This window comes from Saccostrea cucullata, unplaced genomic scaffold, assembly GCF_032062105.1.
Source record: "Saccostrea cucullata isolate Sc308-1 unplaced genomic scaffold, CSIRO_AGI_Scuc_v1 ctg2339, whole genome shotgun sequence".
NCBI classification, from domain to species: domain Eukaryota; kingdom Metazoa; phylum Mollusca; class Bivalvia; order Ostreida; family Ostreidae; genus Saccostrea; species Saccostrea cuccullata.
The window spans coordinates 32608-104696 of record NW_026920897.1 but is presented as its reverse complement, the minus strand read 5'-3'; the positions used below and the strand labels follow the sequence as shown (position 1 = coordinate 104696).

The 72089-nt window shown below is 33.6% G+C and overlaps 1 protein-coding gene across 1 annotated transcript; it reads left to right on the top strand.

Moving 5' to 3' along the window:
• Positions 1–14340: 14340 nt before the first annotated feature.
• On the top strand, positions 14341–33832 carry LOC134258613 (putative ankyrin repeat protein RF_0381). Its single transcript, XM_062741164.1, has 6 exons — positions 14341–14460; positions 15363–15552; positions 19914–20024; positions 23637–23697; positions 24840–24988; positions 31626–33832. Exons 2-6 carry the CDS (start codon positions 15363–15365, stop codon positions 33830–33832), a joined length of 2718 nt encoding a protein of 905 aa, XP_062597148.1. The 5' UTR covers positions 14341–14460.
• The last annotated feature ends 38257 nt before the right edge of the window (positions 33833–72089 follow it).

Genomic DNA, 72089 nt, shown 5'->3' with positions numbered 1-72089 from the left:
TTCCTTTATGGTACATGTACAATCAGTTGCCATGGTCACCATAAACTTGACCAGTTTAATTAACGTTTTTGTAATAGTAAGATCTTACAGACTTAGGACAGAACCTCAGCCAATCGAATGAATGGATTAAAAATAAACTCCCACGACTGTGTCATATATAATGCTCAACTTGACCGCTCGTTGTACATATCGAGCACGCAATCAATATCGAACACACGCGGTTTCAGAGTGGACACCAATTGCAACCCATTCAGGGTAACACGGGATTAAATGAAATAGCTTGATTTACTGTCGAAATGGTATGGTGAAGATTTTAAAGCTAGTTAGATAATGAATATCATTGTAAAAAGAATCGTAATATCTATATTTTTTTAAAAAAATAATTGTGTTAAGATGACAAGGCCCTTTTAAGCAGGAGTAGGCATCGCCGTCTAGTGTTATATAAATATATGATGAAAATTGTTACTTTAATCCGTCTTCAAAGACAAGGTTTGTCTCTGATATACATGACGATGGTTTTATTTTCTGTATGTACCGAAATGTGAAAAAATAATATTCAGAAAGGCGACAAAAGATTACAGCGGAAATAAAAAGGTGTAACAAGGCCTAGAAAATTTAAATATCATTGAAAACAGCACATGAGTTTTCAATAGTTTCTCTTTGTGTGCTGAACAAAAACCAATAAAAACAACCCCATATAACTGTCAAGTGAACCAATCAAACATCGTTAAATATTTCAGAAATAGAAGAATTCTTCACATTGAAGAATCAAAAGTAGGTTATGTTCTAAGTAAACACAATTAGAAGAAAGAACTTTCTTAAACACTTCTTTAAAGAATACACGATCGAACTAATTGTTAGATAACCCTGTATAATGCCTGGCTTTTTTTTAATTCCTTTATGGTAAATGTACAATCAGTAAGTCAAAGTCACCTTAAACTAGACCAGCTCAATTAACGGTTTTGCAAACACAGGTAGAAGAAAGGAGCTCTTTTGAACACTTTTCTGAACAATACTTTACACTCATACAGGTAAGTGGCTGGCGAACGAAGCGGCAATGTAACGGTAATGTATACTTTTATAAGAAACTGTTATGTAAAGTTTTATGTAGCGGTATTGACTATGTAGCGTTAATGAAAGTTTCGAATATGTAGTGGTAATGATACGCACCCGTAGAGGCATTGACTGTGTATTTGATGACACTCTTTTCAAAATATGACAATTATAAGCTTAGAATTTATATATATATTTAACACTCATACCGGAATCTTTTTTTAAAAAAGATTTTTCAAAGTTTTTAAATTTTCTTTGAAATGGAATGCTATTTAGAATAAGTATTACATATTCTATGTGAATTTCAAAATTTCGAAAGAATAAAAAGTGTAATTAAATAGATTAACACAGAATGTTTCTTTAAAAAGGTTTAATAACTTTTCGTATTCACTTCAATCGTTTGAAAGAATGTTCAATGCAAACAATAATTTTCACTTCCATTTATATTTCTTTTAAAATAGCTTTAAAAAGATAGTGTTTTGTTAAGTAAGCATTACTCTCGGTTTGAGAAAGTATAGTACCATTACATATAATGCATTTTGTTTTTGGAATTTCACATCATTAGCATTACATCCAGTTCAATTAATGGTAATCATTACATTAAATATCACCATAACCTTGATTCGGGCCCATAGGAAACAATTTCAGTTGGGAAGGATTAGCCATATATTTTCAGTTCGGGGCACAACCAACTACCAAACATTCCTTGACAAGGTAATAAAAAAGGCCATCAGACGTTTTAAAGGGACCGATAGTTGTTTTTATTGCGCAATATTTCGCGCATCATAGTAAAATGAAGCGTATTTACTCCTTTAAAGCATCCCTTTTCACTTAATAAATAAAATAACAGAAAATTAAGAATATAAACTTAAGGTTTGAATATGTAATTACAATTTTATGTAACTGAATTTTCAAGCGATTTTTCAACTGATAGGTAGTTTAACGTTCAGTGTGTTTTGACATTATGATAAACTGAAGCTCTTAAAGAAATGGATTATAAAATGTTAACAAAGAAAAGTAATAAACATACGCTCTTGAAATTTTAAACATAGAAATTTGAGAATTTCTCCATTATTCTTATCTTATTTTCATATAAATATTTTGTACCCGTCATATTTTGTAGTACTCTAAAAAACAGGAACATTAGTTAATTATTGGTATTTTAAGATGCCCGCTCTGATGACAAGCCGGTAAGATTTTTCGTTTCTTACATATTATATGAAGTACAGTTTTACTTAACATATAGTTTGTACACAGAAGTCCATAGTAGTACATGTATATGCATAATTTCCCTAAAAGTGCTAAACTATATATATAATACTATAATAAATGTACTTGTATTTTGAGACAAGACGGTCCCTTAAAAAACCTGGACGGTAGATTTCCCCCAAACTTTACAAGTACACTGAATGTAAGTTATATATGGGATAAAAATGAATAGTTTCGCTAATGTTGTTTTCACACAACAAAACCCCAGTCGTCTGCGTATAGTTTTCAAGAGAGGGAAACCCGGTAGTCCTGCTACATTTACAAAGTCGACCAAAACTAAAAATATGGCTTGAAATTAAAAAGCAACTTTCCTGACAAAAATTTAGTTGGGAGATTAATTTAATCATTGGGTGAAGAAGAAACGGGATTTCGGCGACATTCACGTGGGGCTCGCGAAGGTTCTACCCTACAGTTTGTTGATACATGCTATCATTTATCGTATCTCCATGGCTTTCAAAGAAAAAAGTCAATGTAAATCAACATAGAAATGCACTAATGACATGTAAAATTATTGCCATTTGAAGTGCAAATTGTATTGGAACTGCAGAAAGATATTTTGTTTGACATTTTGCCGCAATGACGTATGATTTTGTGGATTTTCCTTTCCTGCACCCCAATACACAAAACTTCAACATTTGTACTTAATCATGTTACATTCGTCTGAATGCAGACTAAAATGTTTAACCATTATTAATTTACCGGAGAGTTAAGATATTTTGATTCTGAGAATTGCTTTTACCTAACATTCCATTATAATTGTAAACCCTACATTATGCACGTGTCATTTTAGAATTCACGCGATACAAGTTAACAGATCTAAGTTGTACGACCCTTGATTTTCCGGCAGATTTTAATTACGTTAATTTTGTATGAGGAAAGAATATCTCTTTTTCTCAAAATGCTTAGTTCAACTTTTTGCCCTATTTCTGAATGATATATTGGGTAAATTTGAATGAAAAAGGACATGATTTGCAGCCACATTGCCGCTTTAATCTTTTGTGTTTCATTACATTGAAACGCTTCCAATGTATCATATGGAAAATACATCACAAAAGAAATTAAATTTATTTAAAGAGGTTATTCAATGATTTGTCGTTGAATATGAAATTTATTTCATGAGTGCGAGGGATTTGATTTGTGCCAAGCTCGAATGAAATTATAAAAAAAAAGTCTTTCTCACGAGTAAAATAAATTCTACATTTAACGAAATAACATTAAATTTCCAGTAATAAACACATTTTCTTTGATTTTTCCTTTATGGTAAGGCAGTCATAGACTGAATGATGTGATGGTTGAGCGACTGAGACGTCGTAGCTAAGTGATGTGATTGGAAGCATTGTAAACTCTGGCTTTAAGGAGGCCATGGGTCAACAAATTAACCACAAAATATAACCTAATTCCTAAGATAAGAAATCTTTAGCTGTAAACTATTATTTGGCAAAGAAAAAAATCATAAATGTTTGTTTAAAATTTGATCTTTTCATCATATCTTTACATGTTTATGGAGCTCTTGTTCTAAATGAGATTAAAATAGTCTAAAAATTGACACAACCGCCCAGCCTCTTTAAGCAACATATAACGGGAACTTTCTCAGTTTTGATCTCTGTAAGAATGGTTTATTGAATCGTTATCTATCTTAGAACTGGCTAAAGAATATTTTTACAACACTCGTCGTTAAATAGGGAAACCGAGAATTTTCCCACACTTCTGATATTTGTCTAACTGTGGAAGTCCTTTCACGCTGTGACAGAATAACATATTTTATATCATAGCTAATAAATAGTCTGTTATAAAATACTACTAAAAATCTAGAGAGTTTTAGTGTTTTTAATATCCTGACGTTTTATTGAACGCAAACTTTGTATTACGTATACTAGTATGCCCAAAACATTTCGAATACGAGCGTTCAATATCGAACGCCCCGTTGTAAACAAAAAAAGTCATATGGTCGAATTCTCAGAGCTAAATAAAAGAAAAGAAGTGGCATCAAGGTAAGATGAGTTTATTTTTTTCAACACAAAAATTAAATTATTTATCAAAAATTTAGTATGTATTACACCCATTAAAACCTAAATAAGCAAATCATAACACTTGGTAGGGTCATCGGAATGATCCGATATTGAACAGTTACAGGACACGTGTTCATTTGAATACAGTTACTAAAAAATCATCAATTTTTTGTCAGAATAATCAATATAAATTATGAGGAAATGATTTTGCTATATAATAAAGGAGTAATTGAACTTATATTAGTGAATATTGGCACTCGTTGGCTGTACAAATGCAGTCGCAAGCTCGTTTATTTGTACAGACAACTCGTGCCAATGTTCACCAATATAAATTCAATAACCCTATATTATTCAATGAATAAAATGCAGTATTTGACTGTAAAAATGTAATCAACATTTATATTTGATAATTGCGATTTTGTAATATTTAAACCCAATGATTTATAACATAAGCTTTTCGTCAAGGACAAGTACATAAAGCTGTTAAATGAATTTTCAGTCGGCATGCAAAATTTGGAGGTTTTTCAAGGAAATTTAAAAATAAAGATACAGTCATGTTCAAAACGAGTAGATGTATTATTTTAGAGGAAAATAGTTTGTGAACATGTTCCCATTGCATTTTGACTGAAAACGTGAATGACTGCAAGTTTGGGGAGGTGCGTACGCCATGCAATTCGGAATTTAACACCTTGTATTATTATGGGTAAAATCTATTAAAGAGACAAATGCCTAAAGCTCGAAAAACAAAACCCTATCCAATTTCATTTTCAGGTTAAAATTTTCAAAACAAAAATACTAGGTTGTAGTATGTTCTGTTTTTTTTTCTAAAGGAAAACTAATCCAAGAATGGCCTTGTATCGATAACTGCACTACATACATGTATAATAAGACGAGCTTATTAGCCCTTATCTAGAGGTCTAACAAGAATCTGCCTGTTGCACAATCCCATTCACTTTCTTGCAAATAAAATTGTAACCCGTCGGTAGAAATCAGAACAGAATTCAGAGTTCTTGGGTTTTGATATTTTCTATGTGGAGAATAAACCTACAACATTCATACAAAACACTAAACATTCATACTTTACACACAATTCACTAACTTTAAATATCCGTACTTTACATCAACTTTACATTTAAATTACTTATATATATATATATATATATATATATATATATATATATATATATATATATATATGTTACTGGAAATTATGAATTATAAATATAGATAAAACCTTACCAGTCTATATCACCCTATACGCTGTACAATGAATCGTGCTGCTACCTTGACGGTGTGCATGGATATGGGTATAGGCGGGCAGGTCTTTAAAACTGGTTTTGTTAGTATTGAATACAACTCACTCTTTCTCTCATACACCCCTTTCTCTCTATCATACTAAATCATTTGACACCAACAGCGAATGACAGTAAAACAGACAAACAATGAAGACTCTAAACACAAATAGGTGGATCCGACATCCAACATATGGCTACATATTCCCCCTGCCAGGAGAAAATGGCTCCTGACATTACCTCATAACCTATCCAAGGGTACCAGGGCATGGGCCAAGTGGTCATAAAAAAATATACAAGTTATCGTACATCAGTGGTAATACTGATGAAGAACAAACTTCATTGTTGTCATCATATAATATTTACACATACCTGTAATTAATTTATACACATAGTAAAAAATGATTAGAAGTATAACTTCATGAAAATTTCTATAACTAAAAACACACTGACACACAGACAAACTACACAAGTCTTTGACTAATCACATCTCTGATGATACAATACTAATGTCTCTAAGTAAACGCATTGCTGATTCACATTCTGGACATACTACCATACCCAATATCTCTCTGGTGCTCTACTGACTCTAGTTGATCTTCTGGGAGATAGAGTACTAATACTTGACGAATTCACTGAAATTGAAGATCTAGAATAAGAAGATGGTATAGTTGACTGATGAAAAGAAAATGGTTCGATGACTGTCGAAGAGATGAATGGTTTATAGTTGACTGTCGAGGAGAGGATTGAGGGCTTTGTCGATGACCACGCTGTGGTATGATGTATACCGGTACTCCGCTATCGCTCTCATCTGATGAACTTTGAGATGAATCATCTGAAGGAATGGTGCCTATGGTCTGATGACTTTGATTCTTTTTAACCTGTTTGGAAACTGGAGAAGAAATAGCATTAATAGGAATACAATTAAAAGGCAAAAGAAAATTTCTGTGTAGGGTACGGGTAGACCCTTTTCCATCCTCACGCCTAACAACATAAACTGGGATTTCTTCATTTGGAATACCTGAAATAATGTAAACATATTCATTCCACTTGTCTGCAAGTTTATGCTTTTCTTTGAAACCTACTTTTCTAACTAAAACTCTATCCACAATTTCTAACTTAGAATTTTTAACTTTCCTATCAAAATTTTCTTTATTTTTTTCTGCATTTTTCTTTGACTCTTCTACGGCAACGTTATAAGAGTACTGCAATCTTTCTTGGAGTTTATGAACATATGACTGATGATCTTTTGCTTCTTCATTCTGATTCCCTGCTTTTATTCCTAAGAATGCATCTAGTGACAGGCGTGAATGCCATCCAAACATTAAGCAATGTGAAGAATACCCAGTGGCATCATTTTTAACTGAGTTATAGGCATGCACTAATGTTGTAACATGATTTCCAATCTGCTTTCTGGCTTTCTTCTAGTGTACTCTGCATTTTAATAAGGGTTTGGCTAAATCTTTCAACTGATCCGTTGCCTTCAGGATGGTATGGCGTTGTTCTTGATTTCTTGATGTTAGCTATCTTGCAGAATTCTTTGATGACTTTGCTTTCGAAATTTCTCCCTTGGTCGCTATGGAGTTGATCTGGAAAACTGTAATAGACTATAAAATTTTCATGTAAAGCTTTAGCTGTTGTAGTTGCTAACTGGTTTTTCAATGGAACTGCGCAGGCGTATCTGGTGAAGTGATCTCTAATAAGAAGGATATTTTCAAACCCCCTCTACATTTCTCTAAGGACAAAAAATTAATACAGAGAATTTCTAATGGTTTGGTTGAAGTAATTGGATGAAGATTGGCTCTAGGTCTGATAGTGTTTTACTTCTGATACATCTCTCAAAGTTCTCTACCCTGGCTTTGATGTATTGCTCTAAACCTTGGTAATAAACTGTCTGCTTTGCTAGCCAAATGGTTTTCTGTATTCCTGGGTGTCCTACTTCTTTGTGAATTCCTACGAAAACTACATCTTTGAAATGATCCGGCAAACAAAGTTGAATAACTTTCTCTCCATCTAAAAAGGAATTTCTGTACAAAATTTCATCGATGATCTGAAGTTTCTTTCTCTTCAATATTTCTGTACCATATTTGATTCTTACCTACCCTTCTTTCCCTGCTCTAAAATCTCTATGACTCTGGCTATGGTCTTATCTTCTCTCCGTTCTTTCTTCCATTCGATGTCTGACATACCTGTTGCTGTAATCTCAACTGATGGAAAATTCTGTGATAATGTTTCTGCAGCTGAAATGTCTAAAGAAACTGAATTACAAATGGCTTTAACTAAATCTGAAAATAAATAAGATTTTCTGGAAAGAGCGTCTGTATCCGAGTTGAATTTTCCAGGACGGTAAGAAATACTAAAATTGTAATTGGCAAGAGCAGAAACCCATCTATGAGTGGTTGCATCTAACTTTGCTTTGGAAAGTACACAAGTCAATGGATTGTTGTCGGTAATGACTTCAAATTGGTTTCCATACAAGTAATCGTAGAATTTGTCTGTAATGGCCCACTTTAACGCTAAAAACTCTAACTTGTGAGCAGGATAGTTTCGCTCAGCTGGTCTTAACCCTCTGCTTGCATAGGCGATTACCTTGTCTACTTCATCTTGTCTCTGGTATAACACTGCACCAAGTCCATGACTGCTGGAATCTGTATGGACAATGTATGGCTTGGTGTAGTCTGCGTATGCTAAAACTGGTGGCTGGGTTAGTAAATCTTTGATGGTCTCAAATGCTGTTTGATAGATAGTGTCCCATTTCCATGCTGGTTCTTCATGTTTCTTTCTGACTTTTCGTACAGTACTGTGTCCCTGTAACAAAGAATTTAGAGGTCGGACTATCCGAGAATAATTCTTGATAAACCTACGATAATACCCTGAGAATCCTAAAAGCTGCCTCAGCTCTTTGATGTTCTTTGGTGTTTTCCATTCTCTAACTGCTGATAACTTTTCTGGGTCTGCGGAAATTCCGTGTTCTCTTACAACATGGCCTAAATAGGTGACTGATGATCTAAAAAATCACATTTAGAAGGCTTCAGTTTTAAGTTACGTTCTGAAAGTTTTCCAAAGACTGATTCTAATCTACTAATGTGGTCTTCAGATGTTTTTGAAAAAATCAAAATGTCATCCAAGAAAATAAGGCATTCTTTCAATAACATGTCTCCCATACATTTCTCCATCAGTCGCTGGAATGTGGCGGGTGCGTTGGTAAGACCAAAACTCATACGTTTACATTCGTAAAACCTTAAATTTCCAATGGAGAATGCTGTCTTTGGCTTGTCTTCTTCAGCCACGGCCACTTGCCAATATCCAGATCGCAAGTTTGGAAAAGAATTTGGATCCCGATAAGGTATCTACTACATCACCAAATCTGGGAAGCACATATGCGTCTTTTCTGGTCTTAGAGTTTAGAATCCTGTAGTCTATGCAAAATTTTAAGCTTCCGTTCTTCTTTCGAACAAGTACCACGTTTGAGGAAAATGGGCTATCTGATTCTCTAATTACCTCAGCATCCAGCATATCCTTGATGTGTTGGCGTATTTCATCATACATTCCAGGTGGAATCTTGCGGTATGGTTGCTTAAAGGGTCGATCATCTTCTAAAACAATCCGCTGCTCTACCAAGTCTGTTTTGCCTAAATCGTTTGCATTCCTGGAAAACACATGACTCCATTTGCATAAAATTTCTGAAAAAATCTCATTCTGTTCAGTGGTCAGGTTTGTCTTGTCAATATGTACATCTGGTAAATTGGACAAATTGTGTTCACTATGTACAGTGCTATTAGAAAACTTCTGAGATACTAAGTTGTCCACTATCTTAACTTGACTAATCTGACACACATCAGACTTCGGTCTTATGGTAATAGACTTTGCAGTAATATTGAAGATTTTCACTTGAATTCTACTGCTGTTTGACTTAGTATCTAGTTCAACACTTTTGGACAAACAATGTAGTTTGACTCATTGTCAAAGCATTCAGTAAAATACTGTGTATTCTCACCCTGAACTCCTCTAACCAGACCTTGAACTACATAGGATTGGTATGGCTCAACCACAATCGACTTTTTACTCATTGAACGCACGCAGTAAGATCCTCCCATGCTGTTGACTGCTAACTTCTTGAGGAACATCTTCAACATCTGAAACAGAATCTTTGTAAAATCTTATCACATGTGTTCCCAGTATGACAGGACATTGTGTATTGAACTCATTGTCTGGAACGACTAGAATAGGTACATAGAGCTCTTGTTCACACAGTAAAGGAATGTTCACACAACATTCTATATTGCCGAGATATATGGTAACGCAGAACCATCAGCTACAGACACTTAAAGAGAATTAATATCTCGTAACTCAGGTTTGTCAATAAGAGATTTGTAACCTGACAGAGAAATGGTACTGACCATAGACTCACTGTCTATAATTACTAACATTGCCTGATCTTGAATCATGACAACACTTTTGTTACTTTCACCCACTAACTGACAACTTTGTTGGCCATTAGATTCACCAACCTTTGATTGGCCATCAGCAAAGGTGGTTAATCTTTTGACTCATTCTGTCTTGTAAATTTATTATCTGAATATCTCTGTTGTCCTCTGTTGTTTATGAAGTGTCTACCGTTACCTCTGTAACCTCTACCTGTGCCATAATTTCCTCTGAAATTTCAACCTACAGCGGAGTGAATTTCAAGTCTCTCTAAAATCTTGTTAAATTTGTCATCCATCTTGGTTTCTATTTCACTCACCATAGCATCCAGCTCTCTTTCAAGTGCTGACAAGCTTTTATCTGTCTCATCTGTATCATTTGTAATCACATAGCTGTGAACTTTCTTATCTCTAGGTACACTTGTACTAACCTCACCTGATTTACCTCCACTGCTGATGCTAATTCCCTTTTCTACCTGTCTTATCTCTCTTATCAGTGAGCAACTGATCATAGCTCTGAATAGTATCCTACTTATGTCTAGTTTGGGACTTAAGTTTTTCACAACGTAAAGAAGTCCAAAATTTGTGACGTAAGAGATCATTTTTAGCATCCTTGCGCAAATGATTGTTGTCAATAGCTGTTTGTAAAAGTGACTCAATTCTACAACCAAAAGATGTGACATTTCATTTGGTAACTGAAAAGAATTGAAAAACTCCTGCATTATCATTCCATTTGTGAAATATCTGAAAACAATGCATCAAGTTTGTCTAAAATCTCACCAGTAGTTGCTTTCTCACCGAGAGGTATCAACATCTTCCTAGCTGTGCCTCTAAGAGATCTACGCATTGCTTGTAACAAATGACTAGAACCTAACTCTGGATTACTGTAGACATCTGATCTCAAATCTCCATTCTGAATAACTTACATCTCCTTTCTGGGTGGTTCATCACATGAGAATTGTGGAATCTTGGGAATTACTTCAGTTGAAATAATCTGAGAATGTCCCATACTGTATCCTACTACCTGATCATCTTTTGTCTGATTCAAACTGAAAGTATCTGACAGTTTAGCTCTACCTCTTCCAACAGAATATGTTTTAGGAAATGTTCCTGAAACACCTTTGGGCGTGCTTATCTTTGGCAGTGTATCATACTTACCACTTGCAACCAATTTTTTTTATCATAGCATCTTCTGAACCTAACTCCTCACCACCTGAGTGTCTTGATTTTCTTTCTTTGACATACTTACTTCCACTTGCAGAAGACAAAAACAAAACACAGAAAAAAACCAGGAACAACCGTACGTCGCGAGTACGAGTATCAGATAGAATTCTATAACTCAAGCTCGGTGTCAATGAACATGTAAACATTTGAAAACAAAATTTCTCACATACTCACACAAACTGAAACAAAAATAAAACTAAGTGACATTTGATATGTTCAACAGAAAAACACAATAAATTCTTTCAAAAAGAAATAAGTAATTATGTAAAATGGAAACCTCTGAGATCTCTTTTCTGTACTCTAATTAAATAACCCCTGTAAACTAAATGGATTGGACTGTCTAAGTCAAATATCTAATAAAATAACCCCTGTATATTAAACGGACAGGACTGTTGGGCAATATAATATTCAGTATTTTCCCGAACTTGTTTGTGTCTGACTACTACACAATGATAACCACCAAATATGACAAAACAAACTCAACTTACCACTCCTGAGATAATCTGAACTTTCTCACATCTCTCTTAAATGGTTGTTAAGGGTTTGTTATATGCAGTGCAATTAGAATGGAACAGAATTTCTAGTAAGAGACTGTGCTGTTACAAACATGCAGATAACTGTGAGCTATCTCTTAACCTAATGTGCGAATGTATACCCTAGCAAAATATTCCTAATCCTAGAAAATAATGCATTAATTGCGTTGACCCTGAGTTCCACGCAGAAAATAAATAAGCGAGATAATCCGGATGCCATGGGCAAATATCACGCTGCGCATGCGCGAGAATAATAAAGAGGCAACTTGCCCGTAGAATAGTTCGCCCTATTCGAATTAGAATCTGCCATACAATAGCAAATCCCGCTCTTAAATCTCTATATCGTATTTATATAACCATTGGCGGATCCCATTTCTCTCTTATATATAGACTTGTATATACAGTGTACAAAGTAAACTTAACATTGATTCTATAGCACAAGCATATTAAAAAGTAGGCAGGACTTGCAGTACATAGAAAACTTATCAACTTGAATTAAAAACTTTATTCAACGACAAGCTTTTAAAAGATAGAACAAGTCTTCACAGGCATTTGTTTTGAGCATCAAGAATCACAAAATAATTTGAAATACAGCAATCCAAGTACAGCTTGATAAAGATTTGTAGCAAAGGTTTCCCATCGGGGGGAAAAGGGGAGGGTAAAAAAAAAATCATGCGAACTACAGAGCTGGCTACACGTGTACCATCATATTTATATTTCAATGAAAGATTTTTTCTTTATAAATCCAGAACAGATGTCAAGTCCCAGCCGTTCTGAGTTACATGTATTAAAACAGCTCGATTTTTTAAAATGACAAAACTACTGAAAAATCATAACTAAAATTGAACAATTTTGCTTTATAAGAACTACCAGTCAAAGAAGGCAGGTCACTGTGGAATTGTGAATGAATCTACATGAATATTCACTAAACCTAAAATTCTCTTACTGAAATTCGATTTGCATATGGTCCACGTATTGCAGTCCTTTTAAAGAACAACAACTTGTTTATTTAATTTTAAGGTATATTTACGATGTTACAGTTTAGATATATATGATGAGATTTAATCACCCCTACTAATGTGTTCGAAACCTTTTTTTTTTTTTGGTGTTCTACAAATTATAAAACCCGATGAGTTCCGAATAGCTCTGACAGTGGCTCTGGCGAGAGTTCGCGAGACTACAGCAAGATAGGGTAAATTATTCACGGAAATGTGGCAAGGAAGTGACTGGCACGTGGAAACATGGTAAACAGAATATAGGGAAAAGAGTACCAATTAACTTCCCATAGAACTCTATACAAACCTTGTGCCCTCCCAGTAATTTACTATATCCCGTTCAAACAAACCTTTGATATCATTTGAAAGTTCGTTCTAAGCACTTATTAAAAACACGGAAAAAAAAATATACCGTACCAAATTTGCAGTTATTTAGAACTTACAGCAATCGGCAGTAAATGACACCCTGCCAAAAATATCAATCCCCCCTCCTACATTCTCTCCTGGTATTTCTATATTTTCTGTAATATTCCCACATTCCATCATTTATTTCAAACATTAATATGTTTACTTTAAAATGAAAATATTTACATACCTGAATTCAGCCAATCAGCTAAAGCCTACCCATTTATTACTCAGCTTCATCTTGTTCAACCAGGAAATGATATAAAAATCTGGGTCTTTGGTACTCTTTTTCCAGAAAAGTTATGTTGCGTTTTAGTTTTCACCACCTTAAAATATGACTCTGTAGAAATGTACTTCAATTGATCTCTCTTGAATTCATTCAAATTTAAATTATAAGTATTTTCTATGATACAATTTTCTGCTATTATGAATTAAAATTTCTTTTTTGACAAATGCTTTTGCATGGGAACCGGGACTATATTTTTTGGCGTCAGATTAGCAAATGAGGCACCAATGCGACTTTAACTGACTAATCAGCTGAATGAGAAGAGCATCATGGGTTTTTTTTTATTTTGCACTCCATGGACATATTCATAGATTGACCTGAACCACGTGTTCGAAGTGACATGTAAACATGCATTTGGCATAAACGTATTCAATTAACAAATGGTCAGTTGCTCGTGGTTAGATCCTCTGTGCGCATTAATAAAAAATCCATATAAGGCAAACAAAGGTTTGTCAGTGTAGATGATATTACACATCTTTTTTACCAGCGTATCTGTCGCTAGTGAGCTCTAATTTTTGCCGTAAACTATGAAAAGATATATTTTTATTTAACACCCCCCCCCCTCCTTTAGCCACCCTTTTCTGTTGAAAATCATGAAAATTTTTCAGAAAGGTCTGGAATCACATTTTTCACAGAACAAGTTTTCAAAAGAATTAAACGGACTATAGCAATTTCCTATTTACTGCCAATTTTATTTATAAACCGGTTCTATCCTATAACCTTTGAATAGGTAAACCTAAACCACGTGTCTTGAATTTAAATCACAATTACAAAAGTAGGGGTGTTAATGCTTGTCAATCGTTTATCGATTTCAATCGTGACCCACGGGTAGACGCGTTTGTGTATTTTTTCCATTCTGTTATTTAAAAATACTTTACCTTCATTTCCGCCATATAACGTATTTGCGCAATATCATTTCAAGCCAAGATATTACCAGCTTATGAGATAATTATCGTGTATTCTGAGGAAGGTATGGAAAAATCATCAAGACTGAATATTTAATTAACCGTTTTATAGTACTATATTTGTCATATATCATATATTTATAATTTCTTTAGTTTCGTTTTCCATTGTTCGATGGTAAAATGCTTTTACTTATAATCATTATATGACTCAAAAATATTTTATATTGGAATCAAATCGTCACTTTTTCTTAACGATAGATCATCAAATACTAGGGCATGGCTTTTTTAAAAAAAATATTTCTTTAAATCTTCATGAAAAGCCTCCAATTGAAAACAGTCACAATGATGTATCAAATTCACAAAGTAATGGGTATTTACCCATACTACTTTTTTAAAGCTGATCGAGTTATATTATTCAAAAGTTGATCGTGTTATATAGGAAACATTATCAAATTCCCAACGTATATTTAGGAAAAGCTGAATAAAAATTCAGTTAAGCATTTTCTAATTAAGAATTGATAAACAAATAATTTTTATAATTTAGGTTAAATTTTCAGGTATTCAGAAAAATTTGCATGTTTTTATCCTAATTTTGTTTTCACGGTTTTCGATTTCCTTTCAATATTATATTGTTTGTTGTCTAAAAAGCTTGTGCTATCGTTGAATGACATCATAGAAATTACTTCACTGGTTCTATATCAGATGATGATTATGTTATTTAAAAGGTTATTCCTACCAAATTTTTAACTTCAAATTTATCAAACCGCTAAGTTCATTTTAAAAGAAAAAAATTACAGCATCGTATACATTTATCAGACCAGATTAGTTTTTTTGTCAAAACAATACACAGTGATGATAAACTGCAACACATGCTAAACTATAAAGAAAACAGAGTTTGCAGTTAATTTAGATGATCAACAATTGGTACATTGTATTCTAACTGTATAATTAAATTACATTTTTTCAGATGTCGTCCATGTTCTATAAGACAAAAGCTGTCAGCTGTCCGCGAAACTGGGATGAATATTTGGAAGCCGCCTCCAAACTTTGTCCTCAGTTTGACGGGGAGTATAATTATATCTGTGTTCCCAACCAAAACAAAACAGAATTTGTTCAGTTCTGTTTCAGAAGCGGAAGGTTTCCTGCTTGGCAGTTAGGTACGAGTTATTTGACTGAAATACTTCTCAATCGAATGATGTTGCTACTTAATTGCTCAGGTTTTTTTTTCGAATACCAAAGAAACTAACAATTAACATTTGCATAAGACATTGCAGTATGGTGTGTTCCCGTTTTGCACACATTTGTTAATTAGGTATAGACAATAGGTGTGAAGTATGTTTTGATAACAATTATAGTCTGATTTTTGGTTTGGATTTACCTGGATTTACCTGTGAATACCTGATTTAGCCTAATGAATTCTTAAGAGGTTTAATACAATTTTATAAGCATTTTATTAAAATTCTCTATGTATTTATGGGAAAATATTTTGTTGAATAAATTATTTATTTTTATTTAATATTATTTATTAAGTCCATTTTTTTTAAAAAAAAGATTACTTTTCAATAAAATTCTAAATGAATTAAAGATAAAAAAAAATATTAAAGAAAATAGAGAATAAAAATTAATTATACTCAATAAATAAATAAACTGTATTCATTCTCTTATTTTTTCACAATAAGTTCACCTTTCACATACATACTAAGTATGCTGTATGGTATAGACTATAGCAATTAAGTAATTATTTCACCTGGCCAAACTCCCGTTTTTCACACATTTTTTAATTACATGTAATTCAAATGTGTGCAAAACGGGAACAAACCTGCAGTATACAAACAAATGCACACAACTGCAATTAAATGTAAACAAAGGATATGTTTAAGATAACCAGCCCGAACACCGATATACATGACAATCAAGCAGTCAGGTTAACAAATTCGAGCGATATACGCCGGTGTAACGACGAAAAGTAACCTACGTAGAATATTGTTTTTCTACGTAGGAATTTGACCCTTTGGTTAATATTCTACGTTGAAAAATGACCCGCTTTTTTGTAGAAATTACGGCCTTAGGGACGTTTTTCTCCGTGTCCATTGTAGAAAAATGACCCCGTAGAATAATGACCCATTGTCATTTTTTGATGTAATAATTTTTTTTTGGTAGGAATATCTTGTTAGGCGAATGCATACGCCTTATATCAAGCAGCCTTATGATATGATGTGTTCATTTCTTAAACCTTAAATAAAATAACAAAGCTATACTATACCTTACATTAATAATACCAACCGTTTTATTCCCATTAAAGGAAAACAATATCTATTAAAATTTCTAATGCTATTAGAGCATAGATACGCGCACTCATATATTGGTTTATTACATTTTTTACGGTAAGTTTCCAAAGTTGTCAATTTAATCTTTAAAATTGTCATTTTCTACCTCACTGCTGATGTCAGTAAAAGAACCATTAAGAAGTTTCCATGATTGTAAATCTCTTTGATGTTACCCTGGATAAATGATTTGCAAAAATCATAGTAAAGTTCTACTTTTAAAAGGTTTAACGTTTTGGATCCTTTTTTTAAACTGGCGCGAAAAAGGACGCTTGCATAGAAAAGTTGATCTTTTAAGAATAATTAGTTTTCTATAAATGAAGTTCCAAATTTCTCATAAAAATAGGGATGGTTTAGTTTGTAAAAAATATTAAAATAAGTACTAAATAAAACTGTCTCTGACCTATGATACCAGGGAAACAAATAGGGGTTTGCTCAAAACCTTTAAAATGTCTTTTGTTGTTTGCTATAGTGTCAAAAAAACCTTTACAAAATGGGGGTTTAGCATAACAAATGATTAACTAATTAACAAAGTTTTGTCATACCAAAAATTGGCACATAAAGTTTGTTTTCCGCTTTCTACATGAATTTACGTTTCATGATTTTAAGAGTTTTTTACACCAATAATTCACACTAAACTTAAAAACATTGCTTATATTTACATTTTCCATGATTGAAATTAACTAAAAATAAAATATTCTCAATATTCGAATTTCTCGCTACCCTATATCGTTGCATTTTTACCAACGTCGCTGTAGCCTTATTGTGACGTCACGTTAACGCACGTTTCTCCTTGTATATTTCTAAGCGTGAGTATACACGAAAATGGTCTTCAAGTTAATTTCACAGATATAAACGAATCACTGGGACACTAGCGAAAGCTTACATTGAACTACGACAGGGCGATGTGTTTGTCAGCTGTTCGTGGCGTGATTGCAATGCTTTAAATGCTTTGATATTTTCCTGCAGATTTACACATTTATCGTGAGTAGAATTTGATGAAAAAATTACAGTTTATCGTGAAGATTTAACTAAATGTCTACCCAAAAAAATAAGGATAAACGTTAGAGACTGTACAGCTGAAAAAAATTGACATAAAACTTGTAAACAAAAGCTAGTTTCTATCGGTACATTCTCCATGTACACAGGTTAAATCGATAGCCGAAAAACTGTGTGAAATACTTGTTAACGTTGAAAATAAAATAATTATTATTCTACTTGCATATTTTGTTCATTTTTATACATGAAAAGCAAGTAGAGCAAGTCATATTATATTTATGCACCGGTAGATATTATTGCACCGTGTGATTAGGTCACGTATTGACCTCTGACCTCGAACTTCATACAGAATTGAAGATATTTGTTCTCCTTATGTTTATATAATAGAGAGATACCACAAAACTATATATTCAAAAATAAACGCAGATGATTAATTTATAAAAGTGCTAATTTCGGGACCCTCTTGTGGTTTATGGTTATTAGAAACATATCATGCCATTTTCGGAATAAAACCTTCGATTGATAAAAGAACACCCAAAAATATAATCATAAATTTATCCTCCTCAATGAAAAAATATTTATTGGGGTTCTACAAGCAAATTAAAAAAATATAATGAAGTTACTAAAATAAAAAAAAGTATTATAAAGTTACTATTAAGATATGTATGACACGCCAAATTCACAAAAAATGAGCTATACAATATTCAAGGTTGATAAACTATGTTTATCGACTGTAAACTACCGTTTACAAGCCGTGAACTATAGTTACCAATTTGTTAACTATAGTTTTATTTGTGAACTATATTTAGCGGTTGTTAACTATAGTTTACGAATGCTAATCCAAGTTTAACAAAACGTTAACAATAGATTGTGTTGATAAACATAGATTCACGTCTGTAAACTATAATTTACAATTGTGAACTATAGTTAAGAGTTGTTAATCATAGTTTCACAAATTTTGAAACTATATTTATGGCACGCTAAATTTACAACAATGAGTTAAACATAGTCGATAAACTAGGTTTTTCGGTTGTAAACTATAGTTTACGGACTGTAAACTGTAGTTAACAACGTTAATCTAAAATTTACATATGTAAACCATAGTTAACGCGATAATCTATGTTTCAGAACCGTAAACTATACTTAACACTGAAAACAATCATTTGCGATTGCAAAACAGATGATATATTTGATAAATACACTTTCACAATTTGTAAACTTTTATTAACGTTTTATTACAGACAGATATACTTAGTTTAGCATTCGTAAACTATAATTAACGACCGTTAAATATAATTCAGAAATGAAAACTATAGTTAACGAATTGTTAACTATAGTTTACGGTTTGTAAACTATAGTTTACAGTTTGTTAACTAACATTTACCGTTTGTAAACTATAGTTTACAGTCGATAAACCTAGTTTATTAACTGTAAAACTAGGTAGCACATTTTTGTGAATTTGGCGCGCCATATATATTTATCAAATAATCTATGTTTTGCAGTCGCAAATCATTGTTTTTAGTAATAAGTATAGTTCACGGTTCAGAAACATAGATTTTCTACCTATGGTTTACATATGTAATATATATATATTAATTGTTAACTATATAGTTTACAGTCCGTAAACTTAGCTAGTTTATGGACTGTGAAACTATGTTTAGTTCATTAAATATATTTGTAAATTTGGCCTGCCATAGATATGCAATCAAATATATATGTTGTAAAAGAGTAAAGTACATAATAAATGCCCCTCCTTACATTTGAAAGAATAAAAAAAATTATCAGGAGACATAGATATAAGGTTTTATTGGATAAAAAAGTAAGTATTTCTATTCATTTCTCAACGTGTGTGTAGTCGTAGAATTACTGGTCTGGAATGTTTTCTACGGTCGAAAAATGACCCTACTTGTTGTAGAATATTGACCCTGGGTCATTTTTCTACTTAGAAAAATGACCCCCTGGTCAATATTCTACGGGGGTCACTTTTCGTCGTTATACATGTACCGGTGCTAATATAATATTACCAAAAATGGCTTAAATCCATTTACATGTCATGCTAATTAGCTTTAAGTACCAAATATATTGAAAACACTTGGTAAATGCTATATTGAAACCTTTTCCCCGATAAATATTTTATGGAGAACTACTTGCATGTACGTTTGAATTGTTTTGTTGTCATAAATTCTCTTCTTAAGCCGAGCATTGTGCATACCTTCACAACACTGGTAACATGAATGCTGAGAATTGCACAAGATTTTCTTATGGATGCCCGAAAAAACATTACATGACTAAAGAGATTTATAAATGTAAGTTCATTTTTATAGTAGATAGTTGTAGACTTTAACTGTTTTTTTTTTGGCCATAGTTATTTAAATCACTTATTTTCTTTGACTCCCAAAATATTTTATATATTTACATGATTTTCAACTTCTTTGTTCAAACATGTTTTCGAAACTAAAACGAAACTAAAACGTACAGACTGATGCAATATATATTCGTACAAAATGGCGGCGTGTTTACACTCGCGACGAAAGTAGGTCAACATTGTAACTCGTTTATTTAAATTCAGAAATTAAATAAACAAGCTGCTGTCCTTTAAAAAAGGACTGCAATACATGGGCCACATGCATGTGTTTCTAACCGAAATTCTATTTTAAGAAAATTTCTAGGTGGAGTGAATATTCATGTATAGGTTTGTTCACATTTTCTGCAATGATCTGCCTACTTATGACTGATTATAGTCTCAAAGCAAAATCTCCAAAAATTAGCCTTTATGTTTTGTCAGTTTAAGGAGAGATGATTCAAACAAAAAATGGATGTCTGGATTGGTATATATTTTTTGACCTAATTTCATTGCAAATGATGCAAATAATAAATTACTTCAATACAAAAAAATTATAAACCTTCTGTGACGTTCAAAATTCTATCCTCCTGAAACCATACTTATTATTCTATACAAACATTTTACACTTCAAATCCTTTTTTTGCAACTTTAGATAAGAAAATAAAAACTACACAGTGAAAGTTGTTAATTTTATTCATTAAACATGACCCAAGTTGTTATTTTCAAAATTTCTCACAAAAGTTTGTTTGTAACATCTGTCCTTAAAAAATCGGGCTATTTTGATACATGTACCCATAATGGCTGGGACTTGACTCCTGTTCTTGATTTATATGGAAGAAATCTATCATGGAAAAAATAGATCTGATGGTACATGTAAAGCACAGCTCTCTAGTACGCAGATTTTTTTTTGGAGCCCCCTCCCTCCCTCACATTTAAAACCGTTGCTACAGACCTCTATCAAACGGTATTTGGATTGAATATCAAATTATTTTGTGAGCCTTGATGAACAAAACTAAGTATTAATGCCGTTGAAAACTTTTAAAAGGCAGAACTAGTCATTGAATGACGTTTTTTATTCAAGTTGTTAAGCTACATGTATCTATATACTGCAAGTTCTTCCAACTTTTTAAAATGCTTGTGCCATAGAATCAATGTTTAGGTTTTATATAAACGTATATGTATAAAAGAAAAATTCGGAACCGCCAATGAATATATAAATACGATATGCGGATTTAAAAGAGCGATTTGCCAATGAATGGCATATTCTAATTCGGATAGGGCGAATTATTCTACGGGCAAGTGGCCTAATGGGCGAAATCTCTAGCATTCTCGCGCATGCGTAGCCTGTCGTTTGCCCATTGCATCCGGTTTAACCTGGCTTATATATTTACTGCGTGGACCTCAGGGTCCACGCAATCAAAAATAACTTACCTAACACTTTGTAAGGGCGAACCCTTTAATATAACCGTATTAAATTTGGTAACAGTCTCGGAATGGTCCTGTACAGGCTTTTGACATACTCTGGTGTAATGTCGGTGGTCCAGATGCGCTGGATTTCACGGAAGAGATCGTCTTTGTTCTCAATTCGCCCTATCCTTCCTTGAAGCTTTCTTTTAATAAGGAGCCAAATATTTTCAATTATATTTAAATCTTGGCTCTAGGCTGGCCAGCTCATCGTTGTAATCCCGTTCCTATGCAAATAATCCTGAGTCGAACGTGCACGGTGTACAGGAGCATTGTCGTCTTGGAAAATATAATTTCCAGTCGGAAAATGGCGGGCTAAAACTTGCCACAAATTGTCGTCTAAGATTGTCTGAAATTTATCAGCATTTATATTTCCATCCACTTCAGAAATAGTGCCGACTCCATGCCAGTTGATACATCCCCAGATCATTACTTGGTAACATGGTTTTGTTTTGCGCCCCTCTACCAAATCTGGCCTCCAACATTCTCCCCGTTTCCTCCAAATATACACACAAGAGTCTTGTCCCACAAAAATCTGGAATTCATCTGAGAATATAAATTTTCTCAAAAAGTTGTCAACAGTGACTTTTCTCTTTTCACGACACCAAGATAAACGCTTTCTCCTATTTACCTCTCGAATTACCAGTTTTTGCTTTGCAACCCGTCTCACAAATCCATGTTTATGCAGATGTAATTTACAGTTCGTTTAGATATTGGCCGTTCTTAATTTTTATTAAATTTGTCCGTTATATCCAGTAAACTCTCTCTTCTGTGGGTTTTTACAAGCCTTTCTAGCTTCCGATAGTCTCGGGCTGTCACGATAGGTTTCTTGCATGGCTGGTCTCCGGATGTTTTCTATGAAACCTCGACGTTCTACACGCTTCTTAAAACTTGCGATTGTAGTCCGACATATCTAATGCTTCTGACACGTAACTGATAGTTTTTCCTTCTTGTAATAATTTCCAAGCGATTTCTTTTACCTTGTTGCTTAACTCCTTCCCTTTTCGCCCCATTTTGTTTCCGTCTCTTCAGATTTGTTTTTGTAGCAGACGACAATAAAATCACGTGACACATGAAATGTCACATGATTAAAAATGTTAAAAATAACTACCAAAATTCCAATCTCTATTTATTAACAACTTTATTTCCCCTATAAATATGAAAGTCGGAACACGCATGTAAACAGGTCGCCATTTTGCAATATATATTGCATCATACTGTACCGAATGGAATTTTGTTGACATAAAAAAAAGGTGTCAGTCTCAAACAAAAAAGATGCACAAAGTAAGGGTTAGTGGTAAATTAAGTATCTTTAAAAAAAACTATAGTTTATTAATTTATGTATTTTAGGAGGTCTATGACTTGAAGGGTCGGACATAAAAAATCATCATAGCTCAATGTTTTAGCTCAAAATATTGCAATTTCAATAAAAAAAATTTATGGTATTAAGGAATTGTTTGCCTCGTGTGAGGGTGACTACCTGTACTCCTTCATTTTAATTAACTTTACTCCGAAGGAATCAACACTGATTTGAATTAATTAAACAGCCAGTATGAATAGTGATAAGAGGAGTAATTTATGTCAGTCTATCAAAACATTTTTGTTTGGATTTGTAAGTGCAAGAAACCATGATTATTTGATTGTATATTGTTTAACGTCCCTTTCGAGAATTTTCACTCATATGGAGACGCCACCACGTGCACTTGCCGATGGAAAGCTGCAAATTTTGTCCTATACTCGGTACTCAGGGCCATTAAGCAGGTAGTGATCTTTATCGTGCCAGCACCTACTACGACGCAGGACCCCGGTTTATACGGTTCCATCCGAAGGACCGGTCTCCAATTCCCACAGTGGGATTCGAGCCCGCGACGTAAGGATCAACTTCTTACTTCGCGACTCTGGAACAGAACACTCTAACCACTGTGCCACGCGGGGGACGAAACCATGATATATATACATGACTTTGGAAACAGTAAAGAACAAATGATCAACCCGTCATCCACTTGTTCTAATATATAGGATGTACCATTCCAAATAGAGACTTAAAATATGACACGATTTTAAATCGGACAAATACAATTTATATTTTGTGTAACTGTTCTATTTCCAGATCAAGCGTGTTTAGATATAAATCCAAAAAGAGGATGTTACATTGCAGATTCAAATTGCAGGTAAATAAGAAGTTTTTTAATGAATCATTTCTATAGAGCCACCGTAATAATGTTAAAACCGCTTTTTTCAATTCCATTAATTGAAAGTGTTTATCATGATGTATTAAAAAAGGGTTTTCAATGCAATCTTTTTCTATTTTTTTTATTCTCTAAATATCTTCAAATACCTTGACTATTAAATTCATAATTATAAAATGTTAAGTTTGGGGTTACAATAGTGAAGAATGCCTGTTTGCAGACATATTCCATGAGGCCCTTTAATAACGTCATGGTTAATACATGTCTACAAAGATAATATTGTGCATTACCATATGCATGTTCACTGAAACAATGTAACTTTATAATTATATTCACATTGTACGCAGTGGTGATGTTGATAAGAATATCAGCACTGTCCCTGACTTTGGTTATGTAAAGGTTCAACTGCTCGTCTTCATTGTGATCATATCCCATATAATTAGAGATTTTTTTTTTTCATTTTACGTTATGATTTCAGGGCAGACATTAAAATGCAACACAAACACCGTTTGCCTGAAAAAAGTTTCAGACTTACCTTAAAAGGAAATGTCATGAAATATCTTCTTTCTGTAATTCCTGATGCCTTCTTATTGTTAAATAAAAATCATAAATATTGTTCAATTCTGCGGTGTAAATACAAAAGAAAATTAACAACTTTTAGATTCTTTACTAGATTTGAACTGGACTCATTTCTTTTTGGCATTGTATATATGCATGAATATATCAATATTGGTGATGAGAGGAGATATACTTTGTCATTGTAATTAAATTGATACTTTTCATAGATAAATTTATTAGTCTATTTGTCTCTACATTAACATCCATTCAAATATTGAAAAAATTAAAGAAAGCTGAATTGAATAGATCGAATGATAAAAATCTTGCAAAAGGGAAACAACGAGAAAAAATAACTTCAAGGTAATTTGTTTACTTGATCAATTAAAAGGACATACTGTGGTTGTAATCGGATAAAACTAGATGTTTATTTCTCCATTGCACCTGATCTCACCATTGATATTTTCAGGGGTTTACGTTTACCGTGCTCTCAGCTTGTTGAATTGACTTCTGATTATCATTACTGTTTATCGTATTAACTTTTATTTTCATATAATTTATATTTGCAGCAAGTCACTTACCTTAGCAGTGACTCCAGCTAGTACATCCCCAGCTGCAGGGAATGGAGTAACTATAGCCCTGTCCGTTGTATTTGGTGTGATATTTTGTCTCCTTATCTCAGTACTTATATCTTTCATCTATATGAAGAAAAGAGGAAGTAAGTTTATATACATATAAAGATTCCTCAGTCACATATCAAACTACTACAACAGTCAAGTTTAAAAATGAAATTTGCACTTAATTGATTTAAGGTATCATATTTTATATGAAATCAGGAAGAAAGCACTTTTTCCTTTATGCACATTTCCTCAATATCTCCGACAGGTGCGGGAACGTGCTCGTTTTCACCTGTCGGCCCTTGTTATGAAGGTCTATAAAAAAGGTTTATCATGATATACCTTGTTGAATATGGCTGAAATATATATGCATTTTTCCTTATGCACTACGCGTTGAGATAACGTTTCGGGGACGTTAATACGTTATATTAATGTTATTTGTGTATATTGCTGATGCCCTTCTAAAAATTGATTTGAATACTTTTTTGAAATCTTCTCCGATATTTTTAATCATGGTAGCATTTTTTTTTTAAATCAAAATGCCCTACCAAAGGAATTTACAACATTTTGATTACTGTCCATTTGATTGTACCTTGAATTTTACATTGAAGTCTATGGGCAGCGCATGTTTTGATAAGATAATGTAAAAAGTAATTTGAATTTCAAACAAATATCAATGTAAAAATATACGTAAGCTCCCTCGTTAATAAAATATAAAATAAAATAAATCATTTGCCGCACAAATTTTGAGAAATCAAAATTTTGATTTTTTTATATCAGGTTCAGATAACTATTTAAAAATCTTTAATGTATAAAATGACCACCTCTTTACTTGTTATCAGTCTTGTAAAATTTGGTTTATTTTACTTTTATCGTTATCTAGCAAAGCGTTTTTAACTAGTTTAAAATTATTTAAAAATCCTTTTATTACACATTGAATACCTTAAATACTATAGTTTAAGTCTGCACTACATACACTAGACAAAATTGCTAATGCAACACCTAAGAGAATTTATATTTTACTTCTAAAAACATGTTTATGATGTATTTGATATAAAAATATGTTACTTGAATAATAAATAAGGTACATTAATGTCAATCCTTATAAATAACTGCAATGTTTACTGAAGTTTGACCAATTTACAAAAAAAAAAAATAAAAATAAAAATCGTATCTATTCCATTTCTTCTTTGTATTTGTGTCCTTTCCATTTAATTGTACTAATTAAAAACTCAAAAAAAAAATTATACCGTAAGCGGCGTTTGACTCTAAAAGAGCGATCTAAAGAAGTTAGAATGACGTCTGAGGGGGGGGGGGGTCCTTTAGAGAAACCTGTAAAAATAAAAACAATAAAAAGCTGATGAATTCCAAACATGAAAAAGTGTTGCAAATAGATTAACAAATAAATAAAAAATGTTTACTATAGATAGCCACACGGAATTAAGTTAGCAGGATACAATAAGTTGAAAATTGTTCCACTAACCTGGGCCAACCGGAAGTTGAGTGGATTAGGTATGAACACAATCGCAACTTCTCGGACCTTTCCGACCTGCAGAAAAAAAGACCTCGAATGTATTAGTTACACGCCATGACAACCCCCTATTTTCACGATGTTTGAAATAAATGCCTGAAGACCTTTTATCTGTGGAATATGGAGTTCAATGTAATTATATTACCTAAAATATATTATAGAAGGACTTCTAACTCCCTCTATCCTATATCTGAATAAACAGAAATTGTATAGATTTTTAACATCCGGTGATGTTAATACATTCGAGGTTGTTTTCCGACCTCTTACGGAAAGACCCGAGATGATGCAATTGGGTATGGACACTAAGGCACCGGATGATTACTAGGCGATATGATAGTCAATAACTGTTTGTTATTTGATTTATAACTCGGGGACTATGGCAACCTCACAAACCACCTTTAGTGATCAAGAATTTTATATCTGGACAAAAATGGTGCCCAGATCACAACAAATAATTGGTTTTCGGACAAGGTCATTCAAGGGTCTTTTCATGATACCAAGACATTTGTCAATCCCACTGTTTTGGAAATAATGGCCTATTATATACACTAGTACCGATCCGACCAATGTTCAATCCACGAATAAGAATTAACAAGTGGCGCATTAGCAATTTTGTCTAGCTAAATCTATATCAGCACATCACAAATATATAACAATGCGAAAAAATATTTTTGCTTGCTTTTTTATCATACCCTTTGTTCTGAATTTTTCGATATGCATTTCTAATCTAATAATTTATTTTTATGCCATTTTCCATATTCTAACTGAATGCTCGATGCTTGCTGATTTTGACTCATAGAATTTTAAACATATTCATATAACATGACGTGAATTGGTTTACAGTCACACTGGCATTTCTTGTGTTAGGCTATAAATCATGTTTCGGATCGATGATTTTACATATGGTCACTAAATGGCGATTTATTCATATTTTTATTGCTCTATTCCTCTATTCCCTGAAAAAAATCTATGTAAGACGAACGAGCCTTCATTTTAATAGTAAATGACGTTGAAACAAACTCCCGTTTTTGCAAAGGATCTGTTAAAAAGCATTATATATATTTTTTTAAAACACGTATATTTGGACTCCACACATCAGTGAACAAGAACAGAAACCTTATTGCGTTACTTTTGCTCTCTCGCATTTCTATTTTGCATTTTCCTGGTTTTATTCATTCTCTTTTTTAACGCACACATTTCACAGATGTTTCATTTCTACTAATTTGAATGAAGATGTTTGGCTTACGAACGTGCAAGGATGTTTTTTTACAATCTGTTATCAAATACATCCGGAAGTTCAACAAATGACATTGAACGAAAGGAATCTGAATTATTTCCTTTTTATCCAAATGGAGATACGTAGTGTTACATGTATACGATACACGATTTCACATACCGCTTATTTCAATAAATAATTTAAAAGTGACTTCAGGGTGGGGGGCATGATTTGAACAAACTTGAATCTACACCATCTGAGGATATTTTCATATGAATATGACCAACCTTGGCTCTGTTGTTCTTAAGAAAAATAATTTTTCTGTATATTCCCATGTAAAAGTTTAATTATCCATTATGGTTCCACCTTAGCTTTGGAAGTCATGATTTGAACAAATCTAACAATGATTCGACCATATGAGTTTCATCTTTTCTGGCCCACTGGTTCTTGAGAAGACGATTTTCCAATGATGCCTTAATTTTTCACAATTTTGTAATTTTCTCCCTTTGAAGGAAAGCATGACCCTTCATTTTAACAATTCTGAGTCTTTTTAAGCCAAGAATACTATTTGTTAAGTTTAGTTGAAATTGGCCCGATAATTCTGGAGAAAAAGATGAATTGTGTAAAATTAAGCACAATGACAACGCCAACGACGGCGACAGACAACGAACAAATTTCGATCAGAAAAGCACACTTGAGCTTTCGGCTCAGGTGAGCTAAAACACTTATATATACAAACTAGAGCAAAGCTCGTTGCAAAGCAACGAGTAGGTCTTCCGTCCTGTTTGTCCGGAAGTAGCTTTCATTTTTAACAAAAATGAGAAATAACGCCAAAATATGCTTTTAATCCTCTACAGCTATGTTAATTAATGCAAAAATAAGCCATTTTTTGCTACTTCCGGTTTGACCGGAAGTGACGACGACGCACGGAAAATTAATTTTTAAGCTCCCAGACATATGTTACCCAAAAACTTGTCAAAAACGGCAAAAATACGCGTTTTCCGACTACTTCCGGTTTGGCCGGAAGTTACGACGCTGGACGTATTTTGACGACTCCATTAGATTAAGCTTGACACTTTCAACAACTTCGCTTCTTTGATGTATAACAAATTCTCAATACTTTTTGAGATATCTGCAAAAACTTTTGGCCCCTCTAGATCAGCCCTTTTTTCCGACATATCATTTGAAAGATCTTCTAATTCTGCACAAATTATGTGCTATATATTTTAACAAAATATTTTTAGTTTAGAAGATAAAAAGCAAAATATGAGTAATTTTTTATTCTTTTAAGCGTTCTAATTTTTGACCCCTATTTAGCGCCATTTTGAATAGAGAAATCGAAAAACAAAAACCGATGTGCAAAACTTCAATCCTTCTATTATCTAAAATCAGCAGAATTTCTGCTCCAGCTTTAGCCATCTCTGAGCCTTTGTCTGGAAACGAAAGCCTATAAATTTTCGTTTAAAGGGAAATAACTCAAAACCGGAAGTGACTTTTTGAAATTTTAGTCAGCATTCTGATAGAGTTTATAAACGTCTATAACCTCTGAAAATTTGAGCGAAATCCGTTGAGAAATGAGTGAGATATGAGGCCACAAAGTTGTGGTCTGCGAAGCAGAAGAAAAAAAAGAATAACTAGAAACGATCTCGTTGCAAGCAACGAGTAGGTCTTCCGTCCGATTCCGAAAAATAACCCATAAAATCGAGCTGAAAATGGATTAAACATATTTTGGACACACTGGTAATTGAAACGGGTCACTAGCGTGAAAATCCAATACGCTTATGGATTACGCTATTTGAACAACTACTCTTACTTCACTTGTATGTACATATAATTCTGCAACAGTTAATTTGTCTTGGAATTATGAAAGAAGGGTCACTATTCATAATTTCGCGCCAAACGCAACGAGTAAATCTTAGCGAATTTCTCTTGGAATGTTCATGGTCCTTCGGATGAGACGGTATAGACCGAGGCCCCGTATCACAGCAGGTGTGGCAGGATAAAGATCCCTCCCTGCTCAATGGCCCTGAGTGCCGAGCATAGGCCTAAATTTGCAGCCCTTCACCGGCAATGGTGCCGTCTCCATATCAGTGAAATATTCTGGAGAGGGACGTTAAACAGTATACAATCAATCAATCAATCGTATATAGGCAAATAACACTAAAGCAGTGAAACAGCTATGAATGGTTAATTTTTCAATTTTCAATCACGAAAGTTGACTATTCCGATTACTTACACTTTCATGAAAAAGGTGGTAATTTTCACCGAAAAAATGCCTCGATCCCCTTACGAGGGTCAAGAAATAAGATTCCATTATGTTCAATAATTTGCATTGAGAAAATAAAATGTTTATATAGGTCAATTAAACGGTCTTTGAAAAATTGTTATCTTTAAAAATAAAATATTTTCTTATTGTAACAGTTGTCCTTTCTATTGATTTAATATGACACAAGTGTGCATTAGAAAACAGTAGTCACGTTTTTTACTTACTACATTCTTGAAAAACTATTTATTATAACTATGATTTAAGCTATGTGTTACCGTGATGCAAAACAAAAGATAGAGATATTGTACTTCATTTGCACATTAATTCTTTTCTATTTCTACTTTGAGAAACAACCAAAACCAATTAAAGAAGACTTGTAAGTAGACCTTGGATAATAAATGTGGTTTGAGACCGAATTGCAACGAACCTACGACGTGACAATCCAAGGATCCCTACACATTTCATTGCTCCTTATGTTACTTTCGTTCAAGCAAACGCTCGGTTGCCTCTGTAAACCCCTATTGCGAAATGTCGGAATTGACAGAGACCGCCGCCATTAAGATCCCGCTTCAGACTTTTGAATGTTAATATCTCGGGTTCGAATTCATCAATTTACAAACAAATTATATATTCAGCCTAATGAGAATTGTTTCTAACAACCATACAAATATGATTTGAAAATATTGAAAAACAAAAAAGTTAAAAAATTTGACTTTTTTTCTTTGCATGCCGTTACGACAGGAAGTAGAGACGACGTACAAAAGATCGCGTCTTGGATAGTACTTATCACGATCTACAATCCCTGAAAGTTTCACAGTGATATCTTTTACCGTTCTTTAGATTATCCGCGAACAAGATGTCAATTTAAAATCAGAAAATTGTCCGTAACTTGGCACCAGAGAGAAATTTCCAAAAAATCTCCAGGATATAATAACTGCAGATAGCAACACATTGTTCCAGCAAATTTCATAAAAATCCATCTAGTAGTCTTCGAGAAATCACGTGCACAAAATTTGATGGTCAGAAAAATAATAATTATAACGAGCTCAAGCGAGCTTCAACGCCTTTTGCGCTGGAAAGATATAGACTCAAAAAAGCAATTTAGCAATCCTTCCTCTATCTTCACTGAAAATCTCAAGTCAATATCTTCATTCGTTTTTTAGTGATTGCCCGGACAAGCTGACCCTCTTAAAATCAGTAAATCGTCCATATCTCACGACCGGAAGTGACGACGTACTTATAAAAAATTTCCAATAAGGTTCAGACCAATATCTATCAGATCTGAAAGTTTCGTGAAAATCGACCGAGCCGTTTCCGAGAACTTGCGTGCACAAAAATCGGTAAGAAAAAAAAATTAATAATAATAGGGAAAAAGAAACCGAACGAAAACAATAAGGTCTTCCGTTGGAAACGGAAGACCTTAATAATCTTTACCAACAGAATCAGTAGAAGGTCTTCCGTTGGAAACAGAAGACCTTAAAAAGCAGAATGTTTAGTGAAGAATAAATTGTTGTATATGGCGAAGGTTTAGAGAGTGCTGAAATTCAATAATCTAAAACACTATACCATATTGGTTGTTATACATATTTTTCTGAACTTATTATAAAACCTTTAAATAGTCTATAGTAAATATATATACCCATTTTTGGGATAAATCGCTGAATTGTGACTTGTTGAATATTCTCCTCATACGGTACGCATGTTTTAATGAAATTTTTGTTTTAGAATACAGAAAGAAAAAGCAAAAAGACACCAACTCCCATCCAGCAAAAGAATATAAAAGAACTGAAAACGAAAATGTAAAACTCCTAGGAAATTCAGCAGAAAATGAAAGAGAAACGAATAACGAACCATATGTGCCGTTACATGAAAGAGGTTACATTTCAGAAAAACCAAACGTCAAAATAATGGATTTCAAAGATAAAAGAAATACAAAAGCACCTGCTCTTTATTCTGCCTGTGAGAACGGAAAAACAGATTTGTGCCGATATCTGCTCAATCACTATCCAGACATGCATAGTCAGGTAGATGATAATGGATGGAATGTCGCATTATATGCCGCACGAGGAGGAAAAGTTGAAATTCTAGAACTACTGGCACAAAAAGGCGTCGATATGACATATAAAAATAAGAATGGCAGTAACATTCTTCATATTGCTTGTGGTAATTCTAAATTAGAAATGTGCCAATATATCATCCAACATTATCCATATATGCTTAATCAGGTAGATGTTGATGGATGGAATGTCGCATTATATGCCGCACATGGAGGAAAAGTTGAAATTCTAGAACTTCTGGCACAAAAAGGCGTCGATATGACATATAAAAATGATAATGGCAGTAATATTCTTCATATTGCTTGTGGTAATTCTAAATTAGAAATGTGCCAATATATCATCCAACATTATCCATATATGCTTGATCAGGTAGATGTTGATGGATGGAATGTCGCATTATATGCCGCACATGGAGGAAAAGTTGAAATTCTAGAACTTCTGGCACAAAAACGCGTCAATATGATTTTTAAATATAAGAATGGCAGCAATATTCTTCACATTGCTTGTATGAACTCTAAATTAGAAATGTGCCGATATATCACCCAGCATTATCCAGAGTTGCTTAATCAGGAAGATCATAATGGATGGAATGTTGCATTATATGCCGCACAAGGAGGAACTGTTGAAATTGTAGAACTTCTGGCAGAAAAGGGCGTCGACATGACACATAAAAACAAGGAAGGCTGTAGTATTCTTCACATTGCTTGTATGAAGTCTAAATTAGAAATGAGCCAACATATCATCCAACATTATCCAGACATGCTTAATCATTTAAATGATAATGGATGGAATGTCGCATTATATGCCGCACAAGGAGGAAATGTTGAGATTTTAAAACTTCTGGCGGAAAAAGGCGTTGATATGATTTATAAAAATAAAGATGGCGGAAATATTCTTCACATTGCTTGTATGAACTCTAAATTAAAAATGTGCCAATATATCGTCCAACATTATCCAGACATGCTTAATCAGGTAGATGTTGATGGATGGAATGCCGCATTATATGCCGCACAAGGAGGAAATGTTGAGATTTTAAAATTTCTGGCAGAAAAAGGCGTCGACATGACATATAAAAATAAGGATGGCAGTAATACTCTTTCCATTGCTTGTATGAACTCTAAATTAGAAATGTGCCAATATATCACCCAGCATTATCCAGAGTTGTTCAATCAGGAAAATTATAATGGATGGAATGTTGCATTATCTGCAGCACAAGGAGGAAATGTTAAAATTTTAAAACTTCTGGCAGAAAAGGGCGTCGACATGACATATAAAAAGAAGGTCGGTTGTAGTATTCTTCATATTGCTTGTATGAAGTCTAAATTAGAAATGTGCCAATATATCATCCAACATTATCCAGACATGCTTAATCATTTAAATGATAATGGATGGAATGTCGCATTATATGCCGCACAAGGAGGAAATGTTGAGATTTTAAAATTTCTGGCAGAAAAAGGCGTCGACATGACATATAAAAATAAGGATGGCAGTAATATTCTTCACATTGCTTGTATGAACTCTAAATTAGAAATGTGCCGATATATCACCCAACATTATCCAGAGTTGCTTAATCAGGAAGATTACAATGGATGGAATGTTGTATTATATGCCACACAAGGAGGAAATGTTGAAATTTTAGAACTTCTGGCAGAAAAGGGCGTCGACATGACACATAAAAACAAGGAAGGCTGTAGTATTCTTCATATTGCTTGTAACAATTCTAAATTAGAAATGTGCCAATATATCATCCAACATTATCCAGATATGCTTAAGCAGGTAGCTAATGATGGATTGAATGCCGCATTTTATGCTGCACAAGGAGGAAATGTAGAAATTTTAAAACTTCTGGCGGAAAAAGGCGTCGGTCTAGCATAGAAAAAAAGCTAAGCGGTTTTATTCTTCACACTCTTTGTTAGAATTCTTAGTTTTTGTGCCATATTAGTATTCACCATTATCCTGATATACCGGTATCTAAGCAAGTACACAATGCAGGAAATAATGCCGCTTTTTAAATTTGCCTCCTAGGTGGGCGAAGTTAAATCGAATATTAGAACTTCTGGCAGAAAAGGCGTCAACTTGTCCTGTCTTAGCGCAAAATACAGCATTAAACATGTATGGGGAGTTTGAAGCGAGGCACAAGATGCTGGGAGTATTACAAGATCAGAACAGAAGCAATGTGGTGATTTTGATATTAAGGATAATTGTTTGACCTCTCGGCAGAAAGCCTTTCCAAATTTTGTAAAAAACCATGATGAATGCGTTAACTAAAGTGGTTTAAATGTTTGAGTTTATTAACTTCCAGTACTACATGTACACTGAATTAGGTACTTTGAAAAACCGTTTGTTTTTTCATTTCTCATTACTCCTACAAATTTATACCACGGTAAACAATTCTCTACTGAAGAATAAATAAATTCAATTAATTTTCGCTAATTAATTTCCTAATGCACCGATAAAATATTCTAGCTTTAAAATATCCTATAATATACATTCAAACCTTAGGTTTCTCTAATTTTTCTTTTGTTTGACCGGTACTTAATTCTAAACTATCCTCTGATATCTATATCCTTTTTAATACTTTATACAAAAATCTTTGCTTGTTTTAATGCAAAACCATTTGCCTCTTTGTGAGTATTAACAGGTGGATGTGAAAGTATGACTGAGTGTGAAAAAGTTTATTATATCGGATCTTTCGCTTGAAATCGTTGACAGATGAAAAAACATATGCGACGATTGCAACGGTAACTTTCGAGGACTAGCAACACCTCATAAGCGATGTCCTTTATTTTTATAAGAAAAATGGTCTTTCTGTGATATCGATCCTGTGTTTCCAGGATACACATTTTACTGATGATTTAGAACCATATATAGAAGCTCAATTGGGATATATATAAATGTATTTTTTGGTTTATCAGATCCAATTCACGTGGTGTAAGTGTCCTTTTTAATAACAAGTTTGAATGTAAAATTCATAAAGAAAAAAAATATGAGGGAAATCTAGTAGCTCTAGATATTACAGTCGAGGATAACAGAATACATGTAACTCTTATTAATGTTTTTGGTCCAAAATCCTGATTGTCTATATTTTAATGAAAAATAAATTCGTAAAATCTATTTGGAATTTGATAATGATTGTTTTATATCATATGATGATCTAAAGCTTGCTTTGAACCCTGATATTTTGATACATATGATTATACTTATGTTAACAACAAAAAGGCTAGAGACAAACTGATAGAAGTTATGAGGGATCTTGATATTGCTGATTACTTCAGAATCTCGAACCCCAAAAAATGTGTACACGGGGAAAAATCCCAGTAGGAAGGACGACTTGGGTATATTCTTACTAGATATAAACACCCGTGCAAGTGCGGGAAATTGAATTTATATACAGTTACCATTCACAACAGAAAAGTGTAGTTGTAAATTGAAGTTTTACTGACAGACTACAGGCTTATAGAGGGAAGAAATACTTTGCTCAAAATTCCGCATGAAGTAGATGTACGTCACCATCCCCACCAACTTTTTGTAAAAACTTGAAAAAAAATTTATATAATTGAAGTTTATGTGAAACCTCATACAGTGTTATAGATATTGTACTTTAGATGTTCTTATTTCATTTTCATAAAGGATAAAAGCAGCGAATACATGTATACACAATTTACAAATAAAGTGATTTTTTTTTGGGGGGGGGTGTAAAAATTCACAGGTATTTGGGTCTTAGTTTATAATTATATGTGTGCGTTATCGATATGTAAGAAAGGTTTCTTTTTTACATATCAATAAGGTACATCCATGTTCATAATCATAAACGAAAGCCCAAGTACTCGTGTAAAAATTAGCTTTGCCCCCCCCCCTTTCCGTGAATAGGCCGAGTAATAGATACAAAAGACTTTTTTTTAGAAAAAAGAAATGAAATGTATTTATTAAAGCACAAATCTTTACAGCTTTAATTGTATTTGAACAATACCTTATTCGTAAGTTTTCTCTTTTATTGTAAGCAATTTAATTACAGAGTACAAATTGTACGTCGGGTTCGTTGCTCTCGATGCTCTCAGTATAGAAAATACATTTTAATGGACAAAGTCATAAGAAAAGCGTACATGTACTACATATATTTTAACTTATATACAATTATTGACTGTTTAGAAGGGAGACATCACCAATTATTAGGTCTGAGTAGGGTTGTCACCCAAGAGCGATTGCGAATGCAAATTTTGCATGTACTTATTATACTTAATTAAGTTCCCCAAACGAAGTTGAGGAACATATTGTTTTTACTCTGTTTCTTATAATAATTATTTTTCTTCTTCCTGGGAAAATTTTGTCCACGAATGATCTTGTAAACTACACATCCGTCTTAGGTGAAACCTTTTTAGGGTCAGTAGGAATGTTATGTAGATTTGCCAAACGAATGTCATTTTGCGCGCACATGCTTGCAAGAGCGAGCACGTGCAACACGTGAAATAACCAATATATTGTAAATTGCCGTAAATTTTCTATTTTTTGATGAAATGTTTTGAAACTCATAATATAAGGATATATTTGTAGCATAAACAAGATGACATGGTCAAAATAGCAAGATCTCACGCGCATGCACGTGTGCTTTGCTCTGATTGGCTGAAACTAAAGTCTCAATATCTTTCTTGTTGTCTGACAAAATCCTTTGAAATTTTGAACATAGCAATGCATTAGGATATCCTACAACATGATATATAACAATTATCATAAAAACACGTGTATGCACGTGCGCTGCAATCTGATTGGCTGAAACTTTAAATAGCTATAACTCCCTTGGTTTTCAACAAAACAGAATGGGATTTGGAACATAGATAGATATAATGGATTTCTACAAGAAGGTATGGTCACATGCACATGCATACACGTGCGAGTACATGTACGTGCGCTGCAATCTGTTTGACTCAAACTTTAAACAGCTATAACTCCCTTGGTTTTCAACAAAACGGGGTGGGATTTAGAACATAGATAGATGTAATGGACTTCTACAAGAAGGTATGGTCACCATGCTCATGTATGCACGTGCGTGCACGTGAAATGAGTAAAATAAAAAAAAACTTTGAATGAGCGTATTTTTTTGGATTAAATACTTTAATATTCAGCATATTAAAATATATAGATATTTGACAAGATCATATGGTCCAAATGCACATACATTCACATGCGCACGCGTGCAATGCTAAAATTTGAATGAACTTGGTACACTTCCGGGTAAACGTTGTTAAAGTCTCAAATGCATAGAGTTTGTCTTATATAATGAAGCTTACAGGGAATATGGCACAAAAAATAGGTTGGGAGCGTTTGGGGAACATCTGTAACGGTCCGCGTTACAATTAGCACTAGTTACACTTGTCATAAACCCATTAACTACATTTGACATTCCCCACTGATAGATTGCCATTCAGATGAAATGAACACAATGGTAACCCAATAGACATTTGATATTTGTCTAATAATATAATCCCTCTATTAATAAATATTAGTGGCTTTCCTGGCAACAATATGTCTCTGATAATTTCCAAGCATACTTTGTTCGTTCTTACCAAACTACTTGTATAGATTTTTTATTGTATTTAAATTTAATTTATGTAGCACCATTTGTTGTAAAACTACTAGTATTTAATCAAATAACCCGTTTATTACATTATTTACAATTATTTCTTGATTAAATCATGTTGTTTATTGGCTTGATACACAGTAGATATGTACTTTTTTGGTCAGAGTTACCCACATTGTTCATTGTTTTTGTACACAGTAGATATGTACCTGTGGGTCGGTATACCCATATTGTTTTGGTACACAGTAGATATGTACCTGTGGGTCGGTATACCCATATTGTTTTGGTACACAGTAGATATGTACGTGTGGGTCAGTATAACCATATTGTTTTGGTACAAAGTAGATTTAATTTGTACCTGTGGGTCAGTTTACCCATATTGTTTTATTGTTGAATGCTCATAATGACAATCAATTTGCGTCTTATGAAGCTTCATTGTTATTGTTGGGTCGAAGTTACTTATATAGTTTATTGTTAGGTTGAAGTTACTCGTATTGTTTATTGTTGGGCCGAAGTTACCTGTATTGTTTATTGTTGAGTCAGAGTTAACTATACTGTTTATTGTTTGGTCGGAATTACCCGTATTGTTTATTTATTGTTGGGTCGAAGTTACACTTATTGTCTATTGTTGGGTCAGAGTTACCCATACTGTTATTCATTGTTGGGTCAGAGTTCCCATATTGTTTATCGATGGGTCTGGTAGCCCATATTGTTTATTGTTAGGTCGGAGTTACCCATATTGACTATTGTTAGGTCGGAGTTACTCATATTTTATATTGTTTGGTTGAAGTTACTTACATAGTTTATTGTTGGGTCGAAGTTACCCATATTGTTTATTGTTGGGCCAGGTTTACCCATATTTTCTATTGTTGGGTCAAAGTTACCCATATTGTCCATTGTTTGTGGGAATTACCCATCTTGTTTACTATTGTTGGGTCAGAGTTATCCATATTGTTTATTGTTGGCTGGGAGCTACCTATATTGTTTATTTATTGTTGGGTCAGAGTTTCCTATATTGTTATTGATGGGTCATAGTGTCTATTGTTGGCTGCTCATAATGACAATCAATTTGATTAAAACAAAAGTAAAAGGGAGATAACTCTAAACATGATGTTCTAGAAGCTTCAGTCAATATTGGGATTGCATTGGAGGTTGGCAAAAATAATTTGCGCTTGTCGCTTTTTAATCGGATATCACAACTTATTTCTTTTATATTATTAAAATAAAGTTTTGATTCAATAATTCAGCACTTGATAACATTTTATGAAATAAATAATCGATTCTTTGTTGTCAGTTTCATTAAAATTTGCCAGAAGCTGAGATCCGCCAACCGGAAACGCCACCATACTCACTTCGATGTTATTACATGGCTGTTTTCAGAAAATTGAAGTAGACTTTCAATTTAATGTACTATACTTACTATCCAAGTGAAATCTAAATATAGTTTACGGACATCATCTTGTATGTAGTATAGTATTAGAGGAGTAAGTAAAAACTCTGGTGCACCCGTTTCGGAGTTTATTTGCCAAAAATTAATTCATAAGTATAGATATCTGAAGGCTTATCCAACTTAGTAGAAAATTTTACCATAAAACCTGGCTTTAGATCAGATCCATTGTATTTCTAGAACTTAAGTTCAACTCTTTTGAGAGAGGTAGTAGCTTGTGGAAATTTAATAATATAAAATGTTACGTTAAATCATGGCGTTAAGAATTTAAAAAAAAAAAAAAAAAAAAAAAAAAAACCTAGGATAATCCAATGCCCACTCATTAAATCCTTTTTCTAATACCTGACCTTTATTTTCTTAAGAATTGATCTTGTTGACGTATAATTTATAAGTTCCTTTCGTACAGTATTCCTTAACTCTGCTTTCACAGGATAAGCAAATCTAAAGCGCTTACATGTATGTCTTTCCGTGACGTTATTTTAGCAGTTTAAATTTTAATTGCTTATTACAAAATAAAAAAACCAAACTTTTTTGGTCTAATAAACCATTTGAAAAATGTAATATAAGTGAGAGGTGTTTATCTTTGTGTGTGCTTTTGATAATTGTTATTCATGATTAAAATCAGCCTTAATTTTTTTGTCCGTATATTTCAGTTTAATCCTATATGTGTTAGTGAATGTATGAATGTGTGTGTGCGTTTAAAATCCTTTGTAAATCGCTTTGTACATATTAATATGGATTTATGTATATGTAAAATGGATAATGTAAATGTAAAAAAAAATTAAAATAATTAACATGTTTGCATTTTTGATTTTTTGCTAATTCTGGTGTTTAAGGGTCCTCCACACCAGTTCAGTAGCCAATAACCAATAACTATCAATCTCAACTTCTCGGCCTTTCCGACTAGAAAAGATATTTAATTTCAAGCAAAAGGCCCATGGGCCGTAACGCTCACATGAGTAACTGATTATGCTGTTTCTTCATTGTAATACTATTATGGGGCCCCCTCCTACCCCTGGGAGTCACTACACTACCCCAGATTGCTTTCATATAACTTTCAGCTGTTCTGATTCTATGGATCTAGAGAAGAAATTTTATAAAGATGTTTTCTATACATTTCAAGTTGGATTTCCCATTGTGGTCCCACCCTACTCCCTAGGGTCATGATTTGACACTTTAGAACTTACACTGTCCTCAGATACTTTCACATACATTTTATCTTTTTTGACCCCGTGGTTCTTGAGAGGAGAAGATTTTTAAAGATTTTTTTTATATATCATTCAATATTAAATTTTGATTCCCTATTGTGGCCTCACCCTACCCCTGGTTATCATAATGTCAACAATTTACAATCTACACCAGCACAATCTGCTTTCAAATAATATTTTCAGGCCCAGTGGTTCTTGAGAAGAAGATTTTAAATTACCTTCATCTTTGTAATATCTTGATTTTTTAAAGGAGTAGACATATCTAAGTGATTTAATCAGTTTCTCTATATGGAATACTAGTACTAGCTGTGTTTATGTACTTGTAATAGAATAGATAGGAAGTTCTCATTGTTTTGGACGACGCATCATAGCCTCTTCAGTGTATATATCCTCACCTTTATAAATTAAAACAGAAGTTTCTGATCTTGTGTTATTCCTTAACTTCAGCAAACCTGGTGGAGTATCTTATAAGGTCTTGAAATTAATGAAAGCAACTTTTGGGTGCTACATTAAGATAAGGGTATTTCTGTTAGTACAAGTGTGTGAACAACCTGAGAAACTTGAAATATTTATTAACTACATGTACTTGTATCAAGCAAGGAAAAATTCATTTGTAAACAGTTTCCTTGGACTTGACAAAAATTGGATAAAACTTCACAAAACATATCATCACATATAAAAATGAATTCATATATTACTTAGTAAGTTCTAATATTAAACATATTGCATGCATAGATATTGCCATAATATTTTCCAACCAGTACATAGTACATATTCAGATGTTTGAACTTGTATTTAACTTGGCATGGATAAAACGGCATATAACTTTCTAATTTTGCACCATGAATTTTGAAACATGTAATAGAAAATGCTGTGGCCTTTAATTCTACGTTTAGATAAATCGACAAGTCTTTCAATTTACAATATTCATTTTCTTCCTTACGACGACTAGAAATATTCCTTTGGACTTGAAATAAAAATACCATAGAGTCCGATAGAGTCCGATAAATCTTTTTCATATCTGGATATATTTTAAGAGAAGAAGACGTTAATGTTTCCAGCAATTCTATTGTCAACTCCTCTTGCTTACTTAGTAATACACTCGTATCACCTGCGTTTAAGGTTTTTTTTACCCAGTTGATTTGATACACAAGACCATGTTCTATGAACAATTTCTAATTAAAAGACAAACGATTGATATACAAGTTGATGAAATAAAAATATCAACAGCCTTGTTTAAATTCGTCATTTCCAAAGTCCTTTGGTCGATACTATCGCCTAGTCAGTTAATTCTATCATTAAGTCGAATGCTGACTGAATTTTCACATTAAATGTTAGGTTTTTATTTACACACCAAATTGTCTGCGGATTTTTCTGCTGGTCTGATCATGACAAGGATACATACAGCGGATGTGATAGTTCGACAGGGGATGCTTACTCCTCCATGACACACGATCCTACATTTGATTCTTTGAAGCTCTGCGTTTGCTTCCGATTTGTATTGTTTTGATGAACTTTTGACCTTGGATACAGTTCTTCATTTCGATTATTTATTTTGGTTTATATTCACCAAAATTCAAACTCAGAAATATACAAATATATATCTTGGAAAATACGGACCGACAAGAACAACTCAAAAAAATAGTTACTTTTCAACATACTATTTAAACTTGGTTTATAAGGTTTATAACGTTACAAAAAATTTCCTGAATCTCATTTAATATGGATTGACATACATGTACATGTATGTTCAACAGCGTTACTTTTTAAATTCAGACTTGGAATCCTACTGCAAGTATTTTTTTACACAGCTTTTTATATAATAAATATAAAAATATGATTTAGTTTTCGGATTAAGATGCACATAATTTTTGACGTCAAAATGCAAGTGAATGTGAAGGCGTTCGAAAAATCGACTCTGCTATACTAGTAGTCGATATCTTAAACATATCAAGTGAGAATTTTTTTTTAGTAAATTATTAAACTACTAGACTAACGAAGCACATTATGTGCTCTTTGCTCAATCATTATATGGAAAGGAAGGAAATTATTCAATATTATGATTAGCAAATAGGATATTGCCATTCAAAGTGAACATACATATATTACACGAAATATAAATGGAACGTTTGAATACTTTTTGGTGTACATATGTCACGCAATTTATAAAATGGATTTGGAAAACAAACTTTTTTTAGGTCGGTTTGATTTATTTATGAACAAGCCATCTAGTAAACGATGACCGGTCATTTACCAACACGTAATTTCCACTGACAGGGCGTATGTAAACAACATCACCAACTTAAGTTCAAGAGGAACAACTTCGGTACAGGTGGTGTATCCTTGGGTAGCGCCGACCATATCATATCCATTTTTCTGTCGCCTTGCTCCATTTACTGTCAAATATGTACCCATGTCGAATTTCCGTCGTCCATGCAAAAACAAAGAACCCTTTGACAGGAGCGATGAAGAACCCAGTCGTTTGGTCGTACTCATTGGGAGAATCGTGATAAAGAGAATCGTAGACGATAGCTTGATGATTACCTGGCCTCAAGTTCTGCTGAGAGTAGAGAAACACCGACATCTTACGAACGAACGTAACCAAAAATGGGGATCAGTCATTGTAGTCTATTGTATTCACGGTTGCTTTATTGAATTCTTCAATTTTATTGGGATTTCGATAGATAAAATCCCCACAAGATACCTCAAAGCCACGTCTTGTCGTAGTCGCTACCGTGACGCTACAATACATTTCAATGGACATTTAAACGAGCAAACGAGTTCGAGAAGGGAAATGAAAGGAAAATTTTAAAAATGTCATTCTGTGGCATGAATTAAAAAATACTAGTAATAGTATGTTCGGATCTAGTAGGGGTCGAAGGGGAGTGGGGGTTACTTTACGAAGGGCGGTCGGGACAATATGGAGTTATGGTCTAAAATTCTAATTGCAAAAACCCAAAACCCTTTTAAAAAATTTTATTTTTAAAAAATAAAATTAATATGGCTTTTATACACAGGTATTATAGCCATATTATAAATCCAGGGGGATGCAAGCTCTTAATTTGTCGGTTGATGAAGCTTCTTCTTACAAACATGTATCACCGGTCACGGTAGCCTAGTGGTAGAGCGTTCGCTTCGTGATCGGGAGGCCCGGGTTCGATTCTCGTTTGCGGTGCCGCGTCATACCTTAGACGTAAACAAAGGTAGTGACTGTTCCTTCGCCAAGCGCTCGGCACTAGAAGTGAAAGTCACGGGTCTTTCGGATATGACCTTAAAAACGAAGGTCCCGTGTCACGGTAGGCGCTGGCACGATAAAGAACCCTCACTGCTCAATGGCCCTGAGTGCCGAGTATAGGTCTAAATTTGAAGCCCTTCACCTGCATACGGTGACGTCTCCATATGAGTGAAAAATTCTCAAGAGGGACGTTAAACATTTGATTCTTGGAATCTAGCCTTTTTCTGACTGATATTTTAAGAAAAATAAAGTGTCATGAGATTAAAAACAATTGGCATTTACTTTTTGGATCATGAACAAGTCTTGATCTTTTTGTTTTTTACCAAAATCGACAACTGACGTGTCATGTTTGAAAATCATTCGTATTTACTTTATAGATCATGAGCCACTCTAGATTTTTTATTTGATCAAAAACCATACACAGACTCCGCGTCTAAAATAAAAAAAATTCAAGATGGCGTCATAAATAACAAACACTGACGTAGTATTACATGATTTTATTTTTTAAAGACTACCAAAGCTTCTAACTGACGAATTCTCCTCCGGAATCGTATTCGATCAGCTACTAATTTCATCCAGGGACTTCTCCGGTCTTCGGGGGGCAAATCATAGATTTGATTGAGGCTGGTATTAAAAGTCACTGATTTCCTAGCCTGTGTGAAATTTCCAGCCATTTTTTTTACGTATTGAATACATACTTTCTCCATCGCATCTATTTCCTGCCACAGTAAAATCACTTTTGCCGCTTGAGGATGGGTCAGGAAACTGTACGGCTTTCCGAAAGAATGGGTCAGGCTCAGTCCGAACCATTTCTGGGGCAGAGTTGTTTTCATATATAGACATAAGAAATGTATTGTAGCTAGTCTCCCCATGGTCGCATGATGTGATAAGGCTAGGCATTGTAACTACAAATCATGAGTGGTTTCCATAATAGTGCTCGCTTGTGAAAATACTTCTTGGTTGTTCTGTGCCCATCGCACTAAACAATCATACCCATCTAAAATCAGAGAGCGAGTGTGTGTAAGGGTTGACATGATTGTCGATTGTTGAGAAAGGACCAGACTTTTTTCTCATTTATACCCCCTCTGGAGACGTATACAGAACGCACAGTTTCAGTGACTCAGAAAAAAAAAACGTAGGTGAAACGAGCGAGGGTGATGCACGCGCGCGCGAGGGGGACAAAACGTTAGTCTAACGTATTGATGCACACGACCCTTACAGATCCAACAGGTATATAAAGAAAAACTGGGATTTGATGATCAGTCTTCGTTGACATTTTGAACTTGACAGACGTGAAAATATTATGGCAGAAGCAATGATGAATACTCCAGACAAACCTAGTTATTTGACACTTGAAGGGTATGTAGGAGCCCCCAAGCCAGAGTCACAGGATGAAGTGGGATTGGACTTGGGCATGTATAATCTTCCAGAATACATGAATAAAGAAGAAATGGGTATTTTGACTACAACTCCGGATGGGATTGTCAACATGCTGACTGGTATTGACAACAAGCTGAATTATATTGACAAGAAGGTGAGTGATCTTGACAACAAGCTGACTGATCTGAAAAGTTACAACACCAGTGAATTTGCTCTGATCCGAGGGAGATTGTCCAAATCAGAATTGAAAGTCACTAACATGCAAGAAAAAAAGAGAGGAGGAGGAAGCACTTACCAAAAAAAAAAAGAGGGACAGGGGGGATCAGGAGGTACTAAGAAAACAAGACAGACGGACTGCTGCATCTGTAAAGAGTTGGGGCATTGGGCCCAAGACTGCCCCAGAAAAATAGAGGATTTGTGCTACAAGTGCGGGAAATTTGGCCATTGGGCTAATAAATGTCCAGAGGATGAGGAGGATCAACAATTCGTAAAAGAAATAGAAAAACTGGAGAAAAAGTTTCAAGAACCCAGGACCTCAGGGACACACCAGACCAAACCCTTAGTGAAAGAAGGAGACAAAAAGGAGAAAAAGACTCAGGAAAACAACAGAGAGATTCCCAGCACCAGCACTACTCACAAGAGGAAACTGTCCCTGACGACCGATAAGGCACAGAAGAAGAAAAAGTAATTTATGTATGTATTTTGATTCTGAATAAGATTCCATTGTTATTGTCTGTATTGTGTGTTAGTGTTATTGTTTTCAGAAAATCCAGTTTAAACCGGCTGGCTTTGACTGTGAATGAAGATGTGACGTCATAATCACATTCTTGACTCGCTGCCAAATCGTAGTAGCAGCGTATAGTAAAAAACTATATACAGTGTAAACCCCCTAGCCCCCTCAGGGATCTGTACCCACCTAACCCCCACACCCCAGGGCTGTACTGAGTTGACCCAACTAGCCCCACCCCAGGGGCTGTATTGAGTTGACCCACCTACCCCCCCCCCCAGGCCCCAAACCTGCACTCCCTTGAACCACCCAGCGGCTTAGCCAATAAGAATCCAGTATTTTTGACTTCATTTGCATAAAAAGTGCACTCAGTTGACCCACCCGGCTAGGCTGCTAGTACTACTCACAGGGTTCTCTACAAGGGTTTTACATGTACCATGGCGGTCCGCCATGGTTACAATTTATGTGTGCCGTGGTTAAATGAGCAGCGTCATGATTAAAATCGGCATTTGCTATGATTAAATTTTATTGCATTTCCTGACACCTACTTTTTTAATCACTTGAGTAGTTAATTGTGTTTATACTACGACAGCCATGCATCTCGCATTCCTCGAAGGAAAGCGAACTGTGCTAAACAAACAAGTAGTTAATCAGCGCCTATGCTGTGAAGTGTGACAGTCAATGGAGAGTCAATCAGCTGATCAGCAGATGATCAATATTTTGAGAATTTATTACCCTGTACAGTGGCTGCAACATTATTGTTGACAAACCAATCGTGTAGAATCGTTCGTGTATCGTTCGTGATCGTTCGTGTAACGTGCGAGATCGTGCGTGTATCAGACTCAATCGTTTGCGGTTTTAATTGTGCGTGATCGTGCGTTTAGAAACGTGTAAATTCCGTTTTGTAAGTTCTTATCGGAATGTTATGTGTTTAAGAAGCATTTCCCGAGTCTTTTTTTATTTAAATCCAAATAAAATGAATGAAGCGCAATTTACATAGTTGAATGCAGAACGAACTAATTATCTCTTGTAAACAATCAATATAGTAAGTCGTACAATATGATGTTCTCGTCAAATAGCGGACTTGAACTATTGTGATCGATAAACCGTAATTGAATGTTTAACAGTTTTTTTTTTCTGATTTTCATTCTTGTTTAGTGATAATTGTGGTCAATACATTTTTAAAATTAATACATCAAAAATTAATATTTTTACAAATAAATAAACATTTTTCAATGCTTACATAGATATTAAGTCGGCGAATGTTCATGCACACGACATGATTTTTGGGGTTTTGTCTAGCAGTATTTATCTCTTGACCTTACTTTTTATAATTTTTTTTTAAATTTTTGCAAATAAAAAAAATAGTTAAGTAATTGGTAAGTTCATTTTCAGAGATTCACAAACATTGAATCAATTGAAACGTGGATATAACTTGTAATTTAAGTTATTCTATGCTGCCATTTTTTAGAATGATGTCGCCCTATATTTTACACATTATGAAATCCGATTCAATCAAATTTTACGGTCCACCTAAATGTACATCTTCAGATAGAACGGGAAAAAAATCGCTTTTTTAAGTCGGAGAATAAGAAAATAATTATTTATAATGTAAAATGATAAATAAGTCTTACTTGTATTTAGTTCCAGAAATATCTATTGCAGTTTTTTTTTCAAAGTTGGTGAAATAATCGTGATAATTCTTTGAAATCTATCATCAGTATTAAACCGTATTTCGTTTTGAAAATATCGATTCCTAAATATTTTGAACTATTTTGATTGAATAATCGTGCGTTTGCGTTAGCAATTGTGTAAGATCGTGTAACGTGTAGAATCGTGTGCGTGAAGGATCGTTCCTGTAACAGGTTTAATCGTGCGTTAATCGTGCGGAATCGTTCGTGTAACATGATCGTTCGTGTAAGTTGTCAACAATAACGTCGTAGCCACTGTACACAGGTAAATAATTTGGGGCAGCTACAACATGTTTGAGCACTACATGATTAGATAACGGGTTTATAAAGGAAGACAATTACATTAATTGATTGTATATTCTTTAACGTCCCTCTTGAGAATTTTTCACTCATATGAAAACGTCACCGTATGCCGGTGAAGGGCTTCAAATTTAGACCTATACTCGGTACTCAGGGCCATTGAGCAGTGAGGGTTCGTTATCGTGCCAGCGCCTACCGTGACACGGGACCTACGTTTTTAAGGTCATATCCGAAAGACCCGTGACTTTCACTTCAAGTGCCGAGCGTCTGGCGAAGGAACAGTCACTACCTTTACACGACTTACGTCTTAGGTATGACGCGGCGCCGCGAACGAGAATCGAACCCGGGCCTCCCGGTCACGAAGCGAACGCTCTACCACTAGGCTACCGTGACCGGTAAAGACAATTACAAGCATGATAATCGTGATGCATGCGATTCAATTTTCTTTGCCAGAAAAAAATACTCTGTTAAAATTATTTATTCATCTGTGTTTAATCAATTTCCCATGCTCTTTTTTAAGCTTTAGCTTTATTAACTTTCTGATAAAATGTGTATAAGGGCTATGTCTCATATCGCTGTCTTAGTATTAGAGTTACTTCCCGTTGTTATGAGACTTCGCGTGGCACAATCTTTAGCACTTGGGCATGTCGAGAAGTAAACAAAACGTGGTGAAAAATGCAAAATCTAGAAAAATAAAACGTTCTTAAAAACGGATCACTAGTCTAAATATCCCCTTGTGTATTAACTTAAAAAAATACTACCCATTTATCAGTTTTAGTCATATTTAAATAAACGTTTCATACAACAGGCTATAACAATTCTAATAATTATAAAGGATGAGATGACATAACTGCTATCTGGGGCCCCCTTTTCGACGACTAATTATAATAATAATATAACAATTATTTATTATAGTGGCTTGTGTTATACAACATAATATTAAAATAAATCTCAAATATAGAGACTTAAACTTTACAACCGGCCCTTTGGACCTATAAGTCTCCTGCATTTAAGTCAATGCCATACATTTTCCTCACGGACTTATTGATAGTGTATGTACATTGTATAATCCATTTACTTATTTACTTTATGCTCATAGAAACGAAATTTTAAAATAATTGTCCATAGCATTAAGTGTTATCTTAACAAGAAATCCATTTATAAGTGTTATTTCTCCTTTTTGAATAGGCTTTAACCACAAACTTGGCGAGCTTCGTTGCGTAATAAGTTGTCAAAGTTTTTATTTTTCACTGTCATCCATAGATGGAAATTTATCCGATTCTAACAGATCACCGAAGGAGCTTCCTCGAATGTCTGTATAAAATGAACAATCTAGTACAAATGGGTTTCTGTTGCAGCAACTCCGGCATCGCAGAATCGACACACTCTCTCTTCTGGTCGATCACCTATGTAGCGTCCTGTATCTACTCGCAAAGTTAAAATGCCACACCTTAACTGGGCAAGGTGTGAGCGTTCCCTTTTGCTAAGGTTCAGTGTCACATATTCCTCCTGTTCAAAGGTGGATTTAAAGGTTAATTACGTACGGAGTTTAGGAATATTTTGGACAGTATCTTCCTATAGAGATTAATAGTAACATAATTACACAATATCAAATGCAAGCCTGGTGATACGGTCGTTGTCGATTGCCAAAATTCTGTTCCAATAACGAACCATATTTATCCACCGTCGATAGTAGCAAGGAATCCAACCAATATCTCCGTATATGGCAGGTCTAGGTGCAAAACGATACACTCCCCAAAAATATCGGATTGCTCGGTTTTAGATATTTTCAACGGCCTGGTATTTGCTGTATCCCCATACTCCCCATGCATAATCCAGAAGAGGAATTACACAGGAGTAATACAACTTCTCATAAGCTTGAATTCCAAAGTCTTTATTGGTATGTATTTTGGAGATTATCTTCCCAAGCGCTTTTCCTCCAGCTTTTGAAAGAATCTCTGCATTCTCTGCGAAGTTTCCACTGAAGGTGAACGTTACATCTAAATATTTGTTTTGGTCTACTCTCTCCAATCTATTTTTGCCGATAACAAATTTAAACGTTGTCTGTTTCGTTCTCACTTATCTGAAATGAACACACTTTGATTTATCAGTATTGATCAGTACTCTCCATCTCATGCACCACTGATGAAGCTTATCCAAGATGCACTGTAGATCTTCTGGACTCTTGGCTATTAGGGCGATATCATCCGCATAAAGTAGTACAGATAGTTTCCTATAAGGTAGGTCTATCCCAAGGTCAAGAGCATCGACTTCCTTCAGGAGATCGTTTATAAATATGGAGAAAAGTGATGGTGATAGATTATCTCCCTGCTTTCCACCTGTTTTATAGTAGAACCACAATGTAAGTTTTCCATTCAATCAGATATAGGCTTCAGAGAACTGGTAAATACTTCGGATTGAATTGTAAATTTTACCATCCACACCATATTACAAGAGTTTGAACAACATTATGTTTCTGTCTACATACCCGCTTGCAGATTTTGATTTTGCACGCATTACAATTTCCGTTTATAAGTTAAAATTGGGTGTAGTGTGCCTCTTCAAATTCGTCACTGCTGCTTCCCTTGTAAAGTTTCTTAAAGTCTTCGTGCCATTTTTCCAAAACTTTGTGCTCACTTGTTACAATCTCTCCAGATTCATTTACCAGTATATTTTCCATCGGAATACTGTTATCACTTCTGAGGCCTAGCTTTTTTTTTATTATTTCCCAAAAGAACGAGGGCGTTTTTGATAGGCATTCGGCAGGAATCTAGGCGTAATTGAAAAGTGAAAATGTTATCGACATGTCACATGAAATTTTAACATTTTTTTATTTATCGGGTTCCTGTGCAACAGAAAAGGAAAATATTTTCACGAAATTGAGCTCTGATTTGCTAAAAAAGTAACTTAAAAATTAGCCAAATCAGACATTCTGTACAAAATGGTACATTTTTTAACACGTTTTTCTTTAATTTTTCTATCTCTGGGTCTCTCCATAATTTTGAAACATTATTTGTGTGTATCTTGATTCAAAGGAACGAATACACTTTTTTAAAAAATGGAGAGAAGACCCAGGGACCATGAAAAATGAACTTTCCCCCAAAAAACCCAAACGTGTGAATGTGGTGCTTCTTTGTCTTTGAATACACGTATTTGTGTTTGAATACGTGGAGCGGTGATAACTCAGTAAGTTGGGCTACCTGTTCAGTGCACTCAAAGCGAGTTTTTGATTCGAGCCTGGCATGGGGTGTTAATTTTTTTTTTTCATGCAAGCAACCATTCATTTTGTCGGTTGCGTTTTATATACTGATGTATTAAAATTTTGAATTAGATAAATGGTTCAGTTTGGTTCTCGAGCGAAATCAATTCTAATCTTCTATTCAATAATGCACATGTGCAAGTATCATGAATCTATGCATTAAATATTTTAGGTGTTTTTTTTTTGTGAAACAGAACTATGTTATAGTACCACATAGGAAAAACGGGCAAAAATGTTGTAATTTTACAAAGTCTTTCAAACTGAATAAAAAACCTATGTACGTGTTTGTAAAATCTGACCAGCTATGTTCAGCCAACCAAATCATGGACATTTAAACCATAAATGTTTTGTATAAATGATTCCTGCAGATCACTCGCCAAATGCACCCATCTTCTTTCTTCGGATCAGTAGATTGATTGATTGATTGATTGGTGTTTAACGCCGAGTCGGCAATATTTCAGCCATATTTCGGCAGGAAAATATGTTAAATGATCAGTTTTGAGAGTTTTTTGGTTTCTCTGGCGGCCTACTCTTTTCAGAAAACCGGAGAAACGATCTTTTGCGTGCCAAGGGGGTTGTTATCCTTGACACGGGGCACCGTTTAACGTCCCTTCCGACAGTCTTTCGGAACAGTAGTTGTGAGCACTTCAATCTTAGTCGCAGAAGATTTTCTACATATTCGTTCTTCACGTCTTACTGTTTTGTCAAAAACATCTCTTGCCTGAATATAATCTCTTCTAAATGCTGATTTTACATGTCTGCTACCATTGTATCGAATATAATCCTTTTCTTTTAATCGCATGTTATTCCATAGGTCCATTAAAGTGGAATTCCAGGAAGGTTTCCAGGTTTTTATTTGCTTATTTGCGTCATAATGCGCCACTTTAATTTCGGAATCTTTTCCTCCATCTCTGATTGAATAACCGAACACAAATTACTGTAGATTTTGTCTATATTTACTTGTGTTTCTCTACTCCGTTAAATTTCATGTATAACTTCTAACAATGCATCTCTTCTTAGTTCACTCGACATGAAATCTAACGGTATCCGATCAAGTCTATATCCCTTAGCATGCTTATGACAGATCGCTTTATCTTCGGAACTAAATGAAAGGGAGTGATGCGTAACATTGAGCTCACATTTAATTACTGAGTGATCGGGTAAATTGGATTTCGGTCAAATTAATCCATGTAGCATATGAGCGTCTACAATAGACTGTGTGGTTCATACCTTTAAATCTTTAATATAATTAAATATTTCTTGTGGTTTACATATATCATCCACAACAGCTTTCCCATTTCCGGAAATTGACGTAAAATTGTCATTGTCGCTAAACAAAAAACTTTACTTCATTAAACTCTATAAATCACTGACCATGTTGATTGATACTGTTGTCTATGGAAAGCCGTTTCGGCAACTCATCAATATCCGGTAATGTTTCACAAAGTGAACCAATTCGTGAATTAAAGTCACCCATTATTACGATACCATCATTTTTGCTATTCATGTAAATCTGTGCTACAAGATACGCAATGAAACTTTGTAAATTCTACGACGATGTTGTTAGTTTTTAAACACGAGTGAATAAATACAACGCCTTTTGAATAGTTTCAATAGTTCAGACACATTTTAACTATAAGGAATACTGCATTATCTTTGATTTTTTAAAACCCTATCACAGCTAAATTCGTCCAGGTTTGTGACACTATGTTCTTTTATGGCAAGAGAATGGGCGGGTTTTAGTACAATAGAGGAATATGCGTGTCCGAAAAGACCTTATATGGCTATTGTTATTATTTCGAACATAGTCATTGTCCAATCCGAAGACAGAACAACAAAACATACTGGTTTACTAGTACTACGTTTACATTTTATCACAGACACGTGGTTCAGGTCAATTAACCCTTTTCAACATTTCAAACTTTTATAATGGTCAGCCAAGGCTGTTTATACTTAATAATACGCATGGATTTTTAGCATTTACGGTTCTTAGGACAAGAAATGCACATGAAACTTGCATTCACTGATACTCGGGAATACGTGACTGTAGACCTAGCGATATAGTCTGGTCCGATTTATAGAAAAAATACTTCTAACTGTAAATAATTCTTACTTGGTCCAGCATAGTCTTTAACCTATTTCGAGTATGTTGAATCCGAAAAAATATGCTGGCCTTCATGAAAATGGCGTTAAAGAGGTCAAAATGGTGATTCAAAATGGCGGATATCAATTTTTTTTCTAATTTTCTCTCAATATTGTTCAAAAAGAAGAAATTATGTGTGAATATCTTACTGAGTGTGATAAAACTATAAAAATAATAATAGAATGCTAACATTATTAGTTTAACTCAGAAAATTTAGTCGTTTCTACACTTAATTCGAACTTTCTCTGATTTATTTGTCTATTGTTCTATATTCTTCTTTGTTCAGGATTTTATATTTGCAAATATCCATGCACTGCAGATTTGTATTTTTTCCTCTACATCTCACTATTCTACAATAGAGTGATGGTGCAGCTGTAAGTTAAAAGTCAAAATGGCGATTCAAAAAGCGTATATTCCTTTTTTGAAAATTATTTCTTAATGTCGTTTACATGGGAAAAAGGACTTATAAATATGTTACTGAGCGAGTACAGTTAACTATGTAAAATTCCAATAGAACACTAATACGATCACTTTAAATCGGAAAAGAGTTAGGCCCTCAAAGGGTCAAAAATGCCTCATTCAAAATATTAATAAAATCTTGACAACAGATAGTGTAGATTTCCAGCTTTGTGGAACTGTTTTTCTTTTTTTTTTTATATCTATATTACTCTTTCTTTAAGAGAGTTTGCAGTATGACATTGTTTCACTAGAATATTGCAAACGGAACGTCATAATTTGTATAATGTGACGTAACGTCATATAAGGCCAAAATTATGTGATTGTAAAAACAAAAATGACTTGATAATGGTTAATTGACTATCAGGTAGGACATTATCAGTTTAATAATAGAATACCAAGTACATGACCAGTAATATTTTGTGCGAACCTAACAATACAAGGCACAAGGTTGGGGTGGGGTGGGGGAGACAACCTCCACAAAAAATTAACATGCAGCAACAATCCCCAGATAAACTGCACCCACATGGGCCGGTAATATTATGTTCGATTTCACTTATTCACTAAATACACCAAAAGGAATATTTCTTACTTATGTACATGTGTATATGCATGTATAATTATATATCCGGTAGTTGGTAAAAATGAAATACCAGTATACTAGTATTTACCAGCCCCTGTGACTGCGCCTACTCAAAAATCCTATTTCTTTGGGTTTCTGGTGGCTTCCTCTAACTTTCCTTTAATGCAGGGATTTACCAGTGTTTAACTTTTTTGGCAACAGGCAGCATCTTAAAAAAATTCATATCAAAACTAAGCAAAAGAATATTGTAAAAAAAAATGTGAACCTCTCCACTCTGTTAGGGACAAATATAAGATTTTCACGTGATTTATTTCAAAATACAAGTTGTCTATGAGAGTGTGCTTGCAACCCCTTCATTAAAATAATTATTCATCCGTATGGAATTTTGATACAATTTGGTCAATAATCATGTAGCCATCATTTTCAACATTAACCTCCTGAATATTCGCGTAAAAAATCTGGGACGTGGTAATCATCATCATGGGCGATGTCCTTAGTCACACCGTTCAGAAATTAAATGTTAAAAAATAGAAAAGTTCGATAAAAGTGTCCAGACATTCTAGGACATTAATTTTACTACAAACCACAAATTCATTATAGTGGACTATTATGAAAAGACATCATTAAGATTACAACACACCTTTAAATATGATAAGTATATTCTTCAGCTTGAAAAAAATCATTAACTTGTAATAAGCCGACAGTTTTACATTTCCCAGATGTCTCTCTTTGTGTGTAAAGAGGCCTTTATGAATGAAGACAATGGTTGCAACCTCGAAGCGAATATACAAATATATATATGTGACATGATGAAACCAAAGTTAAGCATGTTCATACATCCTATTTGCAGATAAAGGCATAAACTTCTATAAAATTAAAAAATCCATGACTGAATCTAGAATTATAGCTTTAAATTTACCGGCAAATGACTGATAAAAGAAAGAGGGCGTAAAAGGCGAGGTCAATCTCCCGCTCCGATACATTATATTTCTCAATTTCCATAATTCACGGAAATGTTTTATTTGTCTATTATCAGTTATGTCATCTTTAACACATTTGATTAATTTATTTTATTGTATGATTTATTGATATTTTTAATTTTTTTTAAACGTTGGCACCCAGTTAAGCCTATTTACCAGAAAATGGGTATGAATTGGGTTTTTTTTAAAATATGAATGAGTCAAGTCTCCATTTATATTCTACAATTATGTTTAAAAGATTGAAAAGTAAATGTAAAACCTAATTTACGTTTCAAAAAATGGAGTCCGAATCGGTTTTATATAAAAAGCGAACGTTTATGAAAAGATATTTATTTCAACAAATTCGTTTATCTATCACGGCGGGTGTGACCGGTCGGCAGGGGATGCTCACTCCTCCATGGCACCTGATCCCACCTCTGATGTTTCGGAGGTCTGTGTTTGCTCTACTCTGATTTTGTATATTGTTTAATGGACTTTGAGATTAAAAGCTGTTCGCTATCTCCATATCCTTCTTCATCTAAAGCATACTGACATACATTGATGACAAGAAACCCTCGTTAACCCTGGTTAAGGTGTTCCGTATTATGCCTTACCTTTTTTTAATGGCGAGTTTACTTTTTAATGAAGAGTTTTTAATGACTCCACCCTATTTTTGTATTTTCTTAATTATCTTCCCTCGGAAGGGAAATTGGCCCTTTATTTTTACAATTTTTACCTTCCCCTCACCCAAGGATGTTTTGTATCAAGTTTGGTTAAATTTGGTCCATTAGTTCTTGAGAAGAAGTCGAAAATGTGAAAAGTTTACAGACGGACGCACAGACGGAAAGCTAGACGGACAAAATGTGATCAGAAAAGCTCACTTTAGCTTTAGGCTCAGGTGAGCTAAAATTGTCTCAAAGCGGAGATTGTCCTAGCCTTGGACACCTCTATTATAAAGCCATAAAACATTCACTAATTGTGCCCCCCCCCATTTTATATTAAACCTTGAATTTGGTAAAAAGTGTACAGAAAGCAAGATACCGGTATGTACATGTATTTCATCAAAGTCTAGAAGTAGTGCAGTACAAAGCATTAGACCTAATGCAAAAGCTTTAGGTCTATATACCAAGTAACTGCATTTTATGTCTCATATGACAGCTAGATACGTATATATTCCTCTCTCTAATAAACAAATACCCCCCCCCCCCCCATTATAATACCAAAACTGTAGAGTAAAAAATTAAATCCATTATCTCACGGGAATCAGAGTGAGTGAAAAATCTTAAAGAAACTTCAATATTATTTTTGTAAGTTTTTTAACTCTAGAGTAAACAATTAATCAGTACTGAGGTAGGGAGCACTTTAACCCCCCCCCAACCAACCCCCCCCCCAACGGTTTTGTAATCATTTACGTCCGCCCTGTTGTACCGTCAGAGAGGAGGAAGGGGGCTTTGAATATGACTAATATTAATTTTAATTAAGAGTAAAACACGGATTTGAAGAGCAGTTTATTCGATAAATAAGGGTTTTCATGCTTTACTTATTGAAATATACACTAAAAGATAAATATAAAAGATAAATAATGAATAATTGGGGCTTTATCCCCTGAACAATATTGTACCTTTACGTTTTTTTCACTCCTGCTAGTCTAGGAATTTTTTGTGGGTTCGTGGCTGCAACCCAACCCTAACCCCCCCCCCCCCCCAATATTTCTTCCATGGACTTTCATAGCTTTAATAATGACTGGGAAAAGAGGATTTCCGTTCCTTGAAGAATTTACTACAAAACAACAAGTATTAATTTTTAAAAAGAAAAGAAAATGAACGTGTCTTTATTTATTTTATAAAACGTTTTATGTCGATTCTGGTACATGTATTTAGTGAAAACTTTACTTTGACTTCTCATCTGCTGAAGATCAATCTTCTTAATGGTAGTTCGTTCTACTCTAGTGTGGGATCAACTAATATAATTACAGTTACCCCCCCCCCCCCCAAAAAAAAAAATAATTACTTAAATAGTGGACCTGTACATCTACTTAAGTGTTAATGAACAACTAAAAAAATTGCAGTATGATATTTTTTTATGCAAAATGTGAAATTTTCTAACAAATTCTATAACCATATAACTTACAATGGGCAAAAGAGTTGAAACTGAGGAAATTCGGATTTTTCGGAAGTGTTCTTTTAAAGGTATGAGCTCACTTCTGCCCCACAATTTTTTTTTCTCCGAAAATTGAAACCTCTCAATGTTAGTTTTAAACTGAACCCTTAATAAATTTGGGGCAAGCCTGTGCTCTATATACTTTTGGACCATTTCATCCCAAAAACGTGATAAATCAAGCGAATTCCTGATTTTCTATGATTTTGGGGCTGTAGATCTCAGGTATACAATTATGGAACTCCAAAATTTTTCCACTTTGAAAAACTACAATACCTAGACTACCTTTTAAGCAAAAAATTTTTGGCCAGAACTTCCGTTTCATATTGATAATTTTACAGGGCATATTTTGACCCTTCGTGGGCTTTGCTCTTTAGTTGTTTAAATTTAAAATGTGTAATTACATTGCAGTTTTTCAATGGCGATTCAAAATGACGTCATATTCACTCGAATTTCGTAAAATACTCAAACTGCTTTATTTTGAGTCGTTTTGCAGAAAATAAATTACAGTTTGTTTTTTTTATATATATATATAGTATAATGATTAGTCTATTAAATGTGAACAGACAAAAAATACAAGAAAAGATTCATTTTTTTCTGGAAATAGTTAAGAGCCATTCTCTTTAATGATTTGAAATCTTATATAGGAGCTGTGGCACGCATAGTCTCAGAATTTCTCCAAACTCTCGATGATAAAAGGCATTGATACCCTGAACTGAAATCAGGCAAAAATTGGTTGCTATGTTTTAAAGTTACCATGTCAACATGCCTTAAAGTTCGAAAACGGCATTTATTAACATGTTTAGAGCCCCATAGATAACAACTGCGGCAAAGCAAACAATTGGCAATGCATGTTTCCAAAAGTTGAAGGTCAGATGTCTCAAATGCATCATAAACATGTTTGGTAAATCAACTATTAATTACGTTACTATGGTAACAAATTATTCAAAAGTAAAAAAAAATATTCATTGAATTTTATAAAGTCATACACGTAAAAATAACAAGCAATTATAGGATGAAATGTGACCAAATGATAAAAAGGGAGGCTTGAAACATATACCAAGAACAAAATATGATATTATTTCATTTTGGTTGGCAATGGTTGCCAAGGTTTTAATACCACAGAAAGCCTTCAAAGTAACAATCTGTATGTTTAAATTTGATCCTATCTTTTAAAAAAGCACATTTCCTCATAACAAATGATTAATTTTTTAAGATGTTGGTGTGCTCGTAGTTTTCCCATTTGAAAAAAAATTCAGATTAGATTCTTTAAAAAGAGCGTTGCTATGGGAATAAGCAGAAAATATATGCTTAAAAACCTAAAAAAATAAATTCTTTCCTTGGATACGTACCCTTAAGTGTAGATTCCCAAAACTTTCATGATTGATATTTATTAAAAACTAACCTGACTTTTAATTTTGACTATCATCCAATCTCTAAGTGGATGCAAGAAGTTGGCAGACAGGGTTTAATATTGATATAAAGTTCACAAAATCGAACATTTTCCCTTCTCGGTAACCATAGCCACAGTGTTGTTTTCTTCATAAAATTGTATCAATATATGATATTCAACTTCAGTTCTAACAGATAAGTACCATTCAAGCTGAGTCCTTTAATTTGTTTCTTGATTATATGGCAATTTAATTCTTAATGCAGCGAAAAATAATTCACTTTCAAGCACTGGTACTTTGTTTCTATAGTAACACTGCAAAGTAGCAATTTTACCCAATTTTTCTTATGGTTTTGGTGTTGCAAGGTCCTAAGGATGCACATTTGCCAGTCTTGAATTTTCATGTTTTTCCTCAAGACAGTAGCATTAACCCAATCTTAGTTACTGGTTTTGCATTGCTACACTGTGTTACCATGGCGACCATAAAGGTTATTTATAGATTAATATTGCTTATACTTATATACTTAAGGTCAAACATTTTCATTGTTTTTCTTAAGTCGTTGATTGAGTTTGAGCATGTAACATCATTCCATCAGTGAATACGGAGTGTTTTTCAGCATATTTCATCATTTTAAATGTATTCCAAATGTACCCTTGGTTACCACTTACTTTGAGATATATTCCAAACAGTTCCTTTACAGTATAAGTGACAACAAGGTATCATGTTCTTGTGAGAATGGTTTGTTTGCTTGTTTGTTTTTATTAAGGCTCAGTAAAAATTTAAAGAAGCTGATAATCTCAATTTTTCAAACTTTTCCGGCTGTTGCCATAGCAACCGAAACGCATAGCAACAAAATTTTGTTTGATATTTGTTTCTGGTGTCAAGTAGTAAGCATGGGTGAAGTTTCATCAAAATCGGTGACCATGCGTGGCAACAAAGTTTAAGTGGTTACAGAGAATGGCTATAAAAACAAACTCGACTCAAGAGTTTCCACATTTCCCCCCTCGTATTTGACCGTGTTCCAAAGCCTTCGAGCCCTCGTCAACTTAAAACCACTCCTGAATCCTGTCATTATCAACTTGCACTTATACTTCAACATCCCTCAGCACACCATCAAATATAACTGAAGAAATTCTGGTCCGATGTCATCGAATACTTTGCTCAAGCTTTTCAGCACTTATATGAACTTGGTATTATCTCCTAACATCTTCTATTCCAGCTTTATTTGCTGTATGTTTCAGTCTGTCTTCGGAATTTTGGTATTCTCAACACTCAAGTAAAATGGTGCTTTGTGTCAAGGATGACAACCCACTTGGCACGTTTCTCTGGAGTTCGAAAAAGAGTAGGCTCACTGGGGGCCGCCAGAGAAACTAAAATCCTTCAAAAACCGGTTATTTAAACTGATAGTCTGCCGAAACGTGGCTGAAAAATTGTCGACTCGGCGTTAAACAATATACAATCAATCAATCAACACTCAAGGAACAACAAATTTATGTTCAAATGTTAAAAGTCTAACCTTCTGCAAAATGAAGCAGAGGTACTGCGAGCAATTAACTAACTATATGATACCCCCTGTCTCCCATATGAATCAAATAATGACGGTGTCCATGTTTTGCTATATAAAACCACAAATATGTGTTGGATCAAAAAGTAAAATAGGAGGTGCACAATGGCAATAAGTAATAAAGATTCTGTTAAAGTTTATCAAATTTCATTCCGTGGTAAGAGAGGAGTTGCGGATAAGAGATGGTTACCCCAAAGCGTAAAAGACGGACGGACATACCGATTTTTCTTATACCCTCCCGCTTTTCAAGCGGGGTGGGGGGGTATAAAAAAATCTCTGATATTCAAGACATGTAGCTCTTAATTTAGTGACCGCGTATAGATTTGTTGTCTTTTAGGGTAGAAAAGTCATTCTATTAGCAAGAAAATTCTCAAACTTAATCATCTGGAATCACATTGTGTGCATATTTTGGTGAAAAAAGTTGTATAATTATGCAATTTAAGTGCGCCTGCAGATTCCTCTTGATTCCTATCACTTACAAGCTTTCGTACCAATAGGCCTAAGCCATTCTTGACTTCGATCTAGTCAACACTTCTTTTGACAACAAAATTTTCTTGAACACTCCAAGAACGTAATTTACAAGGCAACTTGATCCACACTTCTTTGTTAGGATAGTGTAAGGTTGTATAAAGAATCGAAACAATTCTTCTTTCAGATTTTGCAAATTTCAAATTTTTTATATTCATATACACTGTTCAATACAAAATTGATGGAGGAGGATCGTTCACAACATAGAATATTTGAGAATGCAGTTGAATTTTTTAACATTATTTCATGAATAAAGAAAAACTTGTAATTTGGTTTCTGCAAAACGAATCATAATTAAGCAGTCTGAGTATTTTACAAAATTGAGTGTATAGATCGTCATTTGAATAGCCATTTTGAGCTAAATAACACATTATAAATTTAAACGACTAAATTCTCCGATTTCAGGGACTCCGATCCTCAGCTAGGAAGGACAACTCTTTAATTTATAATTTAATTCAAAAAGTCTTTAAACGAAGCTTGAAAATTAAATCTTTTCATGCAACAATTTTTATTATATGCCTCTCACTGTGCTTCAAAGTTCTTTGAACTTCTCAGAAAGGTCTGATTTAAAGTAGAAATTTTTATCCCGAAAAAGCATTTTATGATACCAATGTTTATTAACATGATATAAAAATTAGAAGTGAAGCACATTAAGAGGCATGTAATGAAAATTGTTGCATAAAAATATTTAATTTTCAAGCTTCATTTAAAGACTTGTTGAATTAAATTATACATTAAAGAGTTGTCCATCCTGGCTGAGGGTCGGAGTCCTTTAAAGCGATCATATTACTGTTCTTTTCGAATTTAACAGAGTTGTAATTCGCTCAATAAGATATTCACAAATCCTTTCTCCTATATAAACGACTTTAAGAAATAATTTGAAAAAAAGGGAATATCCGCCATTTTGACTTTTGACTTACAGCTGCACCATCATTCTATTGTAGAATAGGGAGATGTAGAGGAAAAAATACAAATCTGCAGTGTATGAATATTTGCAAATGTAAAATCCTGAACAAAAAAGAATAAAGAAACAATAGACAAATAAATCACAGAAAATTCGAATTAAGTGTGGAAACGACTAAATTTTCGGAGTTAAACTAATAATGTTAGCATTCTTCTGTATTTTTTTTTTTTTATAGTTTTAATATACTAAGTTAGATATTCACTCATTGTTACTCCATTTTGAACGACATTAAGAGAAATTGAAAAAAAAAATTGATGTCCGCCATTTTGAATCGCCATTTTGACATCTTTAACGCCATTTTCATGAAGGCTAGCATATTTTTCGGATTCAGCATACTCGAAATAGGTTAAAAACTATGCTGGACCAAATAATAATTATTTGCCGTTAGAAGTTATTTCTAGCCTTCTTTTTAAAAATCAGGACCAGATTAATATTGATTTCCAAATTAAACACGCTACAAAACTTTACCAATGTATTTTTATCAATTGTTTGTAAGGGAATATAAATTTTTATGTGATCTCGGAAGTGTACATATGTAGATCCGTGTCTAATCTGTGACTTAAATGCATAGAAAAATATCGGAAGCAGTAAAATTCCAAGCATGGTTCCATAGTATTTTTGTGGTACTCACTCGTAACGAATTTCATTTAGCTGATTGGTCAGTTTGAAAGTATCGCCAGTGCATCGATTAGCATATGAATTCATTCTTACGTCAGAAAATCTTGTTCCGTCGATCTGTTCAGAATGGTAAAGGCCAGCTAGATTTTACATTTTTTTTTTAAAATATAGCGTGTCAGCACAGTTAGGTACAATTTTCTCCTTTCACATAAAGGTAGATTTAAATAAAATACAGTGACCAACCAAAGGAGAAAATTGTACCTACCTGCGCTCGTATATTTTAAGGGCTTCAAAGAGTTGGGCGGGGTTAAAATGCAATAATTATAGGAATTGGATGAAAACATGATACCCCTACGCCAATAAAAGATCTAATAGTATATCTTTTAAATCAAGTTTCTAATTTAGTTAAATATAGTATTCTATAAAGGTACACATATCAGTGATTAGTTACATACAACAATTTGAGTAGAATTTAGACAGTAAATTTTTGTCAATTTATTAGGGGCTGCAAGTCACCTCATCCTTCCTGAATAATATATTGCCATGGTTACTGTAGCAACATTTTTTCTTTAAATTCTTTCAGAAGGTCACTACAGTTTTGTGCAAATTTTAATATATTTATGAAGTAAGATACAGGATATATCCTTTTCAATTTTAATTATTTTTTTTATTTTTTTTTCAGTATTTTAAAAAGTGTTAGTTATTTCATTGTTTTGTGTTGCTGTAGTCAAGGTTGAAAATTGTAAAACCAATCATTGATGAATGAAGATTAGGAAGTCTTTCTGTCAGCTCCTCCATGGTTGAATTTTCAAATGGGAGATCCCTGTTATACTAATAATTTTTTTTCAAATGAAAGCAAGGTCAATGACCATGTGACCTTGACATTGACCTTTACTGATTTAAAAAAGCTTTTTTGTACTTTCGCCATTACTTTTGAACCATTGGAGTTGAATGTATTTAAATCTTCTTTGTGTTCATACCCAAAACAACAGAATTGTTAAATATCAGAATTCGGGATTTTATAATAATTCCGCATCATCACGATAAACATGAACAATTTGTTAATAAATCAAATTATACAGAAAAACATTTCTCACTTACAGCTGCACCATCATTCTATTGTAGAATAGGGAGATGTAGAGGAAAAAATACAAATCTGCAGTGTATGGATATATGCAAATGTAAAATCCTGAACAAAAAAGAATAAAGAAACAATAGACAAATAAATCACAGAAAATTCGAAAACGACTAAATTTTCGGAGTTAAACTAATAATGTTAGCATTCTTCTGTATTTTTTTTTTATAGTTTTAATATACTTAGTTAGATATTCACTCATTGTTTCTCCATTTTGAACGACATTAAGAGAAAATGAAAAAAAAAATGATGTCCGCCATTTTGAATCGCCATTTTGAAATCTTTAACGCCATTTTCATGAAGGCTAGCATATTTTTCGGATTCAGCATACTCGAAATAGGTTAAAAACTATGCTGGACCAAATAATAATTATTTGCCGTTAGAAGTTATTTCTAGCCTTCTTTTTAAAAATCAGGACCAGACTAATATTCATTTCCAAATTAAACACGCTACAAAACGTTACCAATGTATTTTTATCAATTGTTTGTAAGGGAATATAAATTTTTATGTGATCTCGGAAGTGTACATATGTAGATCCGTGTCTAATCTGTGACTTAAATGCATAGAAAAATATCGGAAGCAGTAAAATTCCAAGCATGGTTCCATAGTATTTTTGTGGTACTCACTCGTAACGAATTTCATTTAGCTGATTGGTCAGTTTGAAAGTATCGCCAGTGCATCGATTATCATATGAATTCATTCTTACGTCAGAAAATCTTGTTCCGTCGATCTGTTCATAATGGTAAAAGCCAGCTAGATTTTACATTTTTTTTTAAAATATAGCGTGTCAGCACAGTTAGGTACAATTTTCTCCTTTCACATAAAGGTAGATTTAAATAAAATACAGTGACCAACCAAAGGAGAAAATTGTACCTACCTGCGCTCGTATATTTTAAGGGCTTCAAAGAGTTGGGCGGGGTTAAAATGCAATAGGAATTGGATGAAAACATGATACCCCTACGCCAATAAAAGATCTAATAGTATATCTTTTAAATCAAGTTTCTAATTTAGTTAAATATAGTATTCTATAAAGGTACACATATCAGTGATTAGTTACATACAACAATTTGAGTAGAATTTAGACAGTAAATTTTTGTCAATTTATTAGGGGCTGCAAGTCACCTCATCCTTCCTGAATAATATATTGCCATGGTTACTGTAGCAACATTTTTTCTTTAAATTCTTTCAGAAGGTCACTACAGTTTTGTGCAAATTTTAATATATTTATGAAGTAAGATACAGGATATATCCTTTTCAATTTTAATTATTTTTTTTATTTTTTTTTCAGTATTTTAAAAAGTGTTAGTTATTTCATTGTTTTGTGTTGCTGTAGTCAAGGTTGAAAATTGTAAAACCAATCATTGATGAATGAAGATTAGGAAGTCTTTCTGTCAGCTCCTCCATGGTTGAATTTTCAAATGGGAGATCCCTGTTATACTAATAATTTTTTTTCAAATGAAAGCAAGGTCAATGACCATGTGACCTTGACATTGACCTTTACTGATTTAAAAAAGCTTTTTTGTACTTTCGCCATTACTTTTGAACCATTGGAGTTGAATGTATTTAAATCTTCTTTGTGTTCATACCCAAAACAACAGAATTGTTAAATATCAGAATTCGGGATTTTATAATAATTCCGCATCATCACGATAAACATGAACAATTTGTTAATAAATCAAATTATACAGAAAAACATTTCTCACTTACAGCTGCACCATCATTCTATTGTAGAATAGGGAGATGTAGAGGAAAAAATACAAATCTGCAGTGTATGGATATATGCAAATGTAAAATCCTGAACAAAAAAGAATAAAGAAACAATAGACAAATAAATCACAGAAAATTCGAAAACGACTAAATTTTCGGAGTTAAACTAATAATGTTAGCATTCTTTTATCCTTTTTATAGTTTTATTACTCTCAGTTAGATATTCACTCATTGTTTCTCCATTTTGAACGACATTAAGAGAAAATGAAAAAAAAAAATGATGTCCGCCATTTTGAATCGCCATTTTGAAATCTTTAACGCCATTTTCATGAAGGCTAGCATATTTTTCGGATTCAGCATACTCGAAATAGGTTAAAAACTATGCTGGACCAAATAATAATTATTTGCCGTTAGAAGTTATTTCTAGCCTTCTTTTTAAAAATCAGGACCAGACTAATATTCATTTCCAAATTAAACACGCTACAAAACGTTACCAATGTATTTTTATCAATTGTTTGTAAGGGAATATAAATTTTTATGTGATCTCGGAAGTGTACATATGTAGATCCGTGTCTAATCTGTGACTTAAATGCATAGAAAAATATCGGAAGCAGTAAAATTCCAAGCATGGTTCCATAGTATTTTTGTGGTACTCACTCGTAACGAATTTCATTTAGCTGATTGGTCAGTTTGAAAGTATCGCCAGTGCATCGATTATCATATGAATTCATTCTTACGTCAGAAAATCTTGTTCCGTCGATCTGTTCATAATGGTAAAAGCCAGCTAGATTTTACATTTTTTTTTAAAATATAGCGTGTCAGCACAGTTAGGTACAATTTTCTCCTTTCACATAAAGGTAGATTTAAATAAAATACAGTGACCAACCAAAGGAGAAAATTGTACCTACCTGCGCTCGTATATTTTAAGGGCTTCAAAGAGTTGGGCGGGGTTAAAATGCAATAGGAATTGGATGAAAACATGATACCCCTACGCCAATAAAAGATCTAATAGTATATCTTTTAAATCAAGTTTCTATTTTAGTTAAATATAGTATTCTATAAAGGTACACATATCAGTAATTAGTTACATACAACAATTTGAGTAGAATTTAGACAGTAAATTTTTGTCAATTTACTAGGGGCTGCAAGTCACCTCATCCTTTCTGGATAATATATTGCCATGGTTACTGTAGTAACAATTTTTCTTCAAATTCTTTCAGAAGGTCACTACAGTTTTGTGCAAATTTTAATATATTTATGAAGTAAGATACAGGATATATCCTTTTCAATTTTAATTATTATTTTTTTTCAGTATTTTAAAAAGTGTTAGTTATTTCATTGTTTTGTGTTGCTGTAGTCAAGGTTGAAAATTGTAAAACCAATCATTGATGAATGAAGATTAGGAAGTCTTTCTGTCAGCTCCTCCATGGTTGAATTTTCAAATGGGAGATCCCTGTTATACTAATAATTTTTTTTTCAAATGAAACCAAGGTCATGACCATGTGACCTTGACATTGACCTATATGCGTAAAAAAGCTTTTTTGTACTTTCGCCAGTACTTTTGATCCATTGGAGTTGAATGTATTTAAATCTTCTTTATGTTCATACCCAAAACAACAGAATTGTTAAATATCAGAATTCGGGATTTTATAATAATTCCGCATCATCACGATAAACATGAACAATTTGTTAATAAATCAAATTATACGGAAAAACATTTCTCACAAGAAATAGCTTCCAGTGTAAATAAGGAACTGTCTATCCTATCTAACTATGCGTCATTGCTTGTTTTCACATTCATATTGTGTATAAAGTCAAATTCATTACAAAGTATATAAATTATGAAATGGTTCAAAGGTTTAAATGTCGGCTTAAATATTTCGTTTCTATCATTCAAACATATCTGCAGACTATGTTTCCAATATTTAGCAGAGGCAGTGCCAATTTCCAGAATACAGCTTATGAGAGAGGTTAATTAACTGTTGATCGTTTTATTTTGGTATGTTTGCATTATATTTTACCAATCCTCGGCGATTTCAAGGACGGGGTGAAAAACTGTCACTGTTTTTACTGCTTTCGGGGTAAAACATTCATTTATCAAATATTCCTTGTCGATCGCAGCTAAATTCTCGGACGACCTCTGCCAAGTAAAAACTAACTCGAATGTGCTCTGCATGCGTCCAAGGGACATCTCTTTTTGCAATAATTTAATTATATGTTATCGAAAATTTGTAAAAACATCATTGAATGTTATATATTTTCAAATATAAATTGCTTGATCAAGAAGGAATATTTATTTGCCTAAAAAAAAAAATCATATTTCCTAAATTAATTGCACACTTTGTTGAACAAAATTCATCATATCTTTAAAAATATTCATGCTTTAATTGTTTCAAACCGCTTAATCAGAAACAGGCACATCTTATCTTACACAATAAAAGTATGTCATTACATAGATAATATATAAGAATAAATTATAAGATTGATTTAATTGTTTACTACAGCAATCTTTACAGGGAAAACATAGATCAAAAACTTTATTGACAAACAGAAGTTCCTGACGGGAAGTTAAGATCTGTTGTGAAGTCACCTTTGAAAAAAATGAATATATCCTTTATATAGAATAATGAAGATACCGAACCCGAGTATATTTTTCATTAGTAGAAGCCTAAGTCATAATATATCTTTTAAAAATTAAAGCCGCTTAATCCGAAACAGGCACATATTATCTTACACAATAAAAGTACGTCATTACATAGATAATTTATAAAAATAAATTATAAGATTGATTTAATAGTTTACTACAACAATCCTTACATGGAAAACATAGATCGAAAACTTTATTGTCAAACATAAGTTCCTGACGGGAAGTTAAGATCTTTTGTTAAGTCACCTTTGAAAAAAATAAATTTATTGGTTATATCTAATTATGAAGATAATCCAAACACGAGTATTAATTTCCATAAGTAGAAGCCTATTTATAATTTTTAAATATTATGAAATTAATTGAATATAATGCAAAGTAATTTTCATAATAATGTGCATATCTAAAGAATAAAGGAAAATTAGACATTTAATAAAAAATAATAAAATGAAGTTAGTAACGAAGGCTAAAGTACCTTTAGGCTAAATTGTCCTTGTGAAAAAAAAAATGCTCAGGTTTGATCTTCATGAGTATACATGAAAGCGATAAATTTAATTTTTCGAAGGAGATTTCATGCGATATAAACAATTAACATAGGATTATTTTTTGTGTGACCTCACAAAAATTATTTTTCAACTTTTGATTTTGAATTTTGATATCTTTTAAAAGAAAAAGACTTTGGGGATATATTTGACAAAAGTTGTTACAGTTTATGGACAACTATTTTTCCAAGAAGGAAAACGAATATATTTTTTTCGCGATTAGTAACATGCAAAGTGAAAAGTGCAATGATGACAAGCTTAAATTCAGAGAATTTGTGTCCCCCGCTTAGGGAAAAAGTAAACCATGCGCAATTCCGGGGGGGGGGGTGCGATCCCCTTGACTGAATTTGTAGAATTATTAAATCTATACATTTATATTGAAGCAAATAAAATATGCCAATATGGAAATGAAGGCTCGATTACTTAATCTTATTACGTGTTTAGAAGATTCATTTTATATAGAATATTATCAGACTGTAATGATGATTTTATGAGCTGGTACAAGCCAGACGTCTCAACTTTTTCATTTCACATGCTGAATACTATCATTTAGTAAAACAAAAAGTATTAAAAAAAGAAAGTTGATCGTCCGGGATTCGAACCCGGGGCCTCTCAAGTGTGAGGGAAGCGACCTACCACTACATCATGAAACTGCTTTACTTTACGCAAAATTATTTCCAAACATGAGGTCACTAAAACACTTTTGAATTGTCAAAATGATACAGAAAGTTTAATTTTGCCTTGATTAAACAGTTCTAATAAATCTAATGAGAATATAAAGTCCTTCGAGAACCTGTATTATACGTAATAAGTCTCCACATGCCCCTTTGCTAAAAATAGCGACATTTAATACAACAAATACTAATAAAACAAACGGGACAGGCCACTTTTAGAGGGGTGAGAGAAGCCCTAGGGAGTTTGGTATAAAATTACATTGCAAAGTCTCAAAATCTTCTTGAAATATCGTCCGGAAACAATAGTGTCCCGCGCATACAGAAACTTCAAATTAACAACCTTGAACTATGACCTTTTGACCTAAAAATCAATAGGAGTCTTCCTTTGACCACAGGGAGTTGTTATGTTAAATGTCATAACGAAAGCTCAAAGGGTTCTCGAGATATCGCGCGGAAACGAAAGTGTTATAACAGACAAAATTTGCAATGTTATGACCTTGACATTTGATTTCTTTACCTTGAAATCAATAGGTTTCTTCTTTAGTCCATAATGAGTTGCTATGCAAAATTTCATCGCGAAAGCTAAAAGAGTTTTTGAGATATCGTGTGGAAACGAAAGCGTTACAGACAGACAGAAATACGGACGGACGGACGTAAAGACCCAAATTAATATCCCCCACTTTTCAAGCGGGGGCAATAATGAAAACTATTAAACAATTCAAGATAAATAAATATTCTTTACTAATTATTTATTTAAACCACTCTGCCACAACATCAGGAATGTGTTTTACAGAGAAATAAAAACGCCGTGCTCAAATACTAGTAGTGTTCTATAAAGGCAAACATTTGCAAATACAAATATTTACATTTGCAAATGTCTTTCATTTATGCAACACTACTGAAAGCATCGCGTATCTATATTTGTATAAATACCGGTACAGGGTCAAGAGGTCATAGATGTACGTATGTTTAAACGTTCGACGTAATTTCTCAGTGACATCATAAAGGGTCGACGCACGTTCAGTAGATAAAATATATGCCGTTGGGTTTGAAAAATAATGCATTTCACACGTCGAAAGTCACAATCAGGTAAATATAAAGTATGAATAAGTCACAAATGTAAGTATAAGAAATAAAGTATCATTTAAAACATGTAGCAGGATATAAATACAGGTTGGTACGAGATCAAATTCAACATTAGCCCATGGGCTTTATTGAATTTAATCTCGTGACCAACCCGTATTTATTTTCCGATAGATGTTTTGATATATGATACATGTGATATAAGAAGGATATGAAGATAACGAACAGTATTCAATCTCAAAGTCCATAAAACAATATACAAGATAAGAGCAGAGCAAACACAGACCCCCGAAACATCAGAGGTGGGATCAGGTGCCATGGAGGAGTGAGCATCCCCTGCCGACCGGTCACACCCGCCGTGTGCTCCTTGTCATGATCAGGAAAAAACGGGAAAAAAATCCGTTGTCAATTCAGTGTATAAATAATGGACTAACAATTGGTATGAAAATCGTCAGTCAGCATTTGACTCAATGATAAATTGTATTTGCTGACAAGGTCATTGTATCGATCATAGAACTTATGAAATGATGACTTTAAACGAGACTGCTGATATTCTTGATTCATCAACTTGCTTGTCAATAATTTACCTCGTTTCAGAAGTTGTTCATACGTAGAGCACGTTCTTGCGAGTTAAAGGCCACAGCAAGTGTTTTCTTCTTTTCACGAATAAGATTTTGCATAAATTCTGCTTCATATGAATATAAAAATAAGTCTGCTAATAACGGAGCGCAATTTTTACCCATGGGAATTCCGATAGATTGTTGGAATATCTGGTCTCCAAAAACCACGTAGATATTGTCTATCAGAAACTCAATCATCTTCTTGATGTCAACTTCAGAGTACTTATGTGTGCAATCAGAATCTGTTTTAACAAAATAATTTTGCAAATGACCAATGACGAGGTAAGTAAATTTACGAGTTCCATTTTTATTGAAGAAGCAGTTGTCAATGATATCAGAAAGCCTGGATTTTAATTTGTCGTGGGGAATTGTTGTGTATAAAGTTGAAAAGTCGTAAGTTTTTAAGCTTGTGATTTTTGTAAAGTCTTGTGATTTCAAATTGTCCAAGAGTTCTTTGGAACTTTTGAGTATTCACATCTGATTCACACCACTTCTTAAATATATTGTTGTACTGTACTCTTAAAGTTTTTCCTTCACTACTGTCAATATCTTAGTGAGGAATAATGAAAGAGGCTTGGTTGAACATTTAACGGAATCTGCAATGTATCTTTGATCAAAGATCAAAGATATAAGAAGATTATTAAGGTCTTTCGTCTTCACGGAAGACCTTCTAGTGATTCTACTGTTTCTTCTACTTCTTATTATTATTATATTTTTCCCCAAAATTTGGTACACCCGATATCTCGAAAACTGTTCAGCGGGTTTTCTGTGAAAATTTCAGGAATTATGCGTCATTATATGAAGTTATGCATGGATAGGAAAGTTTGGAATACTCACCTTGGTTCCAAGCTATTGACAATTTTCTGATTTTGAAATGCAATTTTGTCCTCCCCTTTTTCCGAAAATGGTTTAAGATATAAATTAAACTGGAGACTTATTAGAGATAAAAGATGATGACTTTAAGATATGGGTATTCATCTTTTTGGGCGTCGTCAGTACTTCCGGTTGCTCCCGGAAACAAAATAAAAAAGTCTGTATATTCTAACTTTTTTGTTTTTCAATATTTTTCATTCATTTATGTATGTTAATAGATATGTTTATAATGCTTACTGTATAATTAGTTTGAATATTGCTATATTCAAACTCTAAATATTATCATATAAAAATCTGAAGCGGGTCCAAAATAGCGGCTCTCTCTATCAACGCCGACATTTCGCAATAGAGGTTTGCTTGAACGAAAGTAACATAGGGACAAATGAAATGTAAAGGAATACTTGGATTGTCACGTTATAGTTACGTTGCAATTCTGTGTCAAACTAATTTCTGCTTAAACATCTTCTATAATTGGTGTTGACTGGTTCTCAAAGTAGAAAAAGAAAAGACTAAATGTGCAAATGATATCTTCAGATTTGCACCACGGAAAAACCAGATCTTAAATCATTGTTATAACTAATGGTTTTTCAAGGAAGAATGTTAATGAATACAGTAAGTATAAAATTTAACCACTGCTTTATAGTGATATTTTTTTTACGTTTTCAGCTC

What these genes read in the sequence shown, in the direction of transcription:
- LOC134258613 (XM_062741164.1), top strand. Translation starts at nt 15,363, where the DNA reads ATGTCGTCCATGTTCTATAAGACAAAAGCTGTCAGCTGTCCGCGAAAC. An exon ending in GTTTCCTGCTTGGCAGTTAG is followed by an intron (nt 15,553 to 19,913) that starts GTACGAGTTATT and finishes TCTCTTCTTAAG; the next exon opens with CCGAGCATTGTGCATACCTT. An exon ending in GACTAAAGAGATTTATAAAT is followed by an intron (nt 20,025 to 23,636) that starts GTAAGTTCATTT and finishes TTCTATTTCCAG; the next exon opens with ATCAAGCGTGTTTAGATATA.